This window comes from Amphiprion ocellaris, chromosome 11 (assembly GCF_022539595.1).
Source record: "Amphiprion ocellaris isolate individual 3 ecotype Okinawa chromosome 11, ASM2253959v1, whole genome shotgun sequence".
Lineage (NCBI taxonomy): Eukaryota > Metazoa > Chordata > Actinopteri > Pomacentridae > Amphiprion > Amphiprion ocellaris.
This window is the reverse complement of record NC_072776.1, coordinates 27,791,546-27,858,352: the sequence shown is the minus strand read 5'-3', so window position 1 is coordinate 27,858,352 and position 66,807 is coordinate 27,791,546. Positions and strand designations below refer to the sequence as shown.

Sequence of the window (66,807 nt, the reverse complement as noted above, 5' to 3'; positions counted from 1 at the left end):
CAGGAAGATGCAAAATTTAGAGGAAAAATATCAGAATTACACCAAAACCTGCAGGAAGATGCTAAATTTACAGGACAAACATCAAAATAACAAATTTTATCAGGTAGAGATTCATCCTGAGAGCCCTGAAACCTGAAGGAAGATGCTAAATTTCGATGAAAAATTGAGAAATTACACCAAAACCTGCAGGAAGACATCAAGTTTAGAGTAAAAACATCAAAATAACAACTTTTATAAGGTAGAGATTCATCCTGAGAGCCCTGAAAGCTGCAGAAAGATGCTAAATTTAGAGGAAAAACATCAAAATAACAACTTTTATCAGGCAGAGATTCACCCTTAGAGCCCTGAAACCTGCAGGAAGATGCTAAATTTAGAGGAAAAACTGAGAAATTACACCAAAACCTGCAGGAAGATGCTAAATTTAGAGGAAAAACATCAGAATTATGACATTTATCAGGTAGAGATTAATCCCAAGTGGCCCGAAAGCTGCACGAAAACGTTAAATTTAGAGGAAAAACATCAGAATTATAATATTTCTCAGGTGGAGATTCATCCTGAGAGCCCTGAAACCTGCAGGAAGATGCTAAATTTCCATGAAAAATTGAGAAATTACACCAAAACCTGCAGGAAGACATCAAGTTTAGAGTAAAAACATCAAAATAACAACTTTTATAAGGTAGAGATTCATCCTGAGAGCCCTGAAAGCTGCAGAAAGATGCTAAATTTAGAGGAAAAATTGAGAAATTACACCAAAACCTGTAGGAAGACATCAAGTTTAGAGGAAAACATCAGAATTGTAACATTTATCATGCAGATTCATCCCGAGAGCCCTGAAAGCTGCAGAAAGACGTTAAATTCATGAGAAAAATATCAGAATTCTGACATTTATCAGGTAGAGATTCACCCTGAGAGCCCTGAAACCTGCAGGAAGATGCTAAATAGAGGAAAAATTGACAAATTACACAAAAACCTGCAGGAAGACATCAAGTTTAGAGGAAAAACATGAGAATTATAACATTTATCTGGCAGAGATTCACCCTGAGAGCCCTGAAACCTGCAGGAAGATGCTAAATTTAGAGGAAAAACTGAGAAATTACAACCAAAACCTGCAGGAAGATGCAAAATTTAGAGGAAAAACATGAGAATTATAACATTTATCAGGCAGAGATTCATCCCAAGAGCCCTGAAAGCTGAAGGAAGAAGTTAAATTTAGAGGAAAAATATCAGAATTATAACATTTATCAGGTAGAGATTCATCCTGAAACCTGCAGAAAGATGCTAAATTTATAAGAAAAACATCAGAATTATAACATTTATCGGGCAGAAATTCACCCTGAGAGCCCTGAAACGTGCAGGAAGATGCTAAATTTAGAGGAAAAACTGAGAAATTACATCAAAACCTGCAGGAAAATGCTAAATTTAGAGGAAAAACATCAACATTATAACATTTATCAGGTGGAGATTCATCCTGAGAGCCCTGAAACCTGCAGGAAGACGTTAAATTAAGAGGAAAAACATGAAAATAACAACTTTTATTAAGGTAAAGATTCATCCTGAAACCTGCAGAAAGATGATAAATTTAGAGGAGAAACTGAGAAATTACACCAAAACCTGCAGGAAGATGTTAAATTTAGAGGAAAAACATAAGAATTATAACATTTATCAGGCAGAGATTCATCCTGAAACCTGCAGGAAGATGCTAAATTTACAGGAAAAACATCAAAATAACAACTTTTATCAGGTAGAGATTCATCCTGAGAGCCCTGAAACCTGCAGGAAGATGCTAAATTTCGATGAAAAATTGAGAAATTACACCAAAACCTGCAGGAAGACATCAAGTTTAGAGTAAAAACATCAAAATAACAACTTTTATAAGGTAGAGATTCATCCTGAGAGCCCTGAAAGCTGCAGAAAGATGCTAAATTTAGAGGAAAAACATCAATATAACAACTTTTATCAGGTAGAGATTCATCCTGAAACCCGTAGAAAGATGCTAAATATAGAGGAAAAACATCAAAATAAAAACTTTTATCAGGTAGAGATTCATCTTGAAACCTGCAGGAAGATGCTAAATTTAGAGGAAAAACATCAGAATTATGACATTTATCAGGCAGATTCATCCTGAGAGCCTTGAAACCTGCAGAAAGATGATAAATTTAGAGGAAAAACGGAGAAATTACACCAAAACCTGCAGGAAGATGTTAAATTTAGAGGAAAAACATCAGAATTATAACATTTATCAGGTAGAGATTAATCCTGAAACCTGCAGGAAGATGTTAAATTTAGAGGAAAAACATCAAAATAACAACTTTTATCAGGTAGAGATTCATCCTGAGAGCCCTGAAACCTGCAGGAAGATGCTAAATTTAGAGGAAAAATTGAGAAATTACACCAAAACCTGCAGGAAGACATCAAGTTTAGAGTAAAAACATCAAAATAACAACTTTTATAAGGTAGAGATTCATCCTGAGAGCCCTGAAAGCTGCAGAAAGATGCTAAATTTAGAGGAAAAATTGAGAAATTACACCAAAACCTGCAGGAAGACATCAAGTTTAGAGGAAAACATCAGAATTGTAACATTTATCAGGCAGAGATTCATCCTGAAACCTGCAGATAAATGTTAAATTTAGAGGAAAAACTGAGAATTTACACCAAAACCTGCAGTAAGACATCAAGTTTAGAGGAAAACATCAGAATTGTAACATTTATCAGGTAGAGATTCACCCCGAGTGCCCTGAAACCTGCAGAAAGACGTTAAATTTATAAGAAAAACATCAGAATTATAACATTTATCGGGCAGAAATTCACCCTGAGAGCCCTGAAACCTGCAGGAAGATGCTAAATAGAGGAAAAATTGAGAAATAAAACCAAAACCTGCAGAAAGATGCTAAATTTAGAGGAAAAACATGAGAATTATAACATTTATCGGGCAGAGATTCATCCTGAGAGCCCTGAAACCTGCAGAAAGATGATAAATTTAGAGGAAAAACTGAGAAATTACACCAAAACCTGCAGGAAGATGCTAAATTTAGAGGAAAAACATCAGAATTATGACATTTATCAGGTAGAGATTAATCCCAAGTGGCCCGAAAGCTGCAGTAAAACGTTAAATTTAGAGGAAAAACATCAACATTATAACATTTATCAGGCAGATTCATCCCGAGAGCCCTGAAATCTGCAGAAAGATGCAAAATTTAGAGGAAAAATATCAGAATTACACCAAAACCTGCAGGAAGACGTTAAATTAAGAGGAAAAACATGAAAATAACAACTTTTATTAAGGTAAACATTCATCCTGAAACCTGCAGAAAGATGCTAAATTTCGATGAAAAATTTAGAAATTACACCAAAACCTGCAGGAAGACATCAAGTTTAGAGTAAAAACATCAAAATAACAACTTTTATAAGGCAGAGATTCATCCTGAGAGCCCTGAAACCTGTAGAAAGATGCTAAATTTAGAGGAAAAATTGAGAAATTACACCAAAACCTGCAGGAAGACATCAAGTTTAGAGGAAAACATCAGAATTGTAACATTTATTAGGCAAATTCATCCCGAGTGCCCTGAAACCTGCAGGAAGACGTTAAATTTAGAAGAAAAACTGAGAAATTACACCAAAACCTGCAGAAAGATGCTAAATTTATGAGAAAAACATCAGAATTATAACATTTATCGGGCAGAAATTCACCCTGAGAGCCCTGAAACCTGCAGGAAGATGCTAAATTTAGAGGAAAAACTGAGAAATTACACCAAAACCTGCAGGAAGACATCAAGTTTAGAGGAAAAACATCAAAATAACAACTTTTATCAGGCAGAGATTCATCCTGAGAGCCCTGAAACCTGCAGAAAGATGCTAAATTTAGAGGAAAAACATCAAAATAACAACTTTTATTAGGTAGAGATTCACCCTGAGAGCCCTGAAACCTGCAGAAAGATGCTAAATTTAGAGGAAAAACATCAAAATAACAACTTTTATCAGGCAGAGATTCATCCTGAGTGCCCTGAAACCTGCAGGAAGATGCTAAATAGAGGAAAAATTGAGAAATTACACCAAAACCTGCAGGAAGATGCTAAATTTAGAGGAAAAACATCAAAATAACAACTTTTATCAGGCAGAGATTCACCCTTAGAGCCCTGAAACCTGCAGGAAGATGCTAAATTTAGAGGAAAAACTGAGAAATTACACCAAAACCTGCAGGAAGATGCTAAATTTAGAGGAAAAACATCAGAATTATGACATTTATCAGGTAGAGATTAATCCCAAGTGGCCCGAAAGCTGCACGAAAACGTTAAATTTAGAGGAAAAACATCAGAATTATAATATTTCTCAGGTGGAGATTCATCCTGAGAGCCCTGAAACCTGCAGGAAGATGCTAAATTTCCATGAAAAATTGAGAAATTACACCAAAACCTGCAGGAAGACATCAAGTTTAGAGTAAAAACATCAAAATAACAACTTTTATAAGGTAGAGATTCATCCTGAGAGACCTGAAAGCTGCAGAAAGATGCTAAATTTAGAGGAAAAATTGAGAAATTACACCAAAACCTGTAGGAAGACATCAAGTTTAGAGGAAAACATCAGAATTGTAACATTTATCATGCAGATTCATCCCGAGAGCCCTGAAAGCTGCAGAAAGACGTTAAATTCATGAGAAAAATATCAGAATTCTGACATTTATCAGGTAGAGATTCACCCTGAGAGCCCTGAAACCTGCAGGAAGATGCTAAATAGAGGAAAAATTGACAAATTACACAAAAACCTGCAGGAAGACATCAAGTTTAGAGGAAAAACATGAGAATTATAACATTTATCTGGCAGAGATTCACCCTGAGAGCCCTGAAACCTGCAGGAAGATGCTAAATTTAGAGGAAAAACTGAGAAATTACAACCAAAACCTGCAGGAAGATGCTAAATTTAGAGGAAAAACATGAGAATTATAACATTTATCAGGCAGAGATTCATCCCAAGAGCCCTGAAAGCTGAAGGAAGAAGTTAAATTTAGAGGAAAAATATCAGAATTATAACATTTATCAGGTAGAGATTCATCCTGAAACCTGCAGAAAGATGCTAAATTTATAAGAAAAACATCAGAATTATAACATTTATCGGGCAGAAATTCACCCTGAGAGCCCTGAAACGTGCAGGAAGATGCTAAATTTAGAGGAAAAACTGAGAAATTACACCAAAACCTGCAGGAAAATGCTAAATTTAGAGGAAAAACATCAACATTATAACATTTATCAGGTGGAGATTCATCCTGAGAGCCCTGAAACCTGCAGGAAGACGTTAAATTAAGAGGAAAAACATGAAAATAACAACTTTTATTAAGGTAAAGATTCATCCTGAAACCTGCAGAAAGATGATAAATTTAGAGGAGAAACTGAGAAATTACACATAAACCTGCAGGAAGACATCAAGTTTAGAGGAAAAAGATCAGAATTATGACATTTATCAGGTAGAGATTAATCCCAAGTGGCCCGAAAGCTGCAGGAAAACGTTAAATTTAGAGGAAAAACATCAGAATTATAACATTTCTCAGGTGGAGATTCATCCTGAGAGCCCTGAAACCTGCAGGAAGATGCTAAATTTAGAGGAAAAACATCAGAATTATAACATTTATCAGGTAGAGATTCATCCTGAGAGCCCTGAAACCTGCAGAAAGATGCTAAATTTAGAGGAAAAATTGAGAAATTACACCAAAACCTGCAGGAAGACATCAAGTTTAGAGGAAAACATCAGAATTGTAACATTTATCAGGCAGATTCACCCTGAGAGCCCTGAAACCTGCAGGAAGACGTTAAATTTAGAGGAAAAATATCACAATTATAACATTTATCAGGTAGAGATTCATCCTGAAACCTGCAGAAAGATGCTAAATTTATAAGAAAAACATCAGAATTATAACATTTATCGGGCAGAAATTCACCCTGAGAGCCCTGAAACCTGCAGGAAGATGCTAAATTTAGAGGAAAAACTGAGAAATTACACCAAAACCTGCAGGAAAATGCTAAATTTAGAGGAAAAACATCAACATTATAACATTTATCAGGTGGAGATTCATCCTGAGAGCCCTGAAACCTGCAGGAAGACGTTAAATTTATAAGAAAAATATCCGAATTATAACATTTATCAGGCAGAGATTCACCCTGAGAGCCCTGAAATCTGCAGGAAGATGCTAAATTTAGAGGAAAAACATCAAAATAACAACTTTTATCAGGTAGAGATTCATCCCAAGAGCCCTGAAACCTGCAGGAAGATGCTAAATTTAGAGGAAAAATTGAGAAATGACACCAAAACCTGCAGGAAGATGCTAAATTTACAGGAAAAACATCAGAATTATAACATTTATCTGGCAGAGATTCATCCCGAGAGCCCTGAAACCTGCAGGAAGATGCTAAATTTAGAGGAAAAACTGAGAAATTAAACCAAAACCTGCAGAAAGATGCTAAATTTAGAGGAAAAACATCAAAATTATAACATTTATCAGGTAGAGATTCATCCCGAGAGCCCTGAAACCTGTAGAAAGATGCTAAATTTAGAGGAAAAACATCAGAATTATAACATTTATCAGGTAGAGATTCATCCCGAGAGCCCTGAAAAGTGCAGAAAGATGCTAAATTTAGAGGAAAAATTGAGAAATTACACCAAAACCTGCAGGAAGACATCAAGTTGAGAGGAAAAACATCAGAATTATGACATTTATCAGGTAGATTCACCCTGAGAGCCCTGAAACCTGCAGGAAGATGCTAAATTTAGAGGAAAACATCAGAATTATAACATTTATCAGGTAGAGATTCATCCTGAAACCTGCAGGAAGATGCTAAATTTACAGGAAAAACATCAAAATAACAACTTTTATCAGGTAGAGATTCATCCCGAGAGCCCTGAAAACTGCAGGAAAATGCCAAATTTAGAGGAAAAATTGAGAAATTACACCAAAACCTGCAGGAAGAAATCAAGTTTAGAGGAAAAACATCAGAATTATAACATTTATCAGGTAGAGATTCATCCTGAAACCTGCAGGAAGATGCTAAATTTATCTGAAAAATATCAGAATTATAACATTTATCAGGCAGAGATTCATCCCGAGAGCCCTGAAATATGCAGGAAGATGCTAAATTTAGAAGAAAACATCAAAATTATAATATTTATCAGGTAGAGATTCTTTCCGAGAGCCCTGAAACCTGCAGAAAGACGTTAAATTTGTCAGAAAAATATCAAAATTAGAACATTTATCAGGAAGAGATTCATCCTGTGAGCCCTGAAACCTGCAGAAAGACGTTAAATTTAGAGGAAAAACATCAAAATAACAACATTTATCAGATAGAGGTTCATCCTGAAACTTGCAGAAAGACGCTAAATTTATAAAATATCAGAATTACATCATTTATCAGGTAGAGATTCATCCTGAGAGCCCTGAAACCTGCAGAAAGACGTAAAATTTATAAGAAAAAAATCTGAATTATAGCATTCATCAGGTAAAGATTCATCCCGAGAGCCCTGAAACCTGCAGAAAGAAGTTAAATTTAGAGGAAAATATGAGAAATTAAACCAAAACCTGCAGGAAGACATCAAGTTTAGAGGAAAAACATCAGAATTGCAACATTCATCAGGCAGAGATTCACCCTGAGAGCCCTGAAACCTGCAGGAAGAAGTCATATTTATGAGAAAATCATTAAAATTACAACATTTATGAGGTTAATTCACCATCCAGGCCCTGTCCTACCCAGGTAAAACTGCCCCCTAAACTACCCTTATGAAGGCAAACTACCCCCAAACCTCCCATCTTCCGGTAAAAGTATCCTCAAACTTGCTCTCCCTGGGTAAGACTGCCCCCCAATCTACCCTTACCAAGGAAAACTGCCTAAAACCTCCTATTGGCCTGTGAGATGAAGACGAGGGTCCTGGTGTTCAGATGAAGATGAAGTTGAGGGTCCTGGTATTCAGTTGAAGATGAAGTTGAGGGTCCTGGTATTCAGACGAAGATGAAGATGAGGGTCCTGGTATTCAGATGAAGATGAGGGTCCTGGTGTTCAGACGAAGATGAAGATGAGGGTCCTGGTATTCAGATGAAGATGAGGGTCCTGGTGTTAAGATGAAGATGAGGGTCCTGGTGTTCAGATGATGATGAGGGTCCTGGTGTTCAGATGAAGATGAGGATCCTGGTATTAAGATGAAGTTGAGGGTCCTGCTAATAAGATGAAGATGAAGACGAGGGTCCTGGTGTTCAGATGAAGACGAGGGTCCTGGTAATAAGATGAAGATGAAGGTCCTGGTATTCAGATGAAGATGAAGAGGAGGGTCCTGGTGCTCATGTGAAGATGAGGGTTCTGGTGTTCAGATGAAGATGAGGATCCTGGTATTCAGATGAACATGAAGATGAGGGTCCTGGTGTTCAGATGAAGACGAGGATCCTGGTATTCAGACGAAGATGAGGGTCCTGGGATTCAGATGAAGATAAGGGTCCTGGTGTTCAGATGAAGATGAGGGTCCTGGTGTTCAGACGAAGATGAAGATGAGGGTCCTGGTATTTAGATGAAGATGAGAGTCCTGGTCTTCAGATGAAGATGAAGATGAAGATGAGAGTCCTGGTCTTCAGATGAAGACGAGAGTCCTGGTGTTCAGATGAAGATGAGAGTCCTGGTCTTCAGATGAAGATGAGGATCCTGGTAGTCAGATGAAGATGAAGATGAAGACGAGGGTCCTGGTGTTCAGATGAAGATGAAGACGAGGGTCCTGGTGTTCAGATGAAGATGAAGACGAGAGTCCTGGTCTTCAGATGAAGATGAGAGTCCTGGTGTTCAGATGAAGATGAAGATCCTGGTCTTCAGATGAAGACGAGAGTCCTGGTGTTCAGATGAAGATGAGAGTCCTGGTCTTCAGATGAAGATGAGGATCCTGGTCTTCAGATGAAGATGAAGACGAGAGTCCTGGTCTTCAGATGAAGACGAGAGTCCTGGTGTTCAGATGAAGATGAAGATGAAGACAAGAGTCTTGGTGTTCAAGTGAAGATGAAGGTCCTGGTATTCAGATGAAGACGAGAGTCCTGCTCTTCAGATGAAGATGAGAGTCCTGGTCTTTGGATGAAGATGAAGATCCTGGTCTTCAGATGAAGATGAGAGTCTTGGTGTTCAGGTGAAGATGAAGGTCCTGGTATTCAGATGAAGACGAGGGTCCTGGTGTTCAGATGAAGACGAGAGTCCTGGTCTTCTGATGAAGACGAGGGTCCTGGTGTTCAGATGAAGATGAGAGTCCTGGTCTTCAGATGAAGATGAGGATCCTGGTCTTCACATGAAGATGAACAGGAAGACGAGAGTCCTGGTGTTCAGGTGAAGATGAAGACGAGAGTTCTGGTCTTCAGATGAAGTCGAGGGTCCTGGTCTTCAGATGAAGATGAGAGTCCTGGTCTTCAGATGAAGATGAAGATGAGAGTCATGGTCTTCAGATGAAGATGAGAGTCCTGGTCTTCAGATGAAGATGAGAGTCCTGGTCTTCAGATGAAGATGAAGACAAGAGTCTTGGTGTTCAAGTGAAGATGAAGGTCCTGGTATTCAGATGAAGACGAGGGTCCTGGTCGTCAGATGAAGATGAGAGTCCTGGTCTTTGGATGAAGATGAAGATCCTTGTCTTTGGATGATGATGAAGATCCTGGTCTTCAGATGAAGATGAACATGAAGACGAGAGTCTTGGTGTTCAGGTGAAGATGAAGGTCCTGGTATTCAGATGAAGATGAAGACGAGGGCTCTGGTGTTCAGATGAAGATGAGAGTCCTGGTCTTCAGATGAAGATGAAGACAAGAGTCTAGGTGTTCAAGTGAAGATGAAGGTCCTGGTATTCAGATGAAGATGAGAGTCCTGGTGTTCAGATGAAGATGAGGGTCCTGGTGTTCAGATGAAGATAAAGATGAAGATGAGGGTCCCCGTATTCAGATGAAGATGAGGGTCCTGGTGTTCAGATAAAGATGAGGGTCCTGGTATTCAGATGAAGATGAGGGTCCTGGTGTTCAGATCAAGATGAAGATGAGGGTCGTGGTGTTCAGATAAGATAAAGAGACTTTGTTGTAATTGTGCAGAAGTACAATGAAATTTGTTTGGAAGAACATGACAATTAGCAGCAGTGCAAATAGGAGTAAAAAGAGATAAAAACACTCAAAAAAAAATAGAATCAAACAAGGTACTTGTACAAAGTAAATGAAGATGAAGACGAGGGTTCTGGTGTTCAGAACTTCAGATCTTCCTGCAGGACCCCCGTCTTCATCTTGATCTTGACATTCTCATCTTGATTGTGACAACTGTCGAACCCATGGAACTTCTGTCTGTCCTTCAAGGAAGACTTTGGGATTTTTGAACCTTGGCTGTATTTAGGGTTGTCCTGGGGTGAAACTGAATGACTGGAACCAAAATCAGGCAGATCCATGCTGTATTCACTGAGTTTCATTTTTGCCTGAAACCATAAGTAAGTTTGAACGGGGAATTCATAGTTTATTTCTGAAGACATGGCTGAATATTTAGACGATTCTGAATACTTTGATGTAGTATTTGAATTTGATTTGTGGATTCTCTCCATAATGTTGTCAAATACTTAAAACACTATGAGTAGCAAAAACTCCTGAGTATCACAACAGCATGGCTGGCTGAAACTCTGCAGCCTGTTGCCCCCCTCCCTGTCCCTCTCTTCTTCTGTTGCAGCTTCTCATCAGTTCAAATACATAATATAGGCCACCAAGTTCAAATACCTCATCCAACTGTTCAAAATCTTCTAAATATTCAGCCATCACTTCAGAAACAAATTACAGGTTTCTGTGTCTGTAGATCCACACACACTCCCCTGCTTCAAATGACAGACTACATAACAGGATGTAAACAAGGGCAAGAAGCGACGTCACGTAAATAAAAAGGAAGCATTTGTCTCCATAATGTTGTCAGATACTTATCATAGCAATCTGAGCTGGTTAGTCACAAAATAAACACTTTTATTGACATACTTTTGATGCAAGAAAGATCCCCACACAACCCCGTTCAGACTTAGTTTTAGTTCCTATCATTGAGTTGCAGCGCTGGACTACCTACCTTAAAGGTACCGAGAAGCCGGCTACAAGCATGGAGAGCAAAGCTTAAACAAAACAAAAACAAGAGGACATGGGCCTTGACGGTCACCTGAATTTTTGATGTAGTCAGTTTTGCTGTTTATGGAAAAAAAATATGAATCCATGTTTTGAATGGTATACCACTTAACTAAATCAATTTAGATTCAACAAAGTTTGTGACTTTGGGATTTTCATACAGCTACAGTCATATCAGAAGCAAACACCCAATGCTTGTAGGTCGGATTTTTTCAGCTCCATCATAGATTAAGCCAATGTTTTTAATTCAGAGCTCTTTCAATTTTTAGAGAGGTTTTGCCACCACTTAAGCGGCTTCATTACTTGAGGATTGAATGCAAACTTCACAAACTTATCGAGACCTTAATTTCTACGGCATCAAGGTTAAGATTACTATTTTTAGATAAACTTTGCCCACTCCCTACGGGGAAATGTAAAACCCTGGGGCCTGGACTCTTCCATCCACAAAGTGTATTTGATTCTTCCATATCTGGATGTTACGAAGATCTTTGAAATTTGTAATTAATTAAGGTCTTCGACTTCGTCTCAGGTGACCTAATAAAAACTGTCTGAAAGTGGTAAAAAATTGTGGTTGCATTAAAATACACCTCATAGTCAGCTATGCATTTATTGTGATTGACTTATGAAGTTCAGCAGTGTATATCATCATATCACACATTCTCCTTTTAAAACTGACTATCAGTTAATTTTAAAACATTTGAATTGCCAGTAAGTTTTGAATGATGTAGTAAACGTTGAATGAAAAAGGTTCTGCAATGTTGTGGAAAAAAGGAATGTGTGCTTCTGTTTAAAATGAATACCAATAAATCTCGTCAATCATTACTATTATATAAACATGTTAATATATTTTCTTACATCACACATCCTGATGATCTCTGAAGTATCCTCCGAGAAGAAACGTGGAAGACCAAGAAGGGCAGCTGTCCTCCTATTCTGACTTGTGTCCTACATAAAGTTAGACAAAAGTGAGCTCATGCAATACTACAGTTCTTATGGAAGTTCACATTGACAAATTCACACTATACATACCTCTTTATCAAGGTACTGCATAACACTTTGAAGGGTCAACCTCCTGCTTGATGAAATGACTGCTTTATACAACTGCAAGAGAAAAAAAAACTAAAATGAGCTGCATGTTTTGAAAAGGATAATGTGAATCAATTTTTAACCTATCTGCATCATCTTATATCGCATGAGTGACTAAGAGTGAGAGAAATAGATATTTTGGGTCCTTCTACGTGAAACTGCATTTACGTTATTAAGTATTTCTACAAAGAACCAAAAAATCTAGTACATTTTAAAAAAGATGCAGGGATTGGATCTAACAAATATTTGACATTATTAGATAAGTCGTATAGAAAACAAATTCCAGTATTTCAATCAATAAAAATAAAGAAAATTAATTTCCTCAAATTTCCCTTTTACAAGCTTCCAAATTTAAAAAAAAAAAAAGTGCTCCAATGTTTTGTTTAATGTGAGTGAAAATAATCTATTTGGGACAAATTTGAGGGTGTCACCATGCACTTAATGAAGCTGTGATTAAGAATTTTATCAATATCATTCAAGGATCAAGGAATCTTTTATTGTCCCCGTGGGGCAAATCACTCTACAGTCAGCAGAACAAGAGTCACAACAATCGTGGAGTACCAGTTACATAAAGCACAGACAACAACAATAAATAGGACGAACAGATTAGTCAGTCACTTGTTTAGCAGGACAATTGCAGCAGGGACAAAAGAATGCTTGAATCTATTTGTCCTGCATCTTGGCAGGATGTACCTGCGGCCTGACGGGAGCAGCACAAACTCACCAACTATTTTCTGACATTCAACCAACAGATTGAATGAAAAATAAAATTAACTGTAGATTGTAGGGTCATTAGGAAAAGCAGAATAAACTCGACAAGTCACACACAATTCAGACAGTGCTGCAACCTGACAACGATGTTCATTCACAGAGCAGCTGCGGTCTCGAGAGGGAGCTCGGTTGTGACAGCGCGAGCAAGGGGATGAATAGAGAGCGCGCGCGGCGGTGGATAAAAAGCGGCGCGTCAATGCAAGAAATTAACGGTATTTCAGCTCGTTTCATTACGATACGCCGTACAAACACAAATGCCTCCCCTCAAACACTCGGACCATCGACAAATACGTTGACTATATGCAGTAAATATAAGCGTCCAAGTCTTTAGACTTCATTAACGTGTTATTACATAAGTTAAAACTTACGGCGCCGACGGCTAAAAGCGAGCCCTGACTCTAGGTGGGGGGAGGGGTGCGTGACGTGACTCAGCTTTCGCGGGCATACCAGAATATATCCAGCACTATTTTACCGTGACTGTGTCCAAACTAGCTAACTAACAAATGGGTAACGTTAGCCAGCAGTTCCTTGCAGGCAAATGTTGAGTTCAAAAGTTTTTTTTTTAATTGCTCCTGTCACGTCGGAAGCATTTGTAACCTAAATGAACGCCCGTCAACTAAAATACGTCCCCCATGGACAACAGTGGTGTAATTTACTAATGCGCCATTTCAAACTTCGACTAACGGGATGGATTAGCACAGAGAAAAACACGAAAATGTAGTCATATTCGCAAAGCTCTGTCAATGTGCTGACTTTACTCCATTTTATCACAGAAGAAAATGACATTGTTTTTAAATTTTATCGACAAAAACTCACATGCACTTTCAGAAGATAACTTACCTCCTCGCCGTGTCTCTTCTCCCAGCAGAATGACGTATCCCTCCGCCCTGGTCAGTTGCATTCTGCTGCGTCACTGCGTCTGATTGCAGCTAGCGGGGAAAAAGGTGTCCCTCCGCCGCTGGAAGTAGTCCACGCTGTTTTCTATATTGTTTGTCAGTAATTAAGTTGTGGTTGAAATACGATGGTTTGTCCAATTTAGAGAACTGGTGAGCACGATAATTATTAGATATCATAGCTTTACAGTTTTATTTTTGACTAATCCCAAAATTATGGTATTTCTTCTGCAGGACCCTCCTCTCCCTCCACCCAGCACCCCGTTTCTTTTTTCAAGTTATAACTTACAGAAATAAGTTAAATCAACACTGAAGGTCCTGATAAAACTTACAAATAGTTAAGACAATTAATTACTTTAACTTTAATTTTCTAAAACTTATAAACTTGAGTTCAACATTCAAAACTTACCATGACAATTTGAGATAAAGAACACAAACAAGTTCACATAACTTAATGGAGCTGGTAAAAAAAAAACAGCCCAAAACCTGTCCTCCCCAGGTAAAACTGCCCCCTAAACTAGCCTTACCAAGTAAAACTACCCCAAAACCTGCCCTTTTCGAGTAAAAGTACCCTTAAACCTGCTCTCCCTGGGTAAAACTGCCCCCAAATCTACCCTTACCAAGTAAAACTGCCTCAAACCTGCCCTCCCTTGGATTAAAAAAAAAAAAAAAAAAAGGGCCAAAATTTCAATCCTAATTGACACTTACCTAGAAAAACTACCCCCAAACCTGCCCTCAATGAGAAAAATTACCCCCAAATCTACCGGCCCCAGGCAAAAGACAGCCCAAAACCTTTCCTCACCAAGGAAAACTGTCCCCAAATCTACCACCCTGGGTGAAAAGTAGCCCAAAACCTCATATCCTCTTGTAAAACTACCCCCAAACCTGCCCTCACCAAGTAAAAAAAGCCCAAAAAATGCCCTCAACAAGTGAAACTGCCCCTAAACCTGCCCTCAATGAATAAAACTGCCCCCAAATCTACCCCCATCAAGTAAAAAATAGCCCAAAGCTCGTCCTCAAGTAAAACTGCCCCAAATCTATCCTCACCAAGTAAAAGACAGCCCAAAACCTGCCCTCAACAAGTAAAACTGCCCTTAAACCTGCTGTCCCTGAGTAAAACTACCCCCAAATCTGCCCTCAAAGTAAAACCAGCCCCAAACCTGCTCTCATTAAAACTACTCCCAAAGTTGCCCTCCCCAAGTAAAAAAAAAACCAAAACCTGCCCTCCTCTAGTAAGAAACTGTAAAAACAGGAAGATTGTCACCTTTCAGAAGGTTCGAAAACATCAAAATTATAACATTTATCAGGCAGAGATTCATCCTGAAACCTGCAGAAAGATGCTAAATTTAGAGGAAAAACTGAGAAATTACACCAAAACCTGCAGGAAGACATCAAGTTTAGAGGAAAAACATGAAAATAACAAATTTTATCAGGTAGAGATTCATCCCAAGAGCCCTGAAACCTGCAGCAAGATGGTAAATTTAGAGGAAAAACTGAGAAATTACACCAAAACTAGCAGGAAGACATCAAGTTTAGAGGAAAAACATAATTATAACATTTATCAGGCAGAGATTCACCCTGAGAGCCCTGAAACCTGCAGAAAGATGCTAAATTTAGAGAGAAAACATCAAAACTAAACCAAAACCTGCAGAAAGATGTTAAATTTATTAGAAAAATATCAGAATTATGACATTAATCAGGTAGAGATTCATCCCGAGAGCCCTGAAACCTGCAGAAAGATGCTAAATTTAGAGGGAAAACATCAAAATAACATTTATCAGGTAGAGATTCATCCCGAGAGCCCTGAAACCTGCAGGAAGATGCTAAATTTAGAGGAAAAATTGAGAAATTACACCAAAATCTGCAGGAAGACATCAAGTTCAGAGGAAAACATCAGAATTATGACATTTATCTGGTAGAGATTCATCCTGAAACCTGCAGGAAGATGCTAAATTTAGAGGAAAAACATCAAAATAACAACATTTATCAGGTAGAGACTCGTCCTGAAACCTCCAGGAAGACGTTAAATTTAGAGGAAAACATCAGAATTATAACATTTATCAGGGAGAGATCCGTCGTAAAACCTGCAGAAAGACGTTAAATTTAGAGGAAAACATCAGAATTATAACATTTATCAGGCAGAGATTCATCCTGAAACCTGCAGAAAGATTCTAAATTTAGAGGAAAAACATGAAAATAACAACATTTATCAGGTAGAGATTCATTCTGAAACCTGCAGAAAGATGCTAAATTTAGAGGAAAACATCAAAATAACTTTTATCAGGTAGAGATTCACCCTGAGAGCCCTGAAACCTGAAGAAAAACGTTAAATTTAGGGGGAAAACAGAGAAATTACACCAAAACCTGAAGGAAGATGCAAAATTTAGAGGAAAAAACATCAGAATTATAACATTTATCAGGTAGAGATTCATCCTGAAACTTGCAGAAAGATGCTAAATTAAGAGGAAAACATCAAAATAACAACATTTATCAGGTAGAGATTCATCCCGAGAGCCCTGAAACCTGCAGGAAGATGTTCAATTTAGAGGAAAACATCAAAATTATAATATTTATAAGGTAGAGATTCATTCTGAGAGCCCTGAAACCTGCAAGAAGATGCTAAATTTAGAGGAAAACATCAAAATTATAATATTTATAAGGTAGAGATTCATTCTGAGAGCCCTGAAACCTGCAGGAAGATGCTAAATCTAGAAGAAAAACATCAGAATTATAACATTTATTGGGCAGAGATTCACACTGAGAGCCTTGAAACCTGCAGAAAGATGTTAAATTTAGAGGAAAAAAATCTGAATTGTAACATTTATCAGGCAGATTCATCCCGAGAGCCCTGAAATCTGCAGGAAGACGTTAAATTTAGAGGAAAAACTGAGAAATTACACCAAAACCTGCAGGAAGATGCTAAATTTAGAGGAAAAACCTCAGAATTATAACATTTATCGGGCAGAGATTAAACCTGAGAGCCCTGAAACCTGCAGGAAGATGCTAAATTTAGAGGAAAAACTGAGAAATTACATCAAAACCTGCAGGAAGAGGCTAAATTTAGAGTAAAACATCAGAATTGTAACATTTATCAGGGAGATTAATCCCGAGAGCCCTGAAACCTGCAGAAAGACGTTAAATTCATGAGAAAAATATTAGAATTATAACATTTATCAGGTAGAGATTCACCCTGAGAGCCTTGAAACCTGCAGAAAGATGCTAAATTTAGAGGAAAACATCGAAATTGTCAGGCAGATTAATCCCGAGAGCCCTGAAACCTGCAGAAAGACGTTAAATTTATAAGAAAAATATCAGAATTATAACATTTATCAGGTAGAGATTCACCCTGAGAGCCCTGAAACCTGCAGGAAGGCATTAGACAGTATGCCAGCAGGCAAGGTACCTGGTCCTGATGGTTTCCCTGCTGAATTTCTTAAACATTTTTGGTCAATGTTAGCACCCCTTTTCTTCAGGACAGTGACAGAGATTAAAAATAATGGTTATATCAGTCCACACATGAATACAGCTGCAATTAAATTATTATTGAAACCAGACAAAGATCCTACGCTTCCCTCTAGTTATCGACCTCTGTCACTAATCAACACCGACATCAAAATTATCTCAAAAGCTCTCGCCTCTAGGCTGGAGAAAATCATCCCGTCAATAATTCACAGCGATCAAACAGGATTTATAAATGGCCGACACTCCACCAACAATATCAGAAGACTTCTAAATCTAATCTCTTTGACGCAACGCCACAACAAAGAAGCTATTGTTATGTCACTGGACGCAGAAAAAGCCTTTGACAAAGTTAATTGGTCCTTTCTCTTTGCTGTGCTCCACAAATTTGGCTTCGGAGAATCGTTTATCCAGTGGGTATCAGCTCTGTATAACTCACCCAAGGCTACAGTCACCACTAATGGGATCACTTCACAAAGCTTCAGTCTGCAAAGGGGAACGAGACAGGGATGCCCACTCTCTCCCTTATTGTTTGCGATCTTTATCGAACCATTAGCAACAGCTGTACGTCAGAACACCGATATCAAAGGTATCTGCGCTCTGGAGTCTGAACATAAAATTAACCTATACGCAGATGACATCTTACTTTATCTACAAGAACCCAAAACTTCAGTAAAGGAAGTATTTAACCTCATCACAACCTTCTCGCGTCTTTCAGACTACTCCGTCAACTGGTCAAAATCAATTATATTACCTTTAACAGATAACTCGTGGAATCCCGCAGTTCAAAACTCGCATTATTCTTTTCCTACTGGCAACATCAGATATCTGGGCATAAATATTTCCTCCAAACTCTCAGAATTAGTTCACCTGAACTTCACTCCACTTTTGGACAAAGTCTGTGATGATCTGAGGCGTTGGAACAACCTCCCCATCTCCCTTTTGGGACGAATAGCTACAGTCAAAATGAAAATATTACCTAAAATCAACTACCTCTTCTCCATGATTCCATTTAAACCCACATCAAAGTGGTTCCAATCGTTAGACTCTGCTATTGGTAAATTCTACTCAAAGAATAAAAAGGCTAAAATCAGTTTGACTACCCTCCAGAAGAATAAATCTGAAGGGGGACTGGAGGCTCCCAACTTCATGTATTATTATTTATCCAACCAAATACAATATCTCACCAAATGGATACATCCACATGAAGAATATAACTCCTGGCTGGAACTAGAACAGTTAGATTGTAACCAGATCAAAATCTCTGACCTTCCCTGTATCACTTCTGCCCTTAAACATCATTCCTGCTTCAAGAACCCTATGATTGCTTCCACCTTGTCTGCTTGGTGGAAAGCACTGGAAATCACAGGCTCCCAATTAAAACACAGTATACTCTCCCCAATCTGGCACAACCCTGATTCTGCAAACAACAAAATAGCTCTTTATTTCAGCACATGGGCAGAGAGAGGAGTCACTCACCTCCATCACCTTCTGGATGATAACACATTTAGGACATATATAAACTTATTCCAAACATTTGAAATAAGAAATGGAAATTTTCTTCAGTACCTACAGGTAAAGAAGACGATTACAAGTAGAATTCCATCGCTTCAGACTACTTTACAGCCAACGGATTTACAGCCACCTGAATTTGTCAAATACATTGTGAAACTGTCTCCAAGAAATAAAAAGAATCTCTCAAAAATTTATAGTTTACTCTCAAAGACACACTCTATACACCTACCAACTCAAAAAAGGGAAAAAGACGTATCCAAATCTTTTGACTCTGATTTTTGGACCCAGATCTGTGAAAACACATTTAAAATGACTAAAAACACCAACTTACAATTGATCCAATTTAAGGTGCTTCACAGAACGCATATAACACAATATAAACTGTATAAAATGGGCTTCTCGCGCTCAGACACATGTACGCAATGCACCCAAAACATGACGGACACTTACTTTCACGCTCTGTGGCTTTGTACACCCGTCTATCAATTCTGGGTAACGATCACACAGAAACTCTCCAATATTTTGGACTGCGGGATTCCGCATTCCCCGAACGTTTGCCTAATTGGTGATCTAACGCAAACAGCCCTTCCAGACATTCATATCCAACCCACACTTGCAGCTATCGCCATCGCCAAAAAACCTATTTTAGTTAACTGGAAAGATAAGAAAGCCCTCAGCATCACCCATTGGCTGAACCTCCTCACAGAACACATTTCACTTGAGAGAATATCTGCTATCAGAAAAAACAATTGGACTCCTTCAAAGAAAAATGGTCTCCATTTATTAAATCAATAAATATTAATCTATAGCCTCCGCTTGTATGTGGGCGTATGCCACTTCCCTCATAAAAATTGTAATTATTATTCTGTCTGTTTGTATGGTCTGACTTCTGTCTGCTTTATTTCAGTTTATTAACCCTCTACCTTTTTAAGTAGGATGGCACCATGGACTTCAAGGCTGTGTGCATGCACTAGTGGTGTCCTTTCTCTATTGCTCCTGGGGTTGCTCTCTGGCTCTGCGGGGCCAGCGTGGCTCGGGCCCCTCTGCCTGGGGGTGGGTGTCCCCGGTGTCTCTCCCTTTGAGCCCTGGGTCTGCTGGGTCTGTGCACTCTCCCGGGGCCTTGGGGGTGGCGGCGGCTGGTCTCTTCTGGGGCGCCCTGGCTGGCCCTGGGGTTTGGGGTGGGTCGGCCCTCCGGTCGCACCCCTGTCCCTTCCTGCTCTGCTTCCCTCCTCCTCTCCTGCCTGGCCGCTCGTCCTCGTCCCTCTCCCTCCCCTGGGGGGGTTTGGGGCCCTCCGCTGCCTGGGGGTCTGGCATGGGGGCCTGGTGGTCTCTCTGGGGGGGTGGCTCTGGTTCATCTGGGCACAGGCCTTGGTACTTGCCTGTGTGCCGCCACTGGAGATTAGTTTCTGCTGGCTGGGGGCTTCTGTCCGGGCCCGGTGCTGTCCTGGGGAGTAGTGGGGTGGGTGGGGTCTCGGTGGTGCTGCGGGGTGGGCGCCCTGCATCCTGGACGTGCCGGCTCCGGGGTGGGCGTGGGGGCTCATGAAGCTTTCATATCCTTATACTTTTTGGACATTTTATTGCATCCTAATTGTATTTTAAATTAATGAAAGTGGCATTTTTCTTCATCAATTAATCCTAAATAGCCTATAATGACAAAATGAAAGCATATATTTTTTAATTTTACCAAATTTATTAAATATCAAGGATTTTCCATTTACAAAACTATTCAGACTCTTTGCTGTGGCTCTAAATTGCAGTCAGCTGTGTCCTGCTTGCTTTGCTCCTCCTTGAGATCTTAGCTGCCACCTGTGGCTGCTTGATTTGATTGGACAATTTAGAAAAAGCTCACACCTGTGTAAGGCCACATTCAGCTATGGAGTCCAGGGAACTGTGGTGAGATTATAAACTATACTTAAAACTTTCAGTATTTCCTGGAGTAAGCAGTTTCTTAATAACTGTGAAATGGGATAAATTTGAATCAGATGAGCAACATCTCTTTTAAACTCTTAAAACATTCTTTTATCATAAAGCCTTTATGATTGCATGATCATAGTGGTCTCTATTTTCATGCTCTTCAGCTGTTTATTTTTCACAGATTTTTTTTTTTATCAAGAGTTAATAGTCTTCTTAAATGTTTGCTTTTGTAAAGAAGTTTTGTTCAGAGAAGTGCCACATGAATATAATCTAAATTACTTTCATTTTGTCATTATGGGTTACAAATTGTAGAATAATAAGTAAAAAAATCCACTTTTATTCATTTAAAATTGAATTTACTACACAATAATTTCTGGAATTGAGTGAATGCTTTCTGAAGAGACTGTTAAAAATGGACTGATTTACTAAATGTGGTTTAAAAACCTCTGACCTGAGGAGGTTTAGATAAACTGCTGGTAAAAACAAGTATCATGGCAGCCATCAGCTGATTTTATGAGCACCAGTAACTGATACTTCAGGAAACTTCCAGCTGATTCTCGTCCAAAACAAGTGGAGCTACTTTCATTTATGAGATTATTATGGCCAAGTTCAGTTTAACACCTGGTAGGAAAATTACAAAAAAAAAGACAGGAAAAATCCATTTTCCCTCATTTTTGCACTAGTTCAAATCAGTAACTTTGGCTGAATAGTACATGTAGTTTAAAAGCAGATGGGACATAATAATAGATTTAAATGAAGAAATGTCATCTTACCTCTGGGGCACAGCTTCTATCTCTGTAGTTTTATCTTTGTGTTCAACCAAAAGCAGATCAGTCACATCTGAAGCCAGTTCTGGAGGATTATTTTTGCGTAAAATCGAAACTTTTGGAGAGCCGTCGCACCGGTGTTCCAGTTTAACTGGTGATCAGGTTAACTGGCGATAGTTTCCGTCTCCAGATGTTTCGTCCGCAGATTCGTCACGATCAGACCTGGATTTACGTGAAATAAAGATACCAGATAAAGAAGACCTCGCCGAAAAACGTCGGCATCACTACTTAACAAAGTCTATATCCATGTAAATATCATCTACAGACAGTAAAAAGAAATGTGTGGGCCGAAATAAAAAACACGTATTTTTCAAGTACGGTGAGAGGATTCGAACCCACGTAATCCAGCGATAAAATTACGAGACCACCGTTTTACTCATCGTGCTACCGATCAGCTCTACAAACATCCTGCTTCATCTACATAGATCACTGCCATACTGCCAGGTGTTTAACACCTGGTGATTGTTCAGGAAACACGTCCATGTCAACTGGGGATAATCACAACTTAACACAGGCTGCCTGGTTAAGAACGAGTCAGAAAACTATTTATTGTCTCACCAATAAAACCCACAACATAGAAGCACGTCCACTGCTGTGTTGTGTGTTAGTTTGTGTGTTCAGTGGAACAGATCCAGAGCAGAACTTCAGGTTTAACTCGGGTTTGTTCTCAGAAACACTCAGACCCTCAGCAGCCTCCCATCATAACAACATGCAGCACATTAGCTTGATTTGCTAAAATACATCGGAACAAACTGAGACCACGTTGTTTAAACTAGTCACTCAGAAAACTGTAAAAACTCGTTCAGTCATCCACGTCCTAACCGTCACACAAATCACACAAATATATTGTTTGTTTTGACCAGGTCGGATCCCGTTACTTCCTTTTAAAAAAAAAAAAAAAAAAAAAAAAAAGTATTGTCAGCGGTTAAAGTGCTCTGAAATGACGGTTACACTAATGTAGGAATGTAACAATACACTCAACCCACGATAGGATTTGAGGAATCAGGAAGCAGCTACTACTGACAGCATTCAGATGACTTTTCCTGCTTGTTGTGCCACTTTGGTGACAAACTACATCTTAAGCACACCTCCCCCAGCATGTAAAAAGAGTATCCGGATAGAAATTTTGCTGTATCGATTTAAATCCTCCCTAAATTGTATCGCTTTTTTAACTGATTGGGGATATACCCTTTCCTCCCTGCACTAATGTGTTCTATTGGACAAGGATTAAATTGGTAAAAATGGAGATCTTAAACTGCATTGTTTGAGGACTTTGTTGAAGTCATTATGTCCAACATTTAAGTTAATTTTGTATTGCAGTACATATAATCCTGAAACTGTTTATGTTAGATATTTGTACAGTGTGACATTTGCATTGTCTTCATTGGCAGCCTGCTAGCTCAGCTGCCGTGATGATGTGTTTGGTTCCGAATCGCTGATGTCATAAAGTCAGATGATGTCACAGTAGACAGGAATTCTGGAACTCAAAACCTTTAAATTCTCAGTGAATTTTGTTTCTGGACACACTGAGACACAAGCTGAGTTTCAAACAAGACCATCTCTGACAGCCAACTGAAGAAACAGACATCTTTCGTTCATTACTTAGATACCGCCATCCATCATGGAGCAACCGATGAAGAGAAAACTGACTGATGACACCCTGAACCCCAGGAGCAGCCCCGACGCCACATCTCCACCCACAAAGATGAGGCGAGTCTGTGAAGAAAAACCTTCACGTAAACGGTGCTACAGTGAGGCTTTCACTGACATCTCCTCTGACTCTCCACCCGCAAAGATGAGGAGAGTCTGTGAAGAAAAACCTTCACATGAACAGTGCTACAGTGAGGCTTTCACTGACATCTCCTCTGACTTAAGTCCACCCAAGAAGATGAGGATCTCTGACACGGCGCTCCTCAGAATAACCTCAGACTTCTCCTCCACAAAAAGACTGGTTGAAGTGGTTGAGACGCCGCCCAAAGTCTGGATCATCGGGTCCAGCTACATCCGACGAGCGGAGGACGCGGCCCACGAAGAGTTCGGGCCCAATCTGGGTCTGAATGCCACAGTCCACTGGTTTGGCAAAGGAGGCCTGAGATGGAACGGTGTTATTCCCCGTTTCTACGCCGAGCTGGCCCAGCAGACTCCCCCTGACGTTTTAGTGGTTCACGCTGGAGGCAACGATCTGGGACTGGTGTCTCCAGCGGAACATGCCGCCAACATAGAGGCTGATCTGGTCCACCTGCACAAGGCCTTCCCCTCCATGGCCATCGTCTTCTCAGCCATAAACGAGCGTAAAGCCTGGAGATACGGGAAGCCTGTGAAGATCAACGCTGACCGTAAGATGGTCAACAGGTACCTGAAGAAGGCCGCTGGAAGCTTTGGTGGTCGAGTTGTTGAGCACCACTCCCTCAGACACTTTGAGAAGGTGTTTCTTCCAGATGGGGTGCACTTTAACAAACGAGGAAACAGAATCTTCTTGACCAAGATCCGTAATGATGTCAGGGAGATTCTGCAACAAGCGATTTAGTTCTGTAGTTGTTTTGTTCTTTATTTAGTTCTGTAGTTATTTTGTTCTTTATTTTGTTTTCATTATTGAGTTTATATATATATACACAATTGTATATATATATATATATATATATATATAAATAAATACATTTAAAAATAAAAAAACATAAAACTATAAAATATTTGTCAATAATGTACGATTTTGTGTCACCAAATACTCTGATATCGTTAAGGATTTCTTATCCCTGGATCTTCCTCAGCGTTGGCACATATTATCCGAAAATGCTATATTTTAAACCTTTATTTAATGTTTATTTAGAACATAACCGAAGTGCAGTGCAGTCCTTCTTTCTCAAATCATTAAATTATAGACAGTAAATTCCCCAGTGTTAAATATGCAGCGTCAAAGTGCATTGACTCAGAGTTATTTCAACAACAGCTGGAGTAAAACGCCCCCTAGTGTTGGTGTCAATTCCCGGAGTTAAATGAGGTGGTGTTAGCAGTACTCTGAAGAGCTCCGCCCACCTCCGCCTCATTTTCAAAGCCGTCAGAATTTTCAAGACGCCATTTTCTCCAAGTGGAAAGGGTCCGGTAAGTTTCTCATTACTTACTAAACTAATTATTTGGAATTTCAACTGAAGCAGCATGTCAGAATTACTGTATATTGTTGTTCACTGACCATTTCAGTTACTTTCTGGCGGTTTAGTATCTGAAAATACCGAATTCTAGAAGGGCTAATGTGACCGATTGGATGCTAGCTTAATTGTGCCAGTGTTATTTTACTTATTAACTAACTAGATAGCGTCTGACTAGACATGAGGTAAGGTGAATGTGGTTAATATACGCCCGAAGAGTGATTGTGTTGTGTACCATGCATAGTTTCCATAGTTTGAGAAGGGCGAAATTAGCTAACGTTAGCTTGATTAATTAGCCACCTCAGGTTACATTGCGCGCACGGGCCGCGTCGCAAGTACAAACGGTAAGTGAACCAGAGGAGTTGATATGTAAGTTTTACATAATTAGTTATTGTACAACCGAACAGATTGATATTTGGCTTATTTATTGACTAAAAAACGGTTTTCACTGTAGTGTTAACGTTGAATTACTCTTTCAGCTGCAAACACTATGTTCGTTGTCCATTAAAATGACTGTGAAGCAGACGGTGATAGCTCATTAAATCGAGGAGAGTGGTGATGTCTTAGTCATGTAGTTCTGTCTAATGTGTGTTGGGCGGTAAATTTTACTTGACAGTAATGTCTCTGTAGCCTTAAAATAAACTAATGTAACTACAGTGCTTGTTGTTGACAAACCATTCAAGTTTATGACAACCTCAGGTCAGAATATGTAGACAAGTGGCCAGGGCTGATCATAGTAAAGTGTGTTTTAATTCTAGATAGGAGGCATTTGTGATTGCTGTATAGAGACATGTGATTTATTAAAACGATTTTGTGATGTAAAGATGTTTTTACCTAAGGCAAGATGAGTTGTTAGCCTAGTTGTTAGCTTATCAACTGTCTGCTGCATGTGGCTTGAAACCTTTTTTTTAATCAAAAGTTGCACACCATTCACCTCCATAAAGACTCTCTTTAATTAGAACTGGTGAGTCTCTTGCTACATGAGACTGTCAAACTTATTTTCTTGTTTTTGTTTATTATAAGAATGAGCATGTAAATTTTTAGCTGTATTGTGTTGTGCTGATCCTGCTTATGTGCTATATATTTTCTGCAGGGAACATGCTACTCAAAGTGAAACTTGGTGATGTCCAAAAATTTGTTAGAATAACAGAGCCAAATCGGTCAGACTTTTTGAACGCAGGTAAGAATTTGATATTGTGAATGTGAGTATTCCACAAGGAGCTTTAACTGTGCTATTAACTGAATTTAGCTCTATAAAACTGATTTACTGGAGATGAGGGCCCTCACTTTATAGCAAATGTTCAGTCTAACTGTCATTAGAGTTAGTTAGAGTCTAACTCTAATGACAGGTTTGAATTCAAAATGTAGCGTCTATGAGCCCAACAGATGATGTGATGTAATTTGCTGTCTGATCCAGTACACGCCTCTGTAAATCTTTACGATGAGCTTGACCTATTACCTGCCCTGTTGACCTGCTAGTAAAGTAAGCTCGTAATATTATGTTGTTTGCTAAAAAATTTTCATTTTATTTATTTAGTTATTTATTTGGATGGGACAGTGCACATTAATGAACATACAATCTCGTAGTAGTTTACACAAGGTTGCAGTAAATATGCTGGATTTAGCACAAGGCTAATTTCCATACGTTGTCCCAATGAAAAAACAAAAGGAAGACACTAGTGAGTATAGGTGGCCAGAGCGCACAATTATGACACCAAAACATCTGAGAAGCAGTATGTGGAAATATTTTGATTTCTACATTGTTTATGGTGAGGTAACTAGCAAAGAGAGACTTTGTACAAAGCAGCTGCTTTACACTATGATGAGTCACCTGCTAGCTTACTAGCACAAAGAAATGCCACAACAGATATGATTACAGATATCATAAGTCATGTTTGATTTGATGTGTTGTGTTTTTGGCATTGCATATACCGTTTGACATTCGTTGGCACCTGATCTTTTGAGAAAGTGGTAGCCCTACTGGAAATTATGGGAGTTTCATGTCATTAGGTTTTGGAATGATTATTTTTCTTATTTTTGTGTATATGTGTGTTTTAACCACACCCTTCAACTTTGGCTGTATTTTTTGCTTAAAAATAACCAATTTGAAACTAATTTCTATAATAAAGATATCTAATGACCTTTTGGTTTCTGCTTTTGTTCCTGTTTCTTAGCATTTGCCAAATTTGGTGTCCCAGCTGTAACAGAAGGTGTCAAAGTTGTTGACAGTTCAGGGACTGAGTTGGATGATGATGTTTTTGAGGACATAGTAAAGTATCCTTCCACTGGGGTGCTAACCATTAGATATGAAAGAGGTTTGTTCCAGTTAAATTTGTCATTTTTATTAACCTATTTGCTCAAATAGTAACAAGAGGAGAATCTTTATTTCTAGTTTATTCTCAAGTGAAGCTTCTATTCTTCATTAGATAAGGTATGGATTCATGAGGGAACTATGTGTAACGTGTCCTTTTCTCCTGTTGCCAATTGTGGTTAGAATTTGTCTCCATGGTAGCCTCTCCTGAGTCCCAGCTATCATCTGTTCATCGGACTCTGATACAATCATCCTTCCAGACAGCCCTTCCAGAAAGCGTCAGAGGCTGGATTCAGAAGCTCAGCAAGTAAGACTTCACACAGACACTAATGTAGGAATGTAACAATACACTCAACCCACGATAGGATTTGAGGAATCAGGAAGCAGCTACTACTGACAGCATTCAGATGACTTTTCCTGCTTGTTGTGCCACTTTGGTGACAAACTACATCTTAAGCACACCTCCCCCAGCATGTAAAAAGAGTATCCGGATAGAAATTTTGCTGTATCGATTTAAATCCTCCCTAAATTGTATCGCTTTTTTAACTGATTGGGGATATACCCTTTCCTCCCTGCACTAATGTGTTCTATTGGACAAGGATTAAATTGGTAAAAATGGAGATCTTAAACTGCATTGTTTGAGGACTTTGTTGAAGTCATTATGTCCAACATTTAAGTTAATTTTGTATTGCAGTACATATAATCCTGAAACTGTTTATGTTAGATATTTGTACAGTGTGATATTTGCATTGTCTTCATTGGCAGCCTGCTAGCTCAGCTGCCGTGATGATGTGTTTGGTTCCGAATCGCTGATGTCATAAAGTCAGATGATGTCACAGTAGACAGGAATTCTGGAACTCAAAACCTTTAAATTCTCAGTGAATTTTGTTTCTGGACACACTGAGACACAAGCTGAGTTTCAAACAAGACCATCTCTGACAGCCAACTGAAGAAACAGACATCTTTCGTTCATTACTTAGATACCGCCATCCATCATGGAGCAACCGATGAAGAGAAAACTGACTGATGACACCCTGAACCCCAGGAGCAGCCCCGACGCCACATCTCCACCCACAAAGATGAGGCGAGTCTGTGAAGAAAAACCTTCACGTAAACGGTGCTACAGTGAGGCTTTCACTGACATCTCCTCTGACTCTCCACCCACAAAGATGAGGAGAGTCTGTGAAGAAAAACCTTCACATGAACAGTGCTACAGTGAGGCTTTCACTGACATCTCCTCTGACTTAAGTCCACCCAAGAAGATGAGGATCTCTGACACGGCGCTCCTCAGAATAACCTCAGACTTCTCCTCCACAAAAAGACTGGTTGAAGTGGTTGAGACGCCGCCCAAAGTCTGGATCATCGGGTCCAGCTACATCCGACGAGCGGAGGACGCGGCCCACGAAGAGTTCGGGCCCAATCTGGGTCTGAATGCCACAGTCCACTGGTTTGGCAAAGGAGGCCTGAGATGGAACGGTGTTATTCCCCGTTTCTACGCCGAGCTGGCCCAGCAGACTCCCCCTGACGTTTTAGTGGTTCACGCTGGAGGCAACGATCTGGGACTGGTGTCTCCAGCGGAACATGCCGCCAACATAGAGGCTGATCTGGTCCACCTGCACAAGGCCTTCCCCTCCATGGCCATCGTCTTCTCAGCCATAAACGAGCGTAAAGCCTGGAGATACGGGAAGCCTGTGAAGATCAACGCTGACCGTAAGATGGTCAACAGGTACCTGAAGAAGGCCGCTGGAAGCTTTGGTGGTCGAGTTGTTGAGCACCACTCCCTCAGACACTTTGAGAAGGTGTTTCTTCCAGATGGGGTGCACTTTAACAAACGAGGAAACAGAATCTTCTTGACCAAGATCCGTAATGATGTCAGGGAGATTCTGCAACAAGCGATTTAGTTCTGTAGTTGTTTTGTTCTTTATTTAGTTCTGTAGTTATTTTGTTCTTTATTTTGTTTTCATTATTGAGTTTATATATATATACACACAATTGTATATATATATATATATATATAAAAAAATAAATACATTTAAAAATAAAAAAACATAAAACTATAAAATATTTGTCAATAATGTACTATTTTGTGTCACCAAATACTCTGATATCGTTAAGGATTTCTTATCCCTGGATCTTCCTCAGCGTTGGCACATATTATCCGAAAATGCTATATTTTAAACCTTTATTTAATGTTTATTTAGAACATAACCGAAGTGCAGTGCAGTCCTTCTTTCTCAAATCATTAAATTATAGACAGTAAATTCCCCAGTGTTAAATATGCAGCGTCAAAGTGCATTGACTCAGAGTTATTTCAACAACAGCTGGAGTAAAACGCCCCCTAGTGTTGGTGTCAATTCCCGGAGTTAAATGAGGTGGTGTTAGCAGTACTCTGAAGAGCTCCGCCCACCTCCGCCTCATTTTCAAAGCCGTCAGAATTTTCAAGACGCCATTTTCTCCAAGTGGAAAGGGTCCGGTAAGTTTCTCATTACTTACTAAACTAATTATTTGGAATTTCAACTGAAGCAGCATGTCAGAATTACTGTATATTGTTGTTCACTGACCATTTCAGTTACTTTCTGGCGGTTTAGTATCTGAAAATACCGAATTCTAGAAGGGCTAATGTGACCGATTGGATGCTAGCTTAATTGTGCCAGTGTTATTTTACTTATTAACTAACTAGATAGCGTCTGACTAGACATGAGGTAAGGTGAATGTGGTTAATATACGCCCGAAGAGTGATTGTGTTGTGTACCATGCATAGTTTCCATAGTTTGAGAGGGGCGAAATTAGCTAACGTTAGCTTGATTAATTAGCCACCTCAGGTTACATTGCGCGCACGGGCCGCGTCGCAAGTACAAACGGTAAGTGAACCAGAGGAGTTGATATGTAAGTTTTACATAATTAGTTATTGTACAACCGAACAGATTGATATTTGGCTTATTTATTGACTAAAAAACGGTTTTCACTGTAGTGTTAGTGTTAACGTTGAATTACTCTTTCAGCTGCAAACACTATGTTCGTTGTCCATTAAAATGACTGTGAAGCAGACGGTGATAGCTCATTAAATCGAGGAGAGTGGTGATGTCTTAGTCATGTAGTTCTGTCTAATGTGTGTTGGGCGGTAAATTTTACTTGACAGTAATGTCTCTGTAGCCTTAAAATAAACTAATGTAACTACAGTGCTTGTTGTTGACAAACCATTCAAGTTTATGACAACCTCAGGTCAGAATATGTAGACAAGTGGCCAGGGCTGATCATAGTAAAGTGTGTTTTAATTCTAGATAGGAGGCATTTGTGATTGCTGTATAGAGACATGTGATTTATTAAAACGATTTTGTGATGTAAAGATGTTTTTACCTAAGGCAAGATGAGTTGTTAGCCTAGTTGTTAGCTTATCAACTGTCTGCTGCATGTGGCTTGAAACCTTTTTTTAATCAAAAGTTGCACACCATTCACCTCCATAAAGACTCTCTTTAATTAGAACTGGTGAGTCTCTTGCTACATGAGACTGTCAAACTTATTTTCTTGTTTTTGTTTATTATAAGAATGAGCATGTAAATTTTTAGCTGTATTGTGTTGTGCTGATCCTGCTTATGTGCTATATATTTTCTGCAGGGAACATGCTACTCAAAGTGAAACTTGGTGATGTCCAAAAATTTGTTAGAATAACAGAGCCAAATCGGTCAGACTTTTTGAACGCAGGTAAGAATTTGATATTGTGAATGTGAGTATTCCACAAGGAGCTTTAACTGTGCTATTAACTGAATTTAGCTCTATAAAACTGATTTACTGGAGATGAGGGCCCTCACTTTATAGCAAATGTTCAGTCTAACTGTCATTAGAGTTAGTTAGAGTCTAACTCTAATGACAGGTTTGAATTCAAAATGTAGCGTCTATGAGCCCAACAGATGATGTGATGTAATTTGCTGTCTGATCCAGTACACGCCTCTGTAAATCTTTACGATGAGCTTGACCTATTACCTGCCCTGTTGACCTGCTAGTAAAGTAAGCTCGTAATATTATGTTGTTTGCTAAAAAATTTTCATTTTATTTATTTAGTTATTTATTTGGATGGGACAGTGCACATTAATGAACATACAATCTCGTAGTAGTTTACACAAGGTTGCAGTAAATATGCTGGATTTAGCACAAGGCTAATTTCCATACGTTGTCCCAATGAAAAAACAAAAGGAAGACACTAGTGAGTATAGGTGGCCAGAGCGCACAATTATGACACCAAAACATCTGAGAAGCAGTATGTGGAAATATTTTGATTTCTACATTGTTTATGGTGAGGTAACTAGCAAAGAGAGACTTTGTACAAAGCAGCTGCTTTACACTATGATGAGTCACCTGCTAGCTTACTAGCACAAAGAAATGCCACAACAGATATGATTACAGATATCATAAGTCATGTTTGATTTGATGTGTTGTGTTTTTGGCATTGCATATACCGTTTGACATTCGTTGGCACCTGATCTTTTGAGAAAGTGGTAGCCCTACTGGAAATTATGGGAGTTTCATGTCATTAGGTTTTGGAATGATTATTTTTCTTATTTTTGTGTATATGTGTGTTTTAACCACACCCTTCAACTTTGGCTGTATTTTTTGCTTAAAAATAACCAATTTGAAACTAATTTCTATAATAAAGATATCTAATGACCTTTTGGTTTCTGCTTTTGTTCCTGTTTCTTAGCATTTGCCAAATTTGGTGTCCCAGCTGTAACAGAAGGTGTCAAAGTTGTTGACAGTTCAGGGACTGAGTTGGATGATGATGTTTTTGAGGACATAGTAAAGTATCCTTCCACTGGGGTGCTAACCATTAGATATGAAAGAGGTTTGTTCCAGTTAAATTTGTCATTTTTATTAACCTATTTGCTCAAATAGTAACAAGAGGAGAATCTTTATTTCTAGTTTATTCTCAAGTGAAGCTTCTATTCTTCATTAGATAAGGTATGGATTTATGAGGGAACTATGTGTAACATGTCCTTTTCTCCTGTTGCCAATTGTGGTTAGAATTTGTCTCCATGGTAGCCTCTCCTGAGTCCCAGCTATCATCTGTTCATCGGACTCTGATACAATCATCCTTCCAGACAGCCCTTCCAGAAAGCGTCAGAGGCTGGATTCAGAAGCTCAGCAAGTAAGACTTCACACAGACACTAATGTAGGAATGTAACAATACACTCAACCCACGATAGGATTTGAGGAATCAGGAAGCAGCTACTACTGACAGCATTCAGATGACTTTTCCTGCTTGTTGTGCCACTTTGGTGACAAACTACATCTTAAGCACACCTCCCCCAGCATGTAAAAAGAGTATCCGGATAGAAATTTTGCTGTATCGATTTAAATCCTCCCTAAATTGTATCGCTTTTTTAACTGATTGGGGATATACCCTTTCCTCCCTGCACTAATGTGTTCTATTGGACAAGTATTAAATTGGTAAAAATGGAGATCTTAAACTGCATTGTTTGAGGACTTTGTTGAAGTCATTATGTCCAACATTTAAGTTAATTTCTTATTGCAGTACATATAATCCTGAAACTGTTTATGTTAGATATTTGTACAGTGTGATATTTGCATTGTCTTCATTGGCAGCCTGCTAGCTCAGCTGCCGTGATGATGTGTTTGGTTCCGAATCGCTGATGTCATAAAGTCAGATGATGTCACAGTAGACAGGAATTCTGGAACTCAAAACCTTTAAATTCTCAGTGAATTTTGTTTCTGGACACACTGAGACACAAGCTGAGTTTCAAACAAGACCATCTCTGACAGCCAACTGAAGAAACAGACATCTTTCGTTCATTACTTAGATACCGCCATCCATCATGGAGCAACCGATGAAGAGAAAACTGACTGATGACACCCTGAACCCCAGGAGCAGCCCCGACGCCACATCTCCACCCACAAAGATGAGGCGAGTCTGTGAAGAAAAACCTTCACGTAAACGGTGCTACAGTGAGGCTTTCACTGACATCCTGATTCAGGAGTAGCCCCGACACCGCATCTCCACCCACAAAGAGGAGGAGAGTCTTTGAAGAGAAACCTTCACTTAAACGGCGCTACAGTGAGGCTTTCACGGACATCTCCTCTGACTTAAGTCCACCCAAGAAGATGAGGATCTCTGACACGACGCCCCTCAGAATAACCTCAGACTTCTCGTCAAAAAGACTGGTTGAAGTTGTTGAGACCCCACCCAAAGTCTGGATCATCGGGTCCAGCTACATTCGACGAGCGGAGGACGCGGCCCACAAAGAGTTCGGGGCCAATCTGGGTCTGAACGCCACAGTCCACTGGTTCGGCAAAGGAGGCCTGAGATGGAACGGTGTTATTCCCCGTTTCTATGCCGAGCTGGCCCAGCAGACTCCCCCTGACGTTTTAGTGGTTCACGCTGGAGGCAACGATCTGGGACTCGTATCTCCGATGAAACATGCCGCCAACATAGAGGCTGATCTGGTCCACCTGCACAAAGACTTCCCCTCCATGGCCATCGTCTTCTCAGCCATAAACGAGCGTAAAGCCTGGAGATACGGGAAGCCTGTGAAGATCAACGCTGACCGTAAGATGGTCAACAAGTACATTAGGAAGGTTGCTGGAAGCTTTGGTGGTCGAGTTGTTGAGCACCACTCCCTCAGACACTTTGAAAAGGTGTTTCTTCCGGATGGGGTGCACTTTAACAAACAAGGAAACAGAATCTTCTTGACCAAGATCCGTGATGACGTCAGGGAAATTCTGCAGCGAGCTGCTCCATAAATTAAGGACTGTAGTTGTTTTGTTCTTTATTTAGTTCTGTAGTTATTTTGTTCTTTATTTTGTTTTCATTATTGAGTTTATATATATATATACACAATTGTATATATATATATATATATATATATATAAAAAAAAATAAATACATTTAAAAATAAAAAAACATAAAACTATAAAATATTTGTCAATAATGTACTATTTTGTGTCACCAAATACTCTGATATCGTTAAGGATTTCTTATCCCTGGATCTTCCTCAGCGTTGGCACATATTATCCGAAAATGCTATATTTTAAACCTTTATTTAATGTTTATTTAGAACATAACCGAAGTGCAGTGCAGTCCTTCTTTCTCAAATCATTAAATTATAGACAGTAAATTCCCCAGTGTTAAATATGCAGCGTCAAAGTGCATTGACTCAGAGTTATTTCAACAACAGCTGGAGTAAAACGCCCCCTAGTGTTGGTGTCAATTCCCGGAGTTAAATGAGGTGGTGTTAGCAGTACTCTGAAGAGCTCCGCCCACCTCCGCCTCATTTTCAAAGCCGTCAGAATTTTCAAGACGCCATTTTCTCCAAGTGGAAAGGGTCCGGTAAGTTTCTCATTACTTACTAAACTAATTATTTGGAATTTCAACTGAAGCAGCATGTCAGAATTACTGTATATTGTTGTTCACTGACCATTTCAGTTACTTTCTGGCGGTTTAGTATCTGAAAATACCGAATTCTAGAAGGGCTAATGTGACCGATTGGATGCTAGCTTAATTGTGCCAGTGTTATTTTACTTATTAACTAACTAGATAGCGTCTGACTAGACATGAGGTAAGGTGAATGTGGTTAATATACGCCCGAAGAGTGATTGTGTTGTGTACCATGCATAGTTTCCATAGTTTGAGAGGGGCGAAATTAGCTAACGTTAGCTTGATTAATTAGCCACCTCAGGTTACATTGCGCGCACGGGCCGCGTCGCAAGTACAAACGGTAAGTGAACCAGAGGAGTTGATATGTAAGTTTTACATAATTAGTTATTGTACAACCGAACAGATTGATATTTGGCTTATTTATTGACTAAAAAACGGTTTTCACTGTAGTGTTAGTGTTAACGTTGAATTACTCTTTCAGCTGCAAACACTATGTTCGTTGTCCATTAAAATGACTGTGAAGCAGACGGTGATAGCTCATTAAATCGAGGAGAGTGGTGATGTCTTAGTCATGTAGTTCTGTCTAATGTGTGTTGGGTGGTAAATTTTACTTGACAGTAATGTCTCTGTAGCCTTAAAATAAACTAATGTAACTACAGTGCTTGTTGTTGACAAACCATTCAAGTTTATGACAACCTCAGGTCAGAATATGTAGACAAGTGGCCAGGGCTGATCATAGTAAAGTGTGTTTTAATTCTAGATAGGAGGCATTTGTGATTGCTGTATAGAGACATGTGATTTATTAAAACGATTTTGTGATGTAAAGATGTTTTTACCTAAGGCAAGATGAGTTGTTAGCCTAGTTGTTAGCTTATCAACTGTCTGCTGCATGTGGCTTGAAACCTTTTTTTAATCAAAAGTTGCACACCATTCACCTCCATAAAGACTCTCTTTAATTAGAACTGGTGAGTCTCTTGCTACATGAGACTGTCAAACTTATTTTCTTGTTTTTGTTTATTATAAGAATGAGCATGTAAATTTTTAGCTGTATTGTGTTGTGCTGATCCTGCTTATGTGCTATATATTTTCTGCAGGGAACATGCTACTCAAAGTGAAACTTGGTGATGTCCAAAAATTTGTTAGAATAACAGAGCCAAATCGGTCAGACTTTTTGAACGCAGGTAAGAATTTGATATTGTGAATGTGAGTATTCCACAAGGAGCTTTAACTGTGCTATTAACTGAATTTAGCTCTATAAAACTGATTTACTGGAGATGAGGGCCCTCACTTTATAGCAAATGTTCAGTCTAACTGTCATTAGAGTTAGTTAGAGTCTAACTCTAATGACAGGTTTGAATTCAAAATGTAGCGTCTATGAGCCCAACAGATGATGTGATGTAATTTGCTGTCTGATCCAGTACACGCCTCTGTAAATCTTTACGATGAGCTTGACCTATTACCTGCCCTGTTGACCTGCTAGTAAAGTAAGCTCGTAATATTATGTTGTTTGCTAAAAAATTTTCATTTTATTTATTTAGTTATTTATTTGGATGGGACAGTGCACATTAATGAACATACAATCTCGTAGTAGTTTACACAAGGTTGCAGTAAATATGCTGGATTTAGCACAAGGCTAATTTCCATACGTTGTCCCAATGAAAAAACAAAAGGAAGACACTAGTGAGTATAGGTGGCCAGAGCGCACAATTATGACACCAAAACATCTGAGAAGCAGTATGTGGAAATATTTTGATTTCTACATTGTTTATGGTGAGGTAACTAGCAAAGAGAGACTTTGTACAAAGCAGCTGCTTTACACTATGATGAGTCACCTGCTAGCTTACTAGCACAAAGAAATGCCACAACAGATATGATTACAGATATCATAAGTCATGTTTGATTTGATGTGTTGTGTTTTTGGCATTGCATATACCGTTTGACATTCGTTGGCACCTGATCTTTTGAGAAAGTGGTAGCCCTACTGGAAATTATGGGAGTTTCATGTCATTAGGTTTTGGAATGATTATTTTTCTTATTTTTGTGTATATGTGTGTTTTAACCACACCCTTCAACTTTGGCTGTATTTTTTGCTTAAAAATAACCAATTTGAAACTAATTTCTATAATAAAGATATCTAATGACCTTTTGGTTTCTGCTTTTGTTCCTGTTTCTTAGCATTTGCCAAATTTGGTGTCCCAGCTGTAACAGAAGGTGTCAAAGTTGTTGACAGTTCAGGGACTGAGTTGGATGATGATGTTTTTGAGGACATAGTAAAGTATCCTTCCACTGGGGTGCTAACCATTAGATATGAAAGAGGTTTGTTCCAGTTAAATTTGTCATTTTTATTAACCTATTTGCTCAAATAGTAACAAGAGGAGAATCTTTATTTCTAGTTTATTCTCAAGTGAAGCTTCTATTCTTCATTAGATAAGGTATGGATTTATGAGGGAACTATGTGTAACATGTCCTTTTCTCCTGTTGCCAATTGTGGTTAGAATTTGTCTCCATGGTAGCCTCTCCTGAGTCCCAGCTATCATCTGTTCATCGGACTCTGATACAATCATCCTTCCAGACAGCCCTTCCAGAAAGCGTCAGAGGCTGGATTCAGAAGCTCAGCAAGTAAGACTTCACACAGACACTAATGTAGGAATGTAACAATACACTCAACCCACGATAGGATTTGAGGAATCAGGAAGCAGCTACTACTGACAGCATTCAGATGACTTTTCCTGCTTGTTGTGCCACTTTGGTGACAAACTACATCTTAAGCACACCTCCCCCAGCATGTAAAAAGAGTATCCGGATAGAAATTTTGCTGTATCGATTTAAATCCTCCCTAAATTGTATCGCTTTTTTAACTGATTGGGGATATACCCTTTCCTCCCTGCACTAATGTGTTCTATTGGACAAGTATTAAATTGGTAAAAATGGAGATCTTAAACTGCATTGTTTGAGGACTTTGTTGAAGTCATTATGTCCAACATTTAAGTTAATTTTGTATTGCAGTACATATAATCCTGAAACTGTTTATGTTAGATATTTGTACAGTGTGATATTTGCATTGTCTTCATTGGCAGCCTGCTAGCTCAGCTGCCGTGATGATGTGTTTGGTTCCGAATCGCTGATGTCATAAAGTCAGATGATGTCACAGTAGACAGGAATTCTGGAACTCAAAACCTTTAAATTCTCAGTGAATTTTGTTTCTGGACACACTGAGACACAAGCTGAGTTTCAAACAAGACCATCTCTGACAGCCAACTGAAGAAACAGACATCTTTCGTTCATTACTTAGATACCGCCATCCATCATGGAGCAACCGATGAAGAGAAAACTGACTGATGACACCCTGAACCCCAGGAGCAGCCCCGACGCCACATCTCCACCCACAAAGATGAGGCGAGTCTGTGAAGAAAAACCTTCACGTAAACGGTGCTACAGTGAGGCTTTCACTGACATCTCCTCTGACTCTCCACCCACAAAGATGAGGAGAGTCTGTGAAGAAAAACCTTCACATGAACAGTGCTACAGTGAGGCTTTCACTGACATCTCCTCTGACTTAAGTCCACCCAAGAAGATGAGGATCTCTGACACGGCGCTCCTCAGAATAACCTCAGACTTCTCCTCCACAAAAAGACTGGTTGAAGTGGTTGAGACGCCGCCCAAAGTCTGGATCATCGGGTCCAGCTACATCCGACGAGCGGAGGACGCGGCCCACGAAGAGTTCGGGCCCAATCTGGGTCTGAATGCCACAGTCCACTGGTTTGGCAAAGGAGGCCTGAGATGGAACGGTGTTATTCCCCGTTTCTACGCCGAGCTGGCCCAGCAGACTCCCCCTGACGTTTTAGTGGTTCACGCTGGAGGCAACGATCTGGGACTGGTGTCTCCAGCGGAACATGCCGCCAACATAGAGGCTGATCTGGTCCACCTGCACAAGGCCTTCCCCTCCATGGCCATCGTCTTCTCAGCCATAAACGAGCGTAAAGCCTGGAGATACGGGAAGCCTGTGAAGATCAACGCTGACCGTAAGATGGTCAACAGGTACCTGAAGAAGGCCGCTGGAAGCTTTGGTGGTCGAGTTGTTGAGCACCACTCCCTCAGACACTTTGAGAAGGTGTTTCTTCCAGATGGGGTGCACTTTAACAAACGAGGAAACAGAATCTTCTTGACCAAGATCCGTAATGATGTCAGGGAGATTCTGCAACAAGCGATTTAGTTCTGTAGTTGTTTTGTTCTTTATTTAGTTCTGTAGTTATTTTGTTCTTTATTTTGTTTTCATTATTGAGTTTATATATATATACACAATTGTATATATATATATATATAAATAAATACATTTAAAAATAAAAAAACATAAAACTATAAAATATTTGTCAATAATGTACTATTTTGTGTACTACATCTTAAGCACACCTCCCCCAGCATGTAAAAAGAGTATCCGGATAGAAATTTTGCTGTATCGATTTAAATCCTCCCTAAATTGTATCGCTTTTTTAACTGATTGGGGATATACCCTTTCCTCCCTGCACTAATGTGTTCTATTGGACAAGGATTAAATTGGTAAAAATGGAGATCTTAAACTGCATTGTTTGAGGACTTTGTTGAAGTCATTATGTCCAACATTTAAGTTAATTTTGTATTGCAGTACATATAATCCTGAAACTGTTTATGTTAGATATTTGTACAGTGTGATATTTGCATTGTCTTCATTGGCAGCCTGCTAGCTCAGCTGCCGTGATGATGTGTTTGGTTCCGAATCGCTGATGTCATAAAGTCAGATGATGTCACAGTAGACAGGAATTCTGGAACTCAAAACCTTTAAATTCTCAGTGAATTTTGTTTCTGGACACACTGAGACACAAGCTGAGTTTCAAACAAGACCATCTCTGACAGCCAACTGAAGAAACAGACATCTTTCGTTCATTACTTAGATACCGCCATCCATCATGGAGCAACCGATGAAGAGAAAACTGACTGATGACACCCTGAACCCCAGGAGCAGCCCCGACGCCACATCTCCACCCACAAAGATGAGGCGAGTCTGTGAAGAAAAACCTTCACGTAAACGGTGCTACAGTGAGGCTTTCACTGACATCTCCTCTGACTCTCCACCCACAAAGATGAGGAGAGTCTGTGAAGAAAAACCTTCACATGAACAGTGCTACAGTGAGGCTTTCACTGACATCTCCTCTGACTTAAGTCCACCCAAGAAGATGAGGATCTCTGACACGGCGCTCCTCAGAATAACCTCAGACTTCTCCTCCACAAAAAGACTGGTTGAAGTGGTTGAGACGCCGCCCAAAGTCTGGATCATCGGGTCCAGCTACATCCGACGAGCGGAGGACGCGGCCCACGAAGAGTTCGGGCCCAATCTGGGTCTGAATGCCACAGTCCACTGGTTTGGCAAAGGAGGCCTGAGATGGAACGGTGTTATTCCCCGTTTCTACGCCGAGCTGGCCCAGCAGACTCCCCCTGACGTTTTAGTGGTTCACGCTGGAGGCAACGATCTGGGACTGGTGTCTCCAGCGGAACATGCCGCCAACATAGAGGCTGATCTGGTCCACCTGCACAAGGCCTTCCCCTCCATGGCCATCGTCTTCTCAGCCATAAACGAGCGTAAAGCCTGGAGATACGGGAAGCCTGTGAAGATCAACGCTGACCGTAAGATGGTCAACAGGTACCTGAAGAAGGCCGCTGGAAGCTTTGGTGGTCGAGTTGTTGAGCACCACTCCCTCAGACACTTTGAGAAGGTGTTTCTTCCAGATGGGGTGCACTTTAACAAACGAGGAAACAGAATCTTCTTGACCAAGATCCGTAATGATGTCAGGGAGATTCTGCAACAAGCGATTTAGTTCTGTAGTTGTTTTGTTCTTTATTTAGTTCTGTAGTTATTTTGTTCTTTATTTTGTTTTCATTATTGAGTTTATATATATATACACAATTGTGTATATATATATATATATATATATATATATATAAATAAATACATTTAAAAATAAAAAAACATAAAACTATAAAATATTTGTCAATAATGTACTATTTTGTGTCACCAAATACTCTGATATCGTTAAGGATTTCTTATCCCTGGATCTTCCTCAGCGTTGGCACATATTATCCGAAAATGCTATATTTTAAACCTTTATTTAATGTTTATTTAGAACATAACCGAAGTGCAGTGCAGTCCTTCTTTCTCAAATCATTAAATTATAGACAGTAAATTCCCCAGTGTTAAATATGCAGCGTCAAAGTGCATTGACTCAGAGTTATTTCAACAACAGCTGGAGTAAAACGCCCCCTAGTGTTGGTGTCAATTCCCGGAGTTAAATGAGGTGGTGTTAGCAGTACTCTGAAGAGCTCCGCCCACCTCCGCCTCATTTTCAAAGCCGTCAGAATTTTCAAGACGCCATTTTCTCCAAGTGGAAAGGGTCCGGTAAGTTTCTCATTACTTACTAAACTAATTATTTGGAATTTCAACTGAAGCAGCATGTCAGAATTACTGTATATTGTTGTTCACTGACCATTTCAGTTACTTTCTGGCGGTTTAGTATCTGAAAATACCGAATTCTAGAAGGGCTAATGTGACCGATTGGATGCTAGCTTAATTGTGCCAGTGTTATTTTACTTATTAACTAACTAGATAGCGTCTGACTAGACATGAGGTAAGGTGAATGTGGTTAATATACGCCCGAAGAGTGATTGTGTTGTGTACCATGCATAGTTTCCATAGTTTGAGAGGGGCGAAATTAGCTAACGTTAGCTTGATTAATTAGCCACCTCAGGTTACATTGCGCGCACGGGCCGCGTCGCAAGTACAAACGGTAAGTGAACCAGAGGAGTTGATATGTAAGTTTTACATAATTAGTTATTGTACAACCGAACAGATTGATATTTGGCTTATTTATTGACTAAAAAACGGTTTTCACTGTAGTGTTAGTGTTAACGTTGAATTACTCTTTCAGCTGCAAACACTATGTTCGTTGTCCATTAAAATGACTGTGAAGCACGATGGTGATAGCTCATTAAATCGAGGAGAGTGGTGATGTCTTAGTCATGTAGTTCTGTCTAATGTGTGTTGGGTGGTAAATTTTACTTGACAGTAATGTCTCTGTAGCCTTAAAATAAACTAATGTAACTACAGTGCTTGTTGTTGACAAACCATTCAAGTTTATGACAACCTCAGGTCAGAATATGTAGACAAGTGGCCAGGGCTGATCATAGTAAAGTGTGTTTTAATTCTAGATAGGAGGCATTTGTGATTGCTGTATAGAGACATGTGATTTATTAAAACGATTTTGTGATGTAAAGATGTTTTTACCTAAGGCAAGATGAGTTGTTAGCCTAGTTGTTAGCTTATCAACTGTCTGCTGCATGTGGCTTGAAACCTTTTTTTAATCAAAAGTTGCACACCATTCACCTCCATAAAGACTCTCTTTAATTAGAACTGGTGAGTCTCTTGCTACATGAGACTGTCAAACTTATTTTCTTGTTTTTGTTTATTATAAGAATGAGCATGTAAATTTTTAGCTGTATTGTGTTGTGCTGATCCTGCTTATGTGCTATATATTTTCTGCAGGGAACATGCTACTCAAAGTGAAACTTGGTGATGTCCAAAAATTTGTTAGAATAACAGAGCCAAATCGGTCAGACTTTTTGAACGCAGGTAAGAATTTGATATTGTGAATGTGAGTATTCCACAAGGAGCTTTAACTGTGCTATTAACTGAATTTAGCTCTATAAAACTGATTTACTGGAGACGAGGGCCCTCACTTTATAGGAAATGTTCAGTCTAACTGTCATTAGAGTTAGTTAGAGTCTAACTCTAATGACAGGTTTGAATTCAAAATGTAGCGTCTATGAGCCCAACAGATGATGTGATGTAATTTGCTGTCTGATCCAGTACACGCCTCTGTAAATCTTTATGATGAGCTTGACCTATTACCTGCCCTGTTGACCTGCTAGTAAAGTAAGCTCGTAATATTATGTTGTTTGCTAAAAAATTTTCATTTTATTTATTTAGTTATTTATTTGGATGGGACAGTGCACATTAATGAACATACAATCTCGTAGTAGTTTACACAAGGTTGCAGTAAATATGCTGGATTTAGCACAAGGCTAATTTCCATACGTTGTCCCAATGAAAAAACAAAAGGAAGACACTAGTGAGTATAGGTGGCCAGAGCGCACAATTATGACACCAAAACATCTGAGAAGCAGTATGTGGAAATATTTTGATTTCTACATTGTTTATGGTGAGGTAACTAGCAAAGAGAGACTTTGTACAAAGCAGCTGCTTTACACTATGATGAGTCACCTGCTAGCTTACTAGCACAAAGAAATGCCACAACAGATATGATTACAGATATCATAAGTCATGTTTGATTTGATGTGTTGTGTTTTTGGCATTGCATATACCGTTTGACATTCGTTGGCACCTGATCTTTTGAGAAAGTGGTAGCCCTACTGGAAATTATGGGAGTTTCATGTCATTAGGTTTTGGAATGATTATTTTTCTTATTTTTGTGTATATGTGTGTTTTAACCACACCCTTCAACTTTGGCTGTATTTTTTGCTTAAAAATAACCAATTTGAAACTAATTTCTATAATAAAGATATCTAATGACCTTTTGGTTTCTGCTTTTGTTCCTGTTTCTTAGCATTTGCCAAATTTGGTGTCCCAGCTGTAACAGAAGGTGTCAAAGTTGTTGACAGTTCAGGGACTGAGTTGGATGATGATGTTTTTGAGGACATAGTAAAGTATCCTTCCACTGGGGTGCTAACCATTAGATATGAAAGAGGTTTGTTCCAGTTAAATTTGTCATTTTTATTAACCTATTTGCTCAAATAGTAACAAGAGGAGAATCTTTATTTCTAGTTTATTCTCAAGTGAAGCTTCTATTCTTCATTAGATAAGGTATGGATTTATGAGGGAACTATGTGTAACATGTCCTTTTCTCCTGTTGCCAATTGTGGTTAGAATTTGTCTCCATGGTAGCCTCTCCTGAGTCCCAGCTATCATCTGTTCATCGGACTCTGATACAATCATCCTTCCAGACAGCCCTTCCAGAAAGCGTCAGAGGCTGGATTCAGAAGCTCAGCAAGTAAGACTTCACACAGACACTAATGTAGGAATGTAACAATACACTCAACCCACGATAGGATTTGAGGAATCAGGAAGCAGCTACTACTGACAGCATTCAGATGACTTTTCCTGCTTGTTGTGCCACTTTGGTGACAAACTACATCTTAAGCACACCTCCCCCAGCATGTAAAAAGAGTATCCGGATAGAAATTTTGCTGTATCGATTTAAATCCTCCCTAAATTGTATCGCTTTTTTAACTGATTGGGGATATACCCTTTCCTCCCTGCACTAATGTGTTCTATTGGACAAGGATTAAATTGGTAAAAATGGAGATCTTAAACTGCATTGTTTGAGGACTTTGTTGAAGTCATTATGTCCAACATTTAAGTTAATTTTGTATTGCAGTACATATAATCCTGAAACTGTTTATGTTAGATATTTGTACAGTGTGATATTTGCATTGTCTTCATTGGCAGCCTGCTAGCTCAGCTGCCGTGATGATGTGTTTGGTTCCGAATCGCTGATGTCATAAAGTCAGATGATGTCACAGTAGACAGGAATTCTGGAACTCAAAACCTTTAAATTCTCAGTGAATTTTGTTTCTGGACACACTGAGACACAAGCTGAGTTTCAAACAAGACCATCTCTGACAGCCAACTGAAGAAACAGACATCTTTCGTTCATTACTTAGATACCGCCATCCATCATGGAGCAACCGATGAAGAGAAAACTGACTGATGACACCCTGAACCCCAGGAGCAGCCCCGATGCCACATCTCCACCCACAAAGATGAGGCGAGTCTGTGAAGAAAAACCTTCACGTAAACGGTGCTACAGTGAGGCTTTCACTGACATCTCCTCTGACTCTCCACCCACAAAGATGAGGAGAGTCTGTGAAGAAAAACCTTCACATGAACAGTGCTACAGTGAGGCTTTCACTGACATCTCCTCTGACTTAAGTCCACCCAAGAAGATGAGGATCTCTGACACGGCGCTCCTCAGAATAACCTCAGACTTCTCCTCCACAAAAAGACTGGTTGAAGTGGTTGAGACGCCGCCCAAAGTCTGGATCATCGGGTCCAGCTACATCCGACGAGCGGAGGACGCGGCCCACGAAGAGTTCGGGCCCAATCTGGGTCTGAATGCCACAGTCCACTGGTTTGGCAAAGGAGGCCTGAGATGGAACGGTGTTATTCCCCGTTTCTACGCCGAGCTGGCCCAGCAGACTCCCCCTGACGTTTTAGTGGTTCACGCTGGAGGCAACGATCTGGGACTGGTGTCTCCAGCGGAACATGCCGCCAACATAGAGGCTGATCTGGTCCACCTGCACAAGGCCTTCCCCTCCATGGCCATCGTCTTCTCAGCCATAAACGAGCGTAAAGCCTGGAGATACGGGAAGCCTGTGAAGATCAACGCTGACCGTAAGATGGTCAACAGGTACCTGAAGAAGGCCGCTGGAAGCTTTGGTGGTCGAGTTGTTGAGCACCACTCCCTCAGACACTTTGAGAAGGTGTTTCTTCCAGATGGGGTGCACTTTAACAAACGAGGAAACAGAATCTTCTTGACCAAGATCCGTAATGATGTCAGGGAGATTCTGCAACAAGCGATTTAGTTCTGTAGTTGTTTTGTTCTTTATTTAGTTCTGTAGTTATTTTGTTCTTTATTTTGTTTTCATTATTGAGTTTATATATATATACACACAATTGTATATATATATATATATATATATATAAAAAAAAATAAATACATTTAAAAATAAAAAAACATAAAACTATAAAATATTTGTCAATAATGTACTATTTTGTGTCACCAAATACTCTGATATCGTTAAGGATTTCTTATCCCTGGATCTTCCTCAGCGTTGGCACATATTATCCAAAAATGCTATATTTTAAACCTTTATTTAATGTTTATTTAGAACATAACCGAAGTGCAGTGCAGTCCTTCTTTCTCAAATCATTAAATTATAGACAGTAAATTCCCCAGTGTTAAATATGCAGCGTCAAAGTGCATTGACTCAGAGTTATTTCAACAACAGCTGGAGTAAAACGCCCCCTAGTGTTGGTGTCAATTCCCGGAGTTAAATGAGGTGGTGTTAGCAGTACTCTGAAGAGCTCCGCCCACCTCCGCCTCATTTTCAAAGCCGTCAGAATTTTCAAGACGCCATTTTCTCCAAGTGGAAAGGGTCCGGTAAGTTTCTCATTACTTACTAAACTAATTATTTGGAATTTCAACTGAAGCAGCATGTCAGAATTACTGTATATTGTTGTTCACTGACCATTTCAGTTACTTTCTGGCGGTTTAGTATCTGAAAATACCGAATTCTAGAAGGGCTAATGTGACCGATTGGATGCTAGCTTAATTGTGCCAGTGTTATTTTACTTATTAACTAACTAGATAGCGTCTGACTAGACATGAGGTAAGGTGAATGTGGTTAATATACGCCCGAAGAGTGATTGTGTTGTGTACCATGCATAGTTTCCATAGTTTGAGAGGGGCGAAATTAGCTAACGTTAGCTTGATTAATTAGCCACCTCAGGTTACATTGCGCGCACGGGCCGCGTCGCAAGTACAAACGGTAAGTGAACCAGAGGAGTTGATATGTAAGTTTTACATAATTAGTTATTGTACAACCGAACAGATTGATATTTGGCTTATTTATTGACTAAAAAACGGTTTTCACTGTAGTGTTAGTGTTAACGTTGAATTACTCTTTCAGCTGCAAACACTATGTTCGTTGTCCATTAAAATGACTGTGAAGCAGACGGTGATAGCTCATTAAATCGAGGAGAGTGGTGATGTCTTAGTCATGTAGTTCTGTCTAATGTGTGTTGGGTGGTAAATTTTACTTGACAGTAATGTCTCTGTAGCCTTAAAATAAACTAATGTAACTACAGTGCTTGTTGTTGACAAACCATTCAAGTTTATGACAACCTCAGGTCAGAATATGTAGACAAGTGGCCAGGGCTGATCATAGTAAAGTGTGTTTTAATTCTAGATAGGAGGCATTTGTGATTGCTGTATAGAGACATGTGATTTATTAAAACGATTTTGTGATGTAAAGATGTTTTTACCTAAGGCAAGATGAGTTGTTAGCCTAGTTGTTAGCTTATCAACTGTCTGCTGCATGTGGCTTGAAACCTTTTTTTAATCAAAAGTTGCACACCATTCACCTCCATAAAGACTCTCTTTAATTAGAACTGGTGAGTCTCTTGCTACATGAGACTGTCAAACTTATTTTCTTGTTTTTGTTTATTATAAGAATGACCATGTAAATTTTTAGCTGTATTGTGTTGTGCTGATCCTGCTTATGTGCTATATATTTTCTGCAGGGAACATGCTACTCAAAGTGAAACTTGGTGATGTCCAAAAATTTGTTAGAATAACGGAGCCAAATCGGTCAGACTTTTTGAACGCAGGTAAGAATTTGATATTGTGAATGTGAGTATTCCACAAGGAGCTTTAACTGTGCTATTAACTGAATTTAGCTCTATAAAACTGATGGACTGGAGATGAGGGCTCTCACTTTATAGCAAATGTTCAGTCTAACTGTCATTAGAGTTAGTTAGAGTCTAACTCTAATGACAGGTTTGAATTCAAAATGTAGCGTCTATGAGCCCAACAGATGATGTGATGTAATTTGCTGTCTGATCCAGTACACGCCTCTGTAAATCTTTACGATGAGCTTGACCTATTACCTGCCCTGTTGACCTGCTAGTAAAGTAAGCTCGTAATATTATGTTGTTTGCTAAAAAAATTTCATTTTATTTATTTAGTTATTTATTTGGATGGGACAGTGCACATTAATGAACATACAATCTCGTAGTAGTTTACACAAGGTTGCAGTAAATATGCTGGATTTAGCACAAGGCTAATTTCCATACGTTGTCCCAATGAAAAAACAAAAGGAAGACACTAGTGAGTATAGGTGGCCAGAGCGCACAATTATGACACCAAAACATCTGAGAAGCAGTATGTGGAAATATTTTGATTTCTACATTGTTTATGGTGAGGTAACTAGCAAAGAGAGACTTTGTACAAAGCAGCTGCTTTACACTATGATGAGTCACCTGCTAGCTTACTAGCACAAAGAAATGCCACAACAGATATGATTACAGATATCATAAGTCATGTTTGATTTGATGTGTTGTGTTTTTGGCATTGCATATACCGTTTGACATTCGTTGGCACCTGATCTTTTGAGAAAGTGGTAGCCCTACTGGAAATTATGGGAGTTTCATGTCATTAGGTTTTGGAATGATTATTTTTCTTATTTTTGTGTATATGTGTGTTTTAACCACACCCTTCAACTTTGGCTGTATTTTTTGCTTAAAAATAACCAATTTGAAACTAATTTCTATAATAAAGATATCTAATGACCTTTTGGTTTCTGCTTTTGTTCCTGTTTCTTAGCATTTGCCAAATTTGGTGTCCCAGCTGTAACAGAAGGTGTCAAAGTTGTTGACAGTTCAGGGACTGAGTTGGATGATGATGTTTTTGAGGACATAGTAAAGTATCCTTCCACTGGGGTGCTAACCATTAGATATGAAAGAGGTTTGTTCCAGTTAAATTTGTCATTTATATTAACCTATTTGCTCAAATAGTAACAAGAGGAGAATCTTTATTTCTAGTTTATTCTCAAGTGAAGCTTCTATTCTTCATTAGATAAGGTATGGATTTATGAGGGAACTATGTGTAACATGTCCTTTTCTCCTGTTGCCAATTGTGGTTAGAATTTGTCTCCATGGTAGCCTCTCCTGAGTCCCAGCTATCATCTGTTCATCGGACTCTGATACAATCATCCTTCCAGACAGCCCTTCCAGAAAGCGTCAGAGGCTGGATTCAGAAGCTCAGCAAGTAAGACTTCACACAGACACTAATGTAGGAATGTAACAATACACTCAACCCACGATAGGATTTGAGGAATCAGGAAGCAGCTACTACTGACAGCATTCAGATGACTTTTCCTGCTTGTTGTGCCACTTTGGTGACAAACTACATCTTAAGCACACCTCCCCCAGCATGTAAAAAGAGTATCCGGATAGAAATTTTGCCTCATGGCTGCAGGCTGAACATTCCATGCTCCCTCATTGCTTGAAGCTAAACATTCCGTCCCCCCTCATTGACAGACACTGCACATTCCGTGCCTCCTCATTGGTGGAAACTGAGCATGCCATGCTCCCTCATGGGTGCGAGCTGAACAATCCATGCTCCCTCATTGCTTGAACATAAACATTCCATCTTTCCTCATTGGCAGACACTGAACATTCCGTGCCTCCTCATTGGTGAAAACTGAACATGGCATGCTCCCTCATGGGTGCATGCTGAACATTGCATGCTCCCTGATTGCTTGAAAGTAAACATTCCATCCTTCCTCATTGTTAGACACTGAACATTCTGTGCCTCCTCATTGGTGGAAACTGAGCATTGCATGCTCCCTCATGGCTGCATGCTGAACATTCCATGCTCCCTCATTGCTTGAAAGTAAACATTCCATCACGTGAAGACGTATTTTTAATGTTGCGGGCTTTTATTTTATCACCATTCCAGCAGCACAGGAAGAGATTCTCTAAGAAGCGGTTTCTTGACATGACGAAGATGGTGTCGAAAAGTCAGAAAATTCAAATAAAGATGAAAGACAATGTTTATACGCTGTTGCTCTCTAGCAAATTAGGTGTCTAAACTTAGAAGCACCTAGCTGCAATGGGGACAAGCTCTGATGGTGCTTCCTGAAGAAAGGAGTGAAGGACAGAAAGGTGAATTTGTGTTCAAAATAAGGCTGATGGCTGAACTTAACGTGTCTGGCTGGGGTTTTCTACATTGCATGACCTAAATATGTAGCGGATGGCAGGAATTGATGGGACTCAGAAACACTCCACAGTTTAATCATTTGTTCCTTGTATGATTTCCAACTGATAAATCACAATCAGTTTGTAGTAGCATCGCAGTCATGTGATCGTCAGTGGGTAACTGACACAGTGTTCACATCGTGGTTACAGCGACGCCTTGCTGGCTACTATACCTCCCAATGGGAAATCTTTAACAAAGCTGTAGATCCAGACTATAAGCTACATCACTGCCAAAATCTAATCACTTGGTTCTTGTGTCATTTCTGACCTTCTCTGAAAATTTCATCCAAATCTGTTGCTTCGTTTTTCAGTAATGTTTCACAGAGACAGACAGATTCACAGACAAATGTACACCGATCATCACATAACTCCGCCCGTTCCTTGGCGGAGTAATTATGTAGTAAACAAAAACGTGATATAAGTCAAAACAAATTTTATATTTTAGATTCTTCAAAATAGCCACCCTTTGATTACTACTTTGCACACTCTTGGCATTCTCTGCATGAGCTTCATGAGGTAGTCGGCTGAAATGGTTTTCACTTCACAGGTGTGCCTTGTCAAAGTTCATTTTTTGCCTTCTTACTGGGGCAGGGACCATCAGTTGTGTTGTGTAGAAGTCAGGTTGATACACGGTGAAGAGCCCTATTTGACAACTGTTAGAATCCATATTATGGCAAGAACTAATCACATAAGTAAAGAGAAACAACAGTCCATCATTACTTTAAGAACTGAAGGTCAGTCAGTCTGCAAAAATTTTGAATGTATCCCCTTGCGCAATCACAAAAACCATCATGCGCTACGACAAAACTAGCTCACGAAGACTGCCCCAGGAAAGGAAGACCAAGAGTCACCTCTGCTGCTAAGGATAAGTTAATTTGAGTCACCAGCCTCGTAAATTGCAAGTTAACAGCACCTCAGATTAGAGCCCAAATAAATGCCACACGGAGTTCTAGTAGCAAATGCGTCTCTACATCAACTGTTCAGAGGAGACTGCGCCAATCAGGCCTTCATGGTCAAAAAAACTGCTAAGAAACCACTACTAAGGAAAAGCAACAAGCTGAAGAGATTTGTCTGTACCAAGAAACAAAAGGAATGGACATTAGACCAGCGGAAATCTGTGCTTTGGTCTGATCAGTCCAAATTTGAGATATTTGGTTTCACCCGCCATGTCTTTGTGCGACAAAGAAAAGGCGGATGAATGGTCTCTACATCCATGGTAGCCACCATGAAGCATGGAGAAGGAGGTGTGATGGTGTGGGGGTGCTTTGCTGGTGACACTGTTTGGGATTTACTCAAAATTGAAGACACACCGAACCAGCATTTCTACCACAGCATGGTGCAACAACATGCCATCCCATACGGTTTGTGTTTAGTTGGACCATCATTTAATGGTTTTAAAGAAAACCATTAAGTGAGAAGGTGTCTCCAAATTTTTGACTGGTAGTGTACTTTCATGAACGCTATGTCTATATCCTGTGTTATTCTGGGTAATCCTACATAATACTATAAAGTTTTGTAACATATATATACTGTTATCATTTCTATTTAGCCTGTGCTTCCAGACACATTGACCTTCATAGAAACAGACGTCTATTTGCACTGAATCAAATGAACAATCTGACAACTGAAACAATCACCAAACTGTCACTGATATCATCACACTGATATGCTCTGTATTTTCAGGTGCTGTCACACTTCCGCTTCCTAACCTCCTCCACTCCTGCTCTGGGACTCGTACTCATTTAAACTCTGTATATTGCGCAGTTAGCTTCAACATGTTCTCTGCCAGATCGGTGTTAGTGCTCCTACCTGCGTTGCATCCCGCCTTACTGTAAGTACAGCCTGTTTTGGATTTTGACCTGTCTGTTTTGGATCTCTATCTGATGATTCTCTACCTCTGCCTGGTTGGATTAATTACTTGTTTTGGACTCTTCTACTCTCTGTCTAAACCTCCTAGTAAAGTTGTGTGTCACTGCTGACTCTGGTGGCACTTTCACTCTACTCAAAATGCTTTTTCTGTGTCGCCTGGTGTTTCTGTAATCCTGTGATCACGTTTTGTTTTTTACTTGCTAGCTGCTGACCAGCACGTGATAATGATTTCAGCTGATTACTGCCTCTATGAAATACCTTTTTGACTATTGCCTGAGGAAGAGCTTCTAAATGGATTTAAAGAGAATGCTTTGAAGGAGAGCTACATGACTTAACTGGAGCCTGAAAGTGCACAGAACTTTATCAGACTAGGAGTTGAAGTGTGAACAGTTAAATGAGTGGAGATGCTACACTTGCAGTCTACAGTATGTTTTGTTTTTGATTTTTTTTTTTTTTTTACAAACCCCAATGTTAGCATTTTATAAGCTGTCACATCTTTTTTTTTTTTTTTTTTGTGCTGAAGTGTAAGTTTGACTCAATTTCAAACACTTCCATAGCACGTGACACGATTTGTAAGACCGATGACATCCAGAAAAAGGATAAAATAATCACTCTGAGCAAGTACACTAATTCTTTAAATAATCTTTACTTTTGTGTTGTTGGTTTCTATGATTTTCTACAAGAAAGAGCTGCAACAAGATGATCAGTGTCATTCACTTCACCTGTGTATTTTAAGTGCTGTGGCTGATCAGTGTACACATTCAAAGTATGCTGAGAATCAGTATGTAGTATACAACTCTGGTTCTTGAGGCTGTGCTGTGATTTTCTGCATATTAGACAGTTTTTTTTTTTTTTTTTAAGAAATGACTATCTCACCTTCTCTTTTTTATTGAATTCATTTCATGCTACACACAATTGGAGGTCACATTTGGTCCATCATCATCCAACAGTCAAAATGAGTTTGCTTCTTGCTGTTAACCATGGCAAGTTCTTGTAAGGCCCAATGTGAAAGTATCACAGATACAGTTTAAGCCCCACGTTATTCACCACCAGACAGCAAGAAAAAAAATGACCTTTGAAAAGACAGTAAGATGTTAAGTTAGATATGTATATTATATGCTTGAGCTATTTCTTTGTATATTTTTACATTTTTACTATAACACCAATGTCCAAAATTATTCATACCCTTTCTCAGTAGTCATTCACATCATATTCACCAAACAGTTCTTAAATCTTTTAACAATCTTTCTGAATGTCTCCACTGGGACTTTATTCCACTCCTTTTTGTGATGATGTCCAGGTCTTTGAGGGGTCATTCTGGTCTTCAGCTCCTTTCACAGATTCTTGATTAGATTCAGGACGGGACTGCTCCAACACGTTTATATTGTTTTCTGTTAAACATTTCTTGACCCCATTGGCTGTATGTCTGAGATACTAGTGTTTTTGCAGACTGCTTGATGTTTTTCTTCACAATCGTAATGTCATCCTTCTTTGTTATAATGCTGTATTTGTGTTATAATGCTGATCTATCTGCCAAAGCATGACATTCCCACCATGTTTGACTATGGGTATGGCGTACTTGGGTTGAATGCTTCTCTTTTCTTTCACTGTATGCACGTCTTAGAGAACTGGAGTCCTCTTTGGTTCCCTTCCATGCAGACCAGCCTTGTTCAGTGTCTGCTGGAGTGTCTGATTGAATTGTTGGTACTACAACTGCACAGATTAATCAGAATAGTTTTGATTAGTGGATTCTTCTTGACCTCTACCTTCTTGACAATGCAGGGCTCCCTTTTGGCTTCCTACCATGGCCTTTGAGATTTGACTTTGCAGTCTTTGTCCCTGTACTTTTTGATGATGCTTCATCAGTGGCCAATGGCACTTAATGATACCTGGATATGATTTTATAATCTTTCTTTGCCTCGTGAGCAGCCACAACATGCAGCTCCATCCAAGTGATGGGGATACCTGTCAAGCTCACTGATTGCTCTTTAGTTTAGCCATGATTTTAGAAAAATATTATCAGAAAAATATAGAAAATGATGTAGATTACAGGGATCATTTGAAATGCTACAGAAGCTGCATTTAATTAAAAAAAAAAAATCTGCCAATTACAATGTACATGAATAATTGTGGTCATGGCATTTTTGGGTAAATTAAGAATAATAATTTAAACAAAAACATAGAAAAAGTTAAGATTCACCATTAACACCTTTAACACAACATCTTACTGTTTTATTTATGCCATTTCCAGCCAGAAGAAACCTATTGGTGAAATAATGGTTCACTAAAAATCAAAATGTGGCATGAGAACAAAGTATTTGGTGCTTTACTGTATGCTATAACTAAATTACACCGAGGTGACAGGGATTTTTTCACTACATTTTCAGTAGAGCTGTACAGAAAAGCACAGTATTGTAATTACTCTATTAGCTATACCCTGAAGGTCAGAGAGATGAGTGTGTGATTTGAATGTATAAAGAAGATATTCTGTCCAGATTCCCACCAGGTTGACCACCGAATGTGTTTGAAATCTCAACATGAATGACAGATGTGGGTGAACACACTGTAAACAAGGCTTGACGTAGGGCCGCGATCTGTCTGCCGGAAATGTGGATGTTTACCACAGAGGGGCTCTGGTCAGCATGCCTTTCCAGCTGTGAGAATCTGCCACCTGCAGGACAGCCAGGACAGATCACAGAACAAACATGAAACTGAAGTATGTCACTAAAAATGCAGAGACGTAGAAGATACATGAACATATTAATTGTTCTGGATGAATGTCTCCACCATAAATTCTGAGAAATGCCATTATGCAAAGACTATTCATTAGAGCAAAGTACTGTGTGGAGGAGATCAGATTAACTGAGTGAGTTTTAAGGCAGGCATGTGGTAGGAAAGTATGCTGGTTAGTCAAGGACATAACAAATGTATCAAACCACAATCTCAGGATGGACACAGGGAGTTGTGAAAAAACTAATAAGTGCCAGAGAGAATTTTACTCTTTCAGTTACAGTTACTTTGACAACCCTGCGAGTATAAGTTGTATGATAATTCTGTTTGATCATGGTCTCTCACCTGCATTCTCTTATGGAGAAACTTCAACTTTTGGCTGAGACATTCAATCTCCTAAGACAAAACAGAGAAGTTATGGTCAAGTGGATGACTAGTAATGTGAGGAGCAGGTTTAATTGTTATGTAAATTATACATTTAAAAAAAATCTAAAGGCATTTACTGTGAGGTTGAGACAAGGAGACAGGGTTTACAGTTACAACCATGACTGTGATGTGTTTATGACTGTGTTCACTGCTGGAGGACAGTTAAAATACCTGGCTGAGCTTTTCATTGTGCCTGAGTTTGATCTGAGGTAGAAGGTCGTTCAGTCTCTGAATCTGCAGTACAAAGAAAATGGACACAATTAAAATGGCTTGAGGCTCCGCTTATTCCGAGCAACTTTTACATGTCCTGTTTGATTACTACAATGCCAAAAAAGGGTTCATCCCTCTTTGAATGTTTTCCCTTCTTATTGCTTTTCAAGATTGAATCATGGTCACTATATTTTGTCTTTTTGTCATTGAAAATGCATAATTTTAGTAAAACATACTACACCATTACCACACAACTAGTTTTTGTTGTGTTATCACTGCTTTGTTACCGTGTCTTACCCTCCTGTCAATAGTCTGCAGTCTGGTCTTCATGCTCTTGTTGATAACAATCATGGGAATGGTTCTGGGCCTGGGTTGCACTGCAGTAAAATCACAACCAACAGACATGACAGGCTGACTTTTTCTGCAGCAGCTACTATGCATGTGCAGCTTTGATACAAAGGAGAATATAGGACACAGTACAGATAACAACAAAACTACATGATCATATTAATTTTTAGTAAAGGGCAGGACTGTAGCTTCATTGTATTTTCATCCATGATGAGTTGCACATGAAACCAGGATTGTCATAATAAAATCTTAAAATATGTAACCATCTTATCTAAATGGTCTATTCCCGTACTTCGAGTTCCCCTATTTAACACTGATTAGCAACCTTCAAACATTTACTACGAGGTTCATAACACACTGAAATGTAGCTGCATGGAGACTATTCATGCACAGTATATTTGTCAACAATTGTAACATCTCTTATTTACTTTAAATCACTGTAATTTTATTTGACTAAATCATGTTTTAAGCAGTAATTGATGAGACACATTGCTCAGCTCTGTGAGTGTATTCATTTTAATGCATTAGCATGGCATCAAAACTTAATTCTGCACCATCAACATGTTGGAAAATACACTACCAGTCAAAAGTTTGGACATGCCTTTTCATTGTGTTTTTTAAATTTATTTTAATTATTTTCTTAATTGTAGATTAATATTGCAGACTTCAAAACTATGAATGAATCCATATGGCATGTTGTAAACAAGTGTTAAACAAATCAGAAAATGTTTTATATTTTAGATTCTTCAAAATAGCCAACCTTTGCTTTGACGACTGCTTTGCACACTCTTGACATTCTCTGGATGAGCTTCATGAGGTAGTCACCTGAAATGGTTTTCCAACAGTCTTGAAGGAGTTCCCAGAGATGCTGAGCACTTGTTGGCCTTTCTGCCTTTAGGTTTAAGTTAGGTGACCATGGAAGCCAGACTTTTTTGTTTACTACATAATTCCATATGTGTTTATTCATAGTTTTGATGTCTTCTGTATTAATCTGCAATGTAGAAAATAAAGAAATAAAAACTATTAAATAACAAGGTGTGTCCAAACTTTGACTGGTACTGTACATGTTATTTTTTGTATTTTATCATACACTGACAGAGCTAACTGTTTCCAGTCCTTTGCAGTTTTATATCTATCAGATATTGTACCGTACATTCTTGATTTCTGTCAATATTCTATTGGCAGTGTTGTGATATGTAGAAGCTCAAATGACAGAAGGACCCCTGGCCACATGCTGAAGAGAATAGAAGGCGAGAATACTCTTACCATGCTGAAAAATCTTGGCTACCTCAAGCACGTAAGGTCTGTGAGAAGAAATACACAACTGCTTAAAGACAGATCAGTATGTTGTGGATAGATATAGACATAAACATCACCAGATCACATACACATGCTTGCTGTTAGCAGGGATGGAGCTGTTCAGGGGGATCAGACAGCCACGGTGGTTCCTTATCTGCACACAGACCAAAGTGATCCAGCTCACTGTGTGTTTTTACAGTTCTCATAGACTTTAAGTTGTTTATCAGGATATTCTGGAGACACAAACATTCAGAGACATGAATGCATTTTACACAAGGCCAAATGTGTCATTGTACCTTGAATACAACATTAGAAGTGTTCAGCCCAAAGGTATTGGTGAGAATCTGAAAAGACATATACAAACACAATTCTCTTTAAATAAGTGAACAGTAACAGAGCACACTCACTGTAAATAGCTTTTAAAAATCACACAAACTAACAATAATAAGAATATCAATGCATACAACAAAACAAAATCTTCAGAAAATATGCTTTGTAGAGATTAATATGAATATCAAGTAAAACAAATGCAACCAACCAAATAGTGCAATATGTTGGCTGAGAGCACTCATTACTGTCAGTTAGACTTAAAGAGCCAAATGTAAAATTCTGGAAGAGTTTAAGGTGAACCCCAACAGGGCCGGAGCCAAGGGGAGTCCACTCCAACCTCAGGCTGAAATCTGGCCAGACATGTCCGACAGTGAAGTTAGAGGGCTACACACATTCCTAAAGAACTGGACTTGCTTCTTAATCCGAATAGAATTTAAATTGTAAAATCAACAATTAAACAAATATATCTTGAAACAGCTGTTCCAGATCATTTTTGTTTAAATCAACTGAGTGTTACATTTAAAAAGGTCATGTGTGTGCGTGCACGTGCGCATGTGTGTACATGGTGTTCTTCTACAGGGCAGTCTGGCCTGTGTAAGGAAATGATAAAAATCAGTGACCAAAAAAACTAACCATTTGGCCAACAGAGACTTGCCACCCAGAAAAAAATAGTAGAGCTGTTGGTTTCTGGGCCTCCCCAGTGTGAGTGATGGTCTCAGTTTGGTTGGGCTCTGCTAATGAATCCCATGGATGGATGGATGGATGGATGGATGGATGGATGGATGGATGCATAAACAGAGCATTGCATACCTGTATGATCATGGTGGTATCAGTGGCTGAAGGAAAGGACACTTCTCGAAGAGCCACCACTCTTTCATCTGCAACAAAAAGAACAAGAGTCTCCTACTTTCTAATGTGTCCCTCTCCAACAGGTTTTTAAGTTGCAACAAATTGTTTTATTTATGGATACTAAATCATTTAGCAATGATTTATAAGTCAGTTATGCCATTATAGATGAATAACTATTACACTGCCAGGGAGTGAAAAACCCCTGTAGCTGGACGGTTGGTTTGTCCTTCAGCTCCTCAGCTCATCATACAGAACACTCCAGTGGACACTTTGACCTCTGACCTTGTGGAAAAGTGCTGCAGGGAATCTGGACAACATTCCCCACCACACTATTTGGCCTTCACAGTGTACAGTGATGTGTTTGCACTAATAGGTTGTCTTCACATTTATTTTATTGATTTAAGAAAGGCTTTTGACCTGGTTCACTCTGCTTTCACAACTTTTTTCTCTGAGTTTTGATAATTGTACTTACATGCAGCTTCTGAAATATCTCTTGAATAGATCACATTGTATCAAGATAGGTAATATTCAGTCCTCCTTACTCCCCATTACAAAGGGAGTTCTCCATGGTGCTGTCCTTGGACTAGCATTATTCATTATTTAAATAAACTGTGTCATCTTTATAAAGATGACAAGACCCTTTATTGATAATTGATGCAGATTCTACTGAAGTCACACACCACTTACTGACATATATCATTTAGTCTCCTTCAAAAACAACCCAATAATTAGAAACTGCTCTGAAGTTGTGCAAAGACGGAATGGCAGTTGTTTTCAAATGCTGGAAATATTGAAGATGGTGGTCTTAAAATTTGTCTGTTTATTAAAAACCATAATAGAGAAAGTGTATCATTATACATATTTAGGCTTTGGGCTTGAAAAACTGTCATGAAAGCTAAGATAAAAATTGGGCTTACTTTAAAGGAAGAGATTGTGCTTTTCAGGATTGTTGAAGCAGTCTTCCTCTTTGCTTTGGACTGTGGGGGATGTTATTTGGGTTTGACTCCCTCTAAATTGAAGGGGGCATGCTAATACAATAAAAAAACATCAAACCATCAAATGCACATGTATGGACTCATTGATTGTGGATTGTTCAGAGAGGTAGAAGCAGTAGATATGTGAGATAACAGAAACACTATAGACTATTAGGTACAAACTATAATACAAAGCAGATGCCTTCAGGCCTGCCTGGATCTCTAAATATTGGTTACAGTCAAATGTCTGGGCGGGATTATAAACAGTTACATCTGCAAATTTTTAAGATTATGGTAAAACGCTTCCGTCCCACATGAACATGCGCATGCTGTGTGAGAGCCTGTGTAATGAGCTGCTGACACTCACAGTCACTGTCAGCTGCTGCTGTCCTCTCACCTGATGTAGACATGAACCCTGATCACTTCACTGGATCAAGTCAAAGAAAAACTCCATGTGTGAATAATATTTGCTTGTTGGATTTTCACCAAAATATGGTTTGAAACAACGTGAGCGCATCATGTCCATGTAGCGGGTTAAAGAGGCCGGTTGCCATGGACACCGACGCACAGAGCGTCCATCAGTAACAGAAACTACCATGCACCGAGAAGACGAAAAACTTAGAGAAACTTACGAACCGTTTCTGTCGAACCGCCTCAGTGCGATCCAAACCTTTGACAGATGAGGCGCTTTATCGGGAGTGATGGTCGACATCTGAACCTGCACTCAGCACGGAGCCTCAGCCTCTACGTCCGCTCTCACACTTTCACAATAAGACTACAAGTCAAGCGGCGCGACAACGTGCACGTTAGGAGGCGTCAAAGCTCTGCGACGGAAATCATGTGCAGCAGATCCACATCACCACGACAGTGTTTCATTTCCACATAAATCTGTGACCAGATGTATGTGAACATATGAGAGTGACGTGGTTGTTGTCAGACTTTTACTTTAACACACAGACTGCTGATTTATGTCAGTTCAGTTATTAATGATGCAAACACAAGGCTAACGTTATCTCCATCTCTATATAGCTGGAGGTATCCACAAGGTTCCGAATCTAAGTTTGAAAAAAACGCCAGTAAAAAGAAGATAAAGTGATGTTTCCTTCGTAACACTGGAACAAAATGCCTGCTTCCAAAAGTCTACTAACAACCAGAGAACAGTTTAGTTTAAAAGTTCTTGTCGCCCTAAAGCATCTTGCACAGTTTATATTACACATAATATTAACCTGGTGGAATGACCGAAATTACTGTATGAATCCCTCCCATCAAAACATCACCTAGATGTTTAGGTTTACTTAAAAACTGATAGGATAAAAATAACCCTCAGAATTAGTTTCAGTTGTGAAGAACTTGTTTAGTCCAGTACCACATTTACATTACATTTTGTGCGTAACAATTTATATATTGTCTTGCCACTGGAATTCAGAAACTAATCAAGAATAGTATGCAACCACTAAAACTATTTTTTTTGGTCAGAAATGCAAGCAAATAATTGCAATTTGGCATCTCAATCAAGAAAGAATAATCCATCCATTCATTATCTATACACCGCTTACTCATTAGGGTCGCGGGGGGCTGGAGTCTATCCCTGCTGACTTAGGGTGAAGGCAGGGGACACCTTGGACGTGTCACCAGTCTATGACATGGCTACATGTTGAGACAAATAACCACACTCATATTCACACCTACAGCCAATTAAGAATTACCAATTACGCTCAGCACGTTGTTGGACTGTGGGAGGAAGCTGGAGAATCCTAAGAAAACCCATCAGGGAGAACATGCAGAAAGATCCCAGGCCTGGGAATCTTCTAGCTGCAAGGCAACAGTGCTAACTACCGAGTCACTGTGCAGCCCATATCAATACATTAAAAAAATGACCACGTATATCTCCTGGTTCTCAGGTTATTTTAAGTTTCTAAAAATCTCTTGAAGGGGGACAAAAACAGACCGCACTACAATGTGAAAGTACCCTGGATGATCAGTAAAGTGAAACTGGCTAATCTGCCCACTGGAAGAGAGCTAGTAGTAAGGTTTAAGTCATTAAGGTAATTATCCTATGTATGAAAAAATAGAGTCCATCTAACCATGTAAGAAAACCAGGCAGTTCTGGTGTTGCTGGTGTTAAATATGTTAAATATTGACCATATTTATTTTCTAAAGATGTTCTTTGACAGCGTGAAGAAAGACAGCGAGTAAGACGATAAAAAGGTGACATGACTCAATGTAGCCCTGCGACAGACTGGTGACCTGTCCAAGGTGTCCCCTGCCTTCACCCCAAGTCAGCTGGGACAAGCTCCAACACTCCCAAATTTCAAATAATCCATGTACAAAATACTAAAATATGCAGTTGTTGTGTAAGTCTACTTCTCCTGAGACCAAATCTAAAAAAAAAAAAAAAAAAAAATAGGAGAAAATAATTTTTGAAGATGTTTTTTAAATTACCAAATCAGTCAGGAGTTCCCCATAAAATGCCATTTTTCTCTTGTCCCACTCTGATGATGACCAAATTCAATCTCAATTAAAACCATTAAAATGATTCATTTTTTTAAAATTATTTTTTTCATTGATGTCTCCTGTAATTATGGGAACATTTCTTTAAATCAACACAATAATATTTTTAATATTATTTACCCTGTCAACATAACCTTTTTAGCTGATAGAAGAAGAAAACAGTGAATCACATGAGACGCTGGAACTGACATCATCAGTTTTTCAAAAGAATGTGTCGAGCAAAAATATGTCCTCTCTTCTATTTTTCATATTTTCAAAACATTGTCAGGCTTGATTGAATGTCTCACTCTACTTCATGCAACCCTGTTATACATATTATCAAGAAAATTATTTTTACTTTTTTCCATCAGTAAGTTTGTCCTCTTGGTCAGCAATAACACCTAGCTAAATAGCTACCTTCTACTCCTGAAAAAAGCTAACATTAGCATAGATTTGCAACCCTGTGTCTGTGATTACAGTAGGGTTAGAAAACAACAAATAAAGCATGTAATAAAAATGGTACCATTGATGTGTAAGCTGAGTCAACCAAGCCTCTGTTAGTTTATTGCCTATTATTAATGATTTTGTAGCAGAAAATTGTAAAAGAGAAGGTTTATTTTTCCAAAAGTTTGAAGCCCAAATGTCCTCCAATTCTGGATGAATGACCCACATAATATACACTCTTTTTAAAACCCTTTTAATTTAGAAGGGGGGTAACACCTCAGTGCTCACATAGACAATGTACATAGAGGAATTTACTGTGAAAAATATTATGCAGTTGTGGCTCCCTTGGTCTTCCATACCAAGTAAACGTCACGCTGGCTTTTACTTTCGATTTTGGACCCTGTCGTAGAGATACATCGGTAGTTTGTGCGTTCTGGGTAAGTGTATCTTATCAGCTTCCACTCAAAAAAAAACAACAATCTATTGATTACCAGCATCGTACCGTTCACACTGGCTGTATTGAACGAATTTTATTGTTAACACTTCACCGTGTTTTGTTTTCGTCGGTTAGGACATGGCTGACATCTGCAATAATCACTCTGTAAAAGATAAGGTAACGATTATTCACTTGTTTAAGCAACATACGTTACCAAGATCACCGGTAAAGGACAAGCTAGCGATTAGACCTAACAACTAAAGGTGTTTCTATGTGTCAGGTGGACGGTGATCTGACGGAAGACAGTCAGTTTGAGGAGGCCAAGAAAGAGCTAGAGACATGGAAGGTAAGAGGCCAACTCCACAACACTCACTGTCATTACAACCCGTTACTGTCCAGGCAAAACCTTTCAAACGTCAGGGGTCAGTTAGCGCCTCACTTATTTCAGGAAACCACGTCCTGGCTGCTCAACATCTACTGCGCAATCAGTGGATGTCTCAAAATATTAGTCATTTAACATTACCGATCAAAACCTCAAGACAGATACACTGCGAAGCCTGAGAATGCTGCAGTCCATTGAAAAGCACTAGTATTACGTACTGAAGTGAAAATGCAATCTTACATTCCAAGTTATAGCTCAGGCTAATTTAAAGTATAGTGAAGAAAGCATAATATCACATATCATAGTGGGAAGGCCCTCTTGCATCTGTGGAGATTTGTATTATATATATAATTTCTGTCAACTTTTTTACTGACATATAGTATATTCCTGATTGAATGTATTCTACATTGCATATCTGCACTATAATGTCATGTATTGCAATGTTTGGTTGCTTACAAGTATTATTAGACTTACTGTATTATCTTTGGATGAATTTTTGATCACTTTTCATTCGTTTATAGTTCTTGTTACTTTAAGCCATGTTTTCTTGCTGCATGGGTTCCACCCATGATACATCCTCAGCCTTTACTGAAAAACCTTTGAAACATCCTGAACGAAACCAGAACATGGCTTTAAGTAACAAGAACTACCGGAGCTGTCGGACTAATTAGAATAGAGTGCGACCGTCAGCCAGTGGATCGCAAACACAACAGTGACTTCTGTTGTATTGTCCTGACAATCAGCTTTAATTAGAGAATGCATATTTTAGATCAGGTCAACAAGGTAACTGTTTTTAGACTGAATTCATGAAGTTCAAAGATGTTAACGCACCTTCACATACAAACACAAACATAAAACTATCAGTTGTAATGTCATTTTTGATTACACAACATTTGCAGACAGCTGGAAAAAGACCGTGATAAGAGAAAGAGAGGGAGAACCAGTTTATGTCAACATGTGACAATTATGTCAGTCATGTACTGCGTGTTCAGCAGGTTGGACAGCATTCCGGTGTCAAGCCTTAAAAACAGTCTTAAGCTCATTGGTCCAGATATTTCGGATCCTATCCTGTTTAGTAGGACAGTAAATTTTATAAGGACTACAAGTCTGATTTTCTTCATTTCTAATAGTAGAGATTCATGCAGATAGTTTTGTTTTTATTTGTCCAGCAACCATCAGGTTGAGATATTTGTCATGTAGATCGCTTCAACAGCACAGTCAACTTAAACAGAATGCAATTTGTGACGTTCACGGCATTAACAAACCACAATTAATCAATGTGTTAATCAGCTGTCATCATCAGGAACTCAATCTACTTTCTTCTTTTAAGTCGGTCTCTTTGCAAACTGCACACAGGTTTAGTTGTATTCTCTCTGAACTCCTCCTGTTTTTAAGAGTAAGGCAGAGAAAGCTGATGATATGAAAGCCAGGCTGATACTGGAAAAACTGGAAGAAGATGAGATCAAGACGAAAGCCCAGCAGGAAATGATGGCTTGTGTGAAAAAGCAAGATGAGTGTCAGGAGGCTTTCACTCAAAGCATGAGCAGAGTGCAGGTACACTTAAACATTTAATTGCTGTAACATCTACAGGCCACTGGGAAAATTGAGCTGAAATAATTTGCATTTGTTCATTGTATTCTTTTATGTAGGATGAATTTCTGAAGCTTGCTAAACACAAACAGGCTTTACTGGAGAAACTGAGGAGAGTTCAAGCTGAATTGGATGGTAAGAGGGCTGAGTGCACCAAACTGAGGCAGAAATTCAAGGTGAGAATGAAAATAGGCCTGTCCACCAGCTCAAATAGTTCCTTTCTAATTAAACCTGTCTCTGAGTCCAATTCAGTGTGTTAAATTTAACACAATAACACCCAATATGGCATACTTTAAATGCTTGATAAGTGTACATTGAAATATCAAACAACAAAACTATCACAATTCTGACTATGCAACATAGAATTTATTATGTTACTGATAATGGACTGTAACTCTATATTCCCCCACTTGTCCAGATCTATGCTAAGATTCCCGACACAGAGGTGAAGTTCATAGCCTGTCATAAAGAAACCAGAAACGGGAGAGATGGCGATACTCAGCCAGTCAGAGGAGTGTTTACTGTGAGCCAGAGAGCCGCCATGCTTCTGCAGGGAGGACAGGCACTCATCACCTTTGAAGAGGAGAATGGTACACATGACTTCATCTACTGTCCTCAGAGATATACTGTAAATGTAGTTTGCCATCTTACTTGCAATTTAAAGTTAGTAAAACCAAAAAAGGTTTAACAGTTCATGTCCATAGCCGACTGGCTGTGTATGTGAGACGCGCATTAATAGCACAGTCACTTACCCATATACACTAAACATAAAAACAGAAACTGCTGATGATCAAGTGATTTAGAGTTATATAAATTGAAACCTTACTGAAAATTTAGCACAGTACTGAATGCTTTTTACTGTGATTTACTAATGAGGAATTATGTCCAACGTTAGAATGAATGGCTTTATCAGGCTTAATAAATTATTTAGTAATGTATTATGCATCAATTATAGAAGTTGAGAGTGATATTGGTTGATTTTGGAAAACAATATTCCCACTATTTCCACTGTAGTAAAGCACATCACCTACAATTGAACTTTAGATTCCATTTATTTGTTCAGTTCCTGGTTAAAAACCAGCGAACACTATCAGTCACTGGAATAAGTACCATTGAGGCAGGCTCAGGACAGTTTTAGATCACAGCTTATGCTACATGACTGAAGTGTACCTGTGACTCCTGCATGTTAAACACAGAATTATTGTTCAAGTAAGTGGCCTGGATGCTAAGCCAATAACAGTCTTCATTGTCTTTGAAAGAACCCAACACAGCATCCTCCAACGTAATTGCTTAGTGGATTTTGGTTGGTGTGGCTATTCAGCCTGCAGGGGTCACTGCTGTGTTTGTCAATGCTAGTGCCAAAATGATGCAGCGGCCCATGCAGTAGTGGAAAACCCTGACACACTGTCCCTCTCTGTAATCAAAGTCAGTGTGGTAAAGTGAACTTCACTGTCATTCGACTGTACAACAAGCAGTGCATAGCAGCATTAAACGGCATTCCACATGCAGCTGATATACATATCTGTCATGTTCTTGGTCCTGCAGTTGCCTCTCAGATTCTGAAGATTGCCAAGTGCTCTGTGTCCTGTGAGACCTCCATTTTGGATGTGAAACCAAGAAGAATCACCATGGATCCTGCTGTAAAGTTTGAGGTACATTCTTCTTTCAGGACATGACCTCTGTTAATTTTATCAACAAAACCAATGATGAGCCTTCACCAGTGAGCTGCAGCATCTGTGGTATCACACACTGCACCCCCTGATTAGTAAACGTTTCCAAGACTCCCAAATATCTCTTGTTGCACAAGTTTTACAGCTAGACCTGTTATAAAGAGCTTCACACAATTACTAATATTATGTGTCAGTAATGTTATCTGGCATTACTGGTTCTTGTAGCAGATTTATGAACTCAATTCATTACAATGAGAAGACGTGTCAACAAAACATTTAAGAGACTGTGAACATGCAGGCAGCAGGCAACATTTATAAAAAGGTAAGCTAATGTTAATCCAAAGTCAGTGTTCCATCAGCACAATACTACATGGTCACGTGAAGATTATTTTCAGTTAGATATTAATGTTGCTGTCAGGAGTCAGCAGACCTGAGTACTATACAGGGACATTAACAAAACATGATTGAAAGAATTAATAACTGATCAGTGAAAATGTATGTTACATTTCTGTTCATGTGCGTTTTCATTTGCCCATGATGCTGTTATCAATGACTTCATTACCGAAGGGAAAGACAACTGAAACCTCTAAATCTGTAATGTGGAAATCTTTTGATTTCACTGGTGATTTAGTATATTTCCTGACTTTTAGTTGCTTCTATCCAGTCTAATTTGTTCAGTCCAGTTTGAAATCTGTTTACTATTTAATAGTGTGGGTTAAAAACTGTTTACACAGTTATAAACACTGTTCTTATTATGAGCTCAGTATTTTAATATTTAGTTAAATCTAGTTTCATTTTCCAGAAGTATATTTATAGTTTTTTTTTCATTCTCAGAGTACAACAGCCACCAAATGCCTCCCAACCAGCACATTATATTTGCTTTCATTCACCAACACTCTGACAAAATGAATTTCATCCATACGTCCAGTCTGTTCACACTGTATTGCGAATAGAACCTCTGTGTCCTTTCTGTGCTCTCCTTTAATCAGTATGTATCATTTATGTTCTCATCGATCTAGATTCACCTTGATGTTTCCAGGAAGGAATTGAAGGTTTCCAATATCCCACCTTCCATGCCAGAGGAGAGAATGAAGGACCGACTTGAGATGAGTTTCTCCAGGCCCACCAGAGGAGGAGGAGAGGTGGAAAGAGTTGAATATGATAAGACCACTGCAACCGGACATATTACATTTCTCCACCCTGGAGGTACATCTCTCTGGGCCACATTTATTAAGGCCTAGTTTGTACATACACAGGTGTTTTTCGGGAGTTTTCCACCTTTGTTCTTGAAAAAAACTGTTTACATCTCCATCCACATTAAGACAAAAAAAAACACTAAGCTCTGTCAAGAGCTAACTAAAACCAAATCAGAAGGCACAGAGGGCTACTAGATTGAAACAATGGGA

At 39.1% G+C, this 66,807-nt stretch overlaps 4 protein-coding genes and 1 long non-coding RNA gene across 5 annotated transcripts in view; 4 read left to right on the top strand and 1 right to left on the bottom strand.

The window, feature by feature from the left end:
- Positions 1 to 25,614: 25,614 nt before the first annotated feature.
- LOC129349988 (uncharacterized) lies at positions 25,615 to 29,004 on the top strand. The gene is made up of 4 exons (XM_055015010.1): positions 25,615 to 25,910; positions 26,905 to 27,045; positions 27,225 to 27,348; positions 28,022 to 29,004. The coding sequence occupies exon 4, from the start codon at positions 28,037 to 28,039 to the stop codon at positions 28,940 to 28,942; it is 906 nt and encodes a 301-aa protein (XP_054870985.1). The 5' UTR covers positions 25,615 to 25,910; positions 26,905 to 27,045; positions 27,225 to 27,348; positions 28,022 to 28,036; the 3' UTR covers positions 28,943 to 29,004.
- Positions 29,005 to 33,980: 4,976 nt separating this feature from the next.
- Positions 33,981 to 38,711, top strand: LOC129350063 (uncharacterized). The gene is made up of 4 exons (XM_055015469.1): positions 33,981 to 35,609; positions 36,604 to 36,744; positions 36,924 to 37,047; positions 37,721 to 38,711. Exon 4 carries the CDS (start codon positions 37,736 to 37,738, stop codon positions 38,639 to 38,641), a length of 906 nt encoding a protein of 301 aa, XP_054871444.1. The 5' UTR covers positions 33,981 to 35,609; positions 36,604 to 36,744; positions 36,924 to 37,047; positions 37,721 to 37,735; the 3' UTR covers positions 38,642 to 38,711.
- A 2,799-nt stretch (positions 38,712 to 41,510) lies between these two features.
- LOC129350089 (uncharacterized) lies at positions 41,511 to 43,827 on the top strand. Its single transcript, XR_008603317.1, has 3 exons — positions 41,511 to 42,085; positions 43,080 to 43,220; positions 43,400 to 43,827. It is a non-coding gene; the product is annotated as an uncharacterized LOC129350089 (long non-coding RNA).
- Positions 43,828 to 53,374: 9,547 nt separating this feature from the next.
- Positions 53,375 to 59,195, bottom strand: si:zfos-1056e6.1 (uncharacterized protein LOC107988029 homolog). The gene is made up of 9 exons (XM_035943124.2): positions 59,026 to 59,195; positions 57,377 to 57,444; positions 56,533 to 56,580; positions 56,326 to 56,390; positions 56,204 to 56,241; positions 54,887 to 54,966; positions 54,551 to 54,613; positions 54,299 to 54,349; positions 53,375 to 53,894 (listed from the first exon to the last, which is right to left on the bottom strand). Exons 1-9 carry the CDS (start codon positions 59,099 to 59,101, stop codon positions 53,841 to 53,843), a joined length of 543 nt encoding a protein of 180 aa, XP_035799017.1. The 5' UTR covers positions 59,102 to 59,195; the 3' UTR covers positions 53,375 to 53,840.
- A 2,461-nt stretch (positions 59,196 to 61,656) lies between these two features.
- Positions 61,657 to 66,807, top strand: part of nmi (N-myc (and STAT) interactor) — an 8,695-nt gene continuing 3,544 nt past the window's right edge. Inside the window, exons 1-8 of the mRNA XM_023298832.3 lie at positions 61,657 to 61,760; positions 61,895 to 61,936; positions 62,040 to 62,105; positions 63,537 to 63,695; positions 63,791 to 63,907; positions 64,150 to 64,321; positions 65,277 to 65,383; positions 66,421 to 66,607. Coding sequence (XP_023154600.2) covers positions 61,898 to 61,936; positions 62,040 to 62,105; positions 63,537 to 63,695; positions 63,791 to 63,907; positions 64,150 to 64,321; positions 65,277 to 65,383; positions 66,421 to 66,607 — 847 coding nt within the window. The 5' untranslated portion in view covers positions 61,657 to 61,760; positions 61,895 to 61,897. The remainder of the gene's footprint in view (positions 61,761 to 61,894; positions 61,937 to 62,039; positions 62,106 to 63,536; positions 63,696 to 63,790; positions 63,908 to 64,149; positions 64,322 to 65,276; positions 65,384 to 66,420; positions 66,608 to 66,807) is intronic.

What these genes read in the sequence shown, in the direction of transcription:
- LOC129349988 (XM_055015010.1), top strand. Translation starts at nt 28,037, where the DNA reads ATGGAGCAACCGATGAAGAGAAAACTGACTGATGACACCCTGAACCCC.
- LOC129350063 (XM_055015469.1), top strand. Translation starts at nt 37,736, where the DNA reads ATGGAGCAACCGATGAAGAGAAAACTGACTGATGACACCCTGAACCCC.
- si:zfos-1056e6.1 (XM_035943124.2), bottom strand. Translation starts at nt 59,101, where the DNA reads ATGTCGACCATCACTCCCGATAAAGCGCCTCATCTGTCAAAGGTTTGG. An exon ending in ATACCACCATGATCATACAG is followed by an intron (nt 56,581 to 57,376) that starts GTATGCAATGCT and finishes ATGTCTTTTCAG; the next exon opens with ATTCTCACCAATACCTTTGG. An exon ending in CCTGCTAACAGCAAGCATGT is followed by an intron (nt 56,242 to 56,325) that starts GTATGTGATCTG and finishes TTCTTCTCACAG; the next exon opens with ACCTTACGTGCTTGAGGTAG.